The following is a 71,742-nucleotide window of genomic DNA, read 5'->3' as shown; positions in this document are numbered from 1 at the left end:
GGGATAATAATGTCGCTGACAGGAACATGGGGGAGATGAACGTCAGACGCTGCCCAAACATTTCTTAGCACAGCGCCTGGCACCCGTTAGTCTCATCCCATGATAATTCTCATGATTATCTTAGGAAGGCAGGTGCTCAGACTTCAGACTCTGCTCCTAATGCTGCTGTGGGTGGGATTCTTGGCTTCTGTCGGCCTCTTGCCAGTTCATGGAACCTGAGACGTCAACTGCTGAGCGAGGAAATTGACGCTTGCCTCGTGCAACACGCAGCCTCGATTCCAGCTCGTTTGAAATTCGCAGTGGTGAAAAATGGCTTTGCATCCTACTGTGAATTTAAATACTTGCAACCCAGGAATAAACGGATCTCATGGCTCATTTATCTCTCATCCATTAATTAATGGTGGTTAATTGTAGTTATGAGCTATTGAATTCCAGGCTCTTGCACCCATACATTTTCTTTAATGTATGCAGGAAACCGTGGAGGCAGTAGGTGAGGGACTGGAAAAAAGACTGCCCCAGAGGGCAAATGCTCACAACTCCACCCCTGCTCCCTACTCTTTCCGAGGGGGGCCGTTGCTGCACTGACCTCATGGGCTGGCCCAGAACAGGAGACTGGGGTTCTTGGGCCACTCCCTTAAGTGTTTCTTGTCGGTCACATTCCTGGGAGGGACCTGCTAGAAACCCTTTTTATATTTCTTCCACGTGAGAAGTAAATTTGTAAGAAGGAGTAAAGAACTGTCAACAACCTGGCAACTTGAAAAAGAAATGGGTGAGGTCATGCAGAATCAGGTCTTCTGCTAGAATGTAAATTACACTGTTTGAGTATTTCTGTTGTATTGTCTGCTGAGGTGGCTGCTGAGGGTGTGGAGGGGAGCCTGTAATAGACGAATTCTCTCCTGAAGGGTGAAGGTCTCCTGACCACATCTTAGACCCTTACAAGTGAAACTTTGGGCGACATCTCTGGTTTCACAGACTATTAGTGATCACTGAATTTAGAGATGTGATAGGCAGAGCTCTAAGATGGCCCCCAAGATTCCCGCTCCCCCTGTGTGTAAACTCTGTATAATATTCTCCCCACGAATGTGGTGGGCCTGCCCTAATCAAATGATCCCTTTTGAAAAAGAGTCCCGTGAGAATATGCATGGGACTGCATCCTAAGGATGCTGGATCAAGGTGAAGAAAACATTGAGTTGTATACGGGAGATTTTATTGAGATAAAATCTCATGATAAAGAATTTAGCATCTTGCCAAGGATCCCAGTAGAGGGTCCTAACACACTTCTGAGATGGCTCCTAGAGAGTTGGAGAAAAGCACGGCCTATGTGAAGTGAACCAGAAATGCCAGAACCGCCATGGCAGGTACTTGAAGAAAAGATCCAAGGGCTCAGGGAGGAGGGCATTCTAGAGAAAATATACTAAATAAGGCTGGGAAAGTCTACACCAATCATGTTCCGTGAGAGGATTCCCAAGGACACTCAATTTACCAGGGCAATAGGATGTGTGCTGGTGAAGGGAATGCCAATATTGCTGAGAAGCTCAGTGCCGATATCTTCTGCAGGTCAGGGATGATGGGAGGAGAAACTTTTATGGTACAGGAGCCCCCGCTAGTGATGGCTTTGATAAGATTCTAAGTTAACTTAAGCCATACCGAAACGTTTTATACTAAGCAACAAGATTGTCACAATTATCATAATGGGTGGCAAAGCTTGAGTGGAGCCAGAGAAGCCTGGTCTTCAGGGAGTTGTAGGGCACTTAATAGAACACAGTGATCCTGGGGGTAATTGATCTATTGGTGGGTAGTCAACAAGTATAATGTTCGGTCTATACAATCGAAAGATATTAAGAATATACAACAGAGGCGCCTAGGTCAGCTCCCTTTTTTCCAGGTGAGAAGCTCTATCAGGAACAGAGATGGGACTTTGCCTGGCCAGACTCTATGTGCAAGGACTTGCAGACAGGCAGGCAGGAAAGGGCTTCTCCACTATCTCACCCTTTCCCTGGATGGTCACATTGTTTTTCTCTTCTCACACATTTACACAAAGCCCCATATGTACTTTACTTGTCATCAGTCACTCACCCAGTGTTAGGAGATTTTTGTTTGTATGCTAGAATTGTTTTTGGTCTCTCTGAAACAAAAATTTGTTTCTGAGATCTCAGCTTTCTTCCCTGGAACATCCCCCCTAGACCCCATTATTTTGTATCCATTTATAATATAAGGCACATTAAGGACTTTTAATTTAAAGCTTAATATAGTCTTTTAAAAATTAAAGGGGCGCCTGGGTGGCGCAGTCGGTTAAGCGTCCGACTTCAGCCAGGTCACCATCTCGCGGTCCGTGAGTTCGAGCCCCGCGTCAGGCTCTGGGCTGATGGCTTGGAGCCTGGAGCCTGTTTCCGATTCTGTGTCTCCCTCTCTCTCTGCCCCTCCCCCGTTCATGCTCTGTCTCTCTCTGTCCCAAAAATAAATAAAAAACGTTGAAAAAAAAATTAAAAAAAATTGTTTTTAAAGTTTATTTATTTTGAGAGAGGGAGAGAGAGAGTACAAGCAGGAGAGGACCAGAGAGAGAGGGAGGGACAGAGAATCCCAAGCAGGCTCCACACTGCCAGTGTCAATGCAGGGCTCGAACTCACGAACCGTGAGATCATGACGTGAGCAGAAACCAAGAGCCATACGCTCAACTGACTGAACCACCCGGGTGCCCCTAAATTTGTTTGTTTTTATTCTCAAGTTAGCTAACATACAGTGTAGTCTTGGCTTCAGGAGTAGATTCCTGTGACTTATCACTTACGTAAAACACCCAGTGCTCATCCCGACAAGTGCCTTCCTCAAGGCCCATCACCAACTTTCCTGAACCTCTCAGGCCTCCACTCCCATCAACCCTTAGTTTGTTCTCTGTATTTAAGAGTCTCTTATGGTTTGCCACCCTCTCTGTTTGTATATTATTTTTCCTCCCTTCCCCTATGATCATCTGTTAAATTTCTCAAATTCCACATGTGAGTGAAATCATATGATATCTGTCTGTCTCTGAGTGACTTATTTTGCTTAACATAATACCCTCCAGTTCCATTCACATTGTTGCAAATGGCAAGATTTCATTCCTTTTCACCATCAATTAGTATTCCATTGTGTGTGTGTGTGTGTGTGTGTGTGTGTGTGTATATATATATATATATATATATATAAAACACATCTTCTTTATCCATTCATCAGTTGATGGACATCTTTTTCATCACCAATTAGTATTCCATTGTGCATATATATATATATATATATATATATATATATAAAAACACATCTTCCTTATCCATTCATCAGTTGAAGGACATTTGGGCTCTTTCTATAATTTGGCTATTGTTGATAGCACGGCTATTAACATTGGGGTGCATGTGCCCCCTTGAATCAACACTCCTGTATCCTTTGGATAAATACTTAGTAGTGCAATTGCTGGGCCATAGGGTAATTCTATTTTTAATTTTTTGAGGAACCCCCACACTGTTTTTCAGAGTGACTGTACCAGTTTGCATTCCCACCAACAGTGCAAGAGGGTTTCCCTTTCTCCATGTCCTCATCAGCATCTGTTGTTTCCTCAGTTGTTAATTTTAGCCACTCTGACTGGTGTGAGGTGATATCTCAGTGTGATTTTGATTTGTATTTCCATGATGAGGAGTGACATTGAGCATCTTTTCATGTGTCTGTTGGCCATCTGGATGTCTTCGTTGGAAAAATGTCTATTCATGTCTTTTGCCCATTTCTCCACTGGATTATTTGTTTTTCTTGTGTTGAGTTTGGTAAGTTCTTTATCAATTTTTATACTAACCCTTTATCTAATGTCATTTGCAAATATTTTCTCTCAATTCATTGGTTGCCTTTTAGTTTTGTTGATTGTTTCCTTTGCTGTGTAGAAGGCTTTTGATCTTGATGAGGTCCCAATACTTCATTTTTGCTTTTATTTCCCTTGCCTTTGGAGACATGTCAAGTAAGAAACTGCTGTGGCCGAGGTCCCAGATGTCGTTGCCTGTTTTCTCCGGTAGGATTTTGAAGGTTTCCTATCTCACATTTAGATGTTTCATCCATTTTGAATTTATTTCTGTGTATGGTATAAGAAAGTGGTTCAGTTTCACTCTTCTGCATGTTGCTGTCCAGTTCTCCCAGCACCATTTGCTGAAGAGACTGTCTTTATTCCATTGGATATGCTTTCTTGCTTTGTCGAAGATTAGTTGGCCATATATTTGTGGGTCCATTTCTGGGTTCTCTATTCTATTCCATTGGTCTATGTGTCTGTTTTTGTGCCAGTACCATACTGTCTTGATGATTACAGCTTTTTAATACAGCTTCAGAAAGTCCGGGATTGTGATACCTCCAGTTTGGGTTTTCTTTTTCAGCATCACTTTGGCTGTTCGGGATCTTTTCTGGTTCCACACAAATTTTAGGATTGTTTGTTCTAGCTCTGAGAAGAATACTGGTGTTATTTTGATTGGGATTGCATGGAATACGTAGATTGCTTTGGGTAGTATTGACATGTTAACAATATTTGTCCCCTCCCCTAATTTTTTTTTAATTAAAAACAATTTTTAATTGAAGTCGAGTTGACGTTACATATATTAGTTTCAGGGGCACAGCATAGAGCTTTGACAATTCTGTATATTCTTGGCACTGTATTATGTGTTTTACATATTCATTTTCATTTACCTCCCACAGATGCACGAGTCAGGGATTTTGCAGGCAGAGAAACCAATACTCAGAGAAGGTAAGCGGCTTTGCACCGGTCACATGGCTGCTAGTGGCAAGTCCGGAACTCAGACCCATATCTTCTTCCTCAAAGCCTTCATCCATGGCCTGCCATTTGACTGCTTATCCCAACTTCTCTTCTAGACTGAAGAGTCCACGGAGAGAGTTCCCACGTCTCCCTCCACCCCTGCTTTGCTACTAACAGAGAGTCTCATATATGCAAAGGAAGTGTGATGAGCGAAGCCTGCATGAATGAATTATGCTATAAATGCACAGGTGAAGGGACAACGGACTTCAACGGGACTTTATAACTGAAATGGGATACAAGCACAGAAATCAAAGCCTGGCAGAACAAAGCAAATCTGTACAGACCAAAGCACAGGGTCCAGAGGAACCAAAGTGAAAACATCCAGCAGCAGGAGAATGGAGAAGAGAGACAAGCAGACGGGATGTGCAGGGGCAGCTTCTCTGGGGCAGTGGGGGCAGGGGGGGTGACAAGTGTGCAGGAGGGGAGGGCCAGCTGGGCAGAGGCAGGCATAGCTCGAGGCAGAGGTTACTGCCGAAGCCAAGGCCAGGAGAGAGGCCTGCGAGGAGGCACATGGAGAGGTGTGCAGACACCTCAAAGGAGAAAGGATAACCAGGCTCCAGGGTGTGGAAGCTTTGGATTTTATCCCAAGGGCAATGGAGTTGCTACTGCAGGGCTTTAAACATGAAAAGGACCTGAGCAGGGGCACCTGGGTGGCTCAGTTAGTTAAACATCCACTCTGGATTTCAGCTCAGGTCCTGATCCCAGGGTTGTGGGACTGAGCCCTCCATCGGGCTCAGCGCTGAGCATGGAGCCTTCTTGGGGTTCTCAATCTCTCTCTCTCTCTCTTTCAAAATAAATAAATAAACATTAAAAAAAAAAAGGAAACTGTTGTTTTACACTCAGACCCCATTCCACACCTGGGTTTGTGCCTGCAGGAGACGCGTGTGTAGGTTTCACAATTTCCACAGCGACAGCTTTTATGATCACAAGGCCAAACTGGACCCAACCGGAAGGCCCATCCTCAAAGAGTGAACCATGGGTATGGTTGACAGTAGTTGCCCCTCGTCTGTGCTTAGAGTTCCCCGGTTTCCGTTATCTGCGGTCAACCCCAGTCGAAAGCAGGTGGTGCTTCTCCCGATGGAGGGTCAGAAGCCCATTCGTACCCTGATGATGATGCCTAGATCATTCCCTCACTTCACTTCAATATGGCGGCCTCTCACCACCTCGTATATCACAACCTGAGGGGGGGGGGTACAGCACAGTAAGGTGTTTTGAGAGAATAAAAGAGAGAAACCGCATTCACATGTCTATTATTACAATGTATTGTTACGATCATTCTATTTTCCTACTAGTAACTGCCGTTCACCTCTTGCTGTGCCTAATTTATAAATTAAACTTCATCGCCAGTATGCATGTGCAGAAATCAACATGGTGTATATAGAGTTCAGTACTATCCACGATTTCAGGTGTCCGCACCCCTGCAGACGGGTGGGGACAGCGGTGGGCAGTCAATGAAACATCGTCCGGCAACAGGAAACAGAGAGCTTCCCCCCCACCCCCCACCCCCGCCCCGCACAGATGCATGGATGAGTCTCACATACGTAGTGTTGACAACAGAGATCTCACGCAGAAGAGCATGTGACTCCATCACTATGCAGCTCAGAAGGAGCCAAAATGAATCCATAGAGATTAGTGAGAACACCTTTCACCTTCGAGGGGGATATCGGTTGGGGAAGTGCAGGAGGGAGCCTCTGGGGCGCTGGCTACACTCACACCCTGATCTGTGTGGCGGTTACACGGCGTGTGTAAACATTTGTGGCACTCCATCCTGATGTTTGTTACAGGTGTGTGTCCTCCGTTGCCGTCTGCGTGCACCGTTTGTGCTGTGTATATCACACTTCAAAAATACTCACCTCTGTGGAATCTCCTCCGTATTTACTCCCAGGCACGACGGCATCGTAGAAAACAGAGAACTATGCCGGTAACCCAAAACCATATAGAATTTTCCCGGGTTTGTTCTTAATCTATGCGTGGCGATGCTCAATTTGAAAGCAAATTTAGCATTTAGTGTAACTGACTCAGAACGCTCAATGCATCTGCCAGGTTTTGGGGCTTCCTTGGAAGAGCTCACTGCAATCTCCGTGTGTGTGCGCACACGCGTGCGTGCATGTGTGTGCATGGGCATACGCGTGCGCAGGTGGGGTGCACGTGTGTGCCCACTGTAGCCACGTGTTTGCGATATCTCCTTTGAGTTCCTCTCAAAGTTCTAAGAAGGCAGGGCCCTTTTGCAGCTGGGCCACGCCACGGGTAACGGCCTAGTGTCTGAGTTTCTAGGTGCTGTCCCAGCTGAAAATTCATGCCCTGTGTTCCGACCCCACCCTGCCCGGCTCTTCCTACCCAACGCCCGGTGGGTTTCCCTCAGCTCCAACGGAGCGAGCACCTAGCTCCCCAGAGGCAGAGCGGCATCTTGCCGCGACGCGAGTCTAATTGTTTCTAGATTGAGTATTTCTCTGGGACAGCAGTCCCAGCAGCCGGTGTTCCCTGAATTAACATGTTCACTGAAGGATTGAAGACGGTGATTAGGCCCGACAGCATCAGTTTCGGTGGGACAGTCTCAGTGCCACAGAGCTGCACGGGACGGCGAGGAGATTTATTTGCGTGGAATGGAGACATATGGCCAGAATCATCCGCTCCCTTTCCTCTGTAATTAAAACATCTGGGAGCACCAAAGGGCTGGGAAATGAGAAGCGAGCAGTGAACGTCTCATCCTGCCCAACCCTGAATAATTTTGCTTGTGGGGCTGTGACATCAGAGGGTACGGACCACTTGGTCTGGGCTGGCCCGGGAATTGCCAACGGTCCAAAGGCCAGTGAGCTCGTGAACGTGACTTTGGGGTTTGGTCTTTGGTGGTTTGTTTTACTTAACTTTTTTTTCTCAAAGTGCACATCAGGAGTTTCTTTTTGAAGATGGTTTTTAGGGTTTTTTTTTTTTTTAAAGGCTAACTCACAGAGAAAATATAGGGCTCAGTTTGGGGGCTGGTAGAGGCTATGACATATTTTTTTTTTTTTATCATGTGATGAGTTCTACTTGGGGCAGTGGAAATTGTCTTCCCCTGAAATGGAAGGACACCTTGGTTTTTCCCTTGGTTCTTGGTAGGCGGGACATCCTTCATTTAACGTCTACACATCGAATGGATCCCATCAGCCTGGTTTCAGGCCCCTTGGCAATATGTCAAGGTCGGAAGGACGGGTGTCTGAGGATGTCCTCCACTTTACTTAGAAGGGCCTGAGGGGTACCAGTTTACGGCCAGGAACGTTCTTAGGAAGACTGGATGAACCAGAATCGGAGATCAGTTCTTTCTCTGGGGATTCACTAACTCACCACACCTACCATTACTCACTCCATCTAGACGACCATTCAAGCAGGGAGACTGTTGAGCACGGCTGCACATCAGGATCTGGGAAATGGGAGTAAAAGCCCGCAGACAGTGCCCCTGGTGTTGAAGGAGACGTTTCTAGACACGAAACAACTCAACACGGCACTTGAGAAGTAGCCTCGTGAGCACACAGAGGAGACCACCGGCACCTGTGCCCCTCCATCCTTCTCGAATCCAGCGACGCCCGGGACCTGCTCTGTGTCAGATCACACGAGGAGCCCGGTGCTGTCAGCCGGAAAGAAAAGAGGCCTGCATTTATTGAGCGCTTACTGCGTGCCTAACACGTTGCATACTTGATTCGTTAATCTTCAGAGTAACACTTTGGGGGTGGGTATCATTCTGCCCATTGGACAGGCCAGGCAGGCAAGATGCTAAGTTAGAAAGCGGCCAGGTGGGCGTTTGGTCCCTCTGTGCTTAAGTCAAATGCATATGACTTCTTGTTTCTCTGAGCTGCCTGCCTCAAGGCCATCACTCTGGCTGCTGCGAGATCAGCAGCCTTCTGTGAACCCTGGGACAACCGAAGGCCCTCCCAAAGTGCTTCCTGCCCGGGGCCCTGGCCACTAATCTGCCTCACGCGTGGCCTCGGGCCCTTTCTCAGAAGCCCATTTCCTGCACTCCACCTGGCTCTTGCCAGCCTCTCTCCTGCTGGGCAGGATTCTTTCCCCTCCGTCCAGACTCCACTGGATTGAGTGGATCAAAGGCATCTTCTAAATCTCTTACTCTTCCTACTCTGTTTATCACGGCTGAGCACAGGTCCGGGCTGATACACAGACTTACTTCCTGGGGTCGTTGTCAGGATTAGGTGACAAGTACACACGGAATCCCTACAGCAGTGCCTGGCCGGTTGGCAGAATCCGCCGCATGGGCACCCTTATATCACAGGGCATGTGCACGACGGACCTGGGGGGAAGGGAAAGCGAGGCTGTAGATACTCACGGCTTGCCCGAGGGCGCACAGCTGGAAAACACTAGGGCTGAGATCTGAACCTGAACCTACATGCCTGGGTCCAGAGTCTGAGTTCTTAATGGATCCACCGCACGTGGACCTCAGTGAGCGTCTGTCCTAAACGGGTGCATGCATCCAGACTCACGGCGGCTCTGCACAAGTGCGTGAGAGCCACTGCTCTGTGGGCGATCCCCGCCACAGCCTGTCACCACCCGTCTGCTTATTGATCCCACGCACGTTGTGGGGCCATCTTTTTTTTTTTTTTTTTAATTTTTTTTTTGAACGTTTTTTATTTATTTTTGGGACAGAGAGAGACAGAGCATGAACGGGGGAGGGGCAGAGAGAGAGGGAGACACAGAATCGGAAACAGTCTCCAGGCTCCGAGCCATCAGCCCAGAGCCTGACGCGGGGCTCGAACTCACGGACCGCGAGATCATGACCTGGCTGAAGTCGGATGCTTAACCGACTGCGCCACCCAGGCGCCTGTGGGGCCATCTTGTTCCAGGCAGTGGAACAGACAGACAAGGAGAGAACAACGGTGTTTAGGACACAGTTCCCGTCTTTATGGGGATTACAGCCGGGGGCCCGCTTGATTTGTGAAAAACGCCTTTGGGAGGCCAGCCCTGGACTGGCGACATTCCCTTTCTCGGGTCCTACAGAGCCTGTCGGTCTCCTCCGAAGCGATCACTCGCCAACATGGCTAAGTTTCTGACACCCCTTCAGAGAGGACCTACCCGCTCATATGGCAGAGCCTCCTGGGGATAGTCCGAGGGGGCCCTGCTCACAAGTAGCAAAAGGCCACGCGATCAACGCTGAGTCTAAATGTGTCCCCACGATTCAATTAAGACCAATCCAGTTCCTGATGAAGGAATCTGAACATCCATCCAGGCATAAATATTTATGTCTGATAGGCTTTCTCCTCAACAGCCAAACAATGTGCGCTGACAACGTTAGAGATACGGATACGTTCCTGCCGAAGACTCCATTATCAGTACTAATCATAACTTAACAGTTTCAGCAGGTGTCATGATGAGATGGATGCAAAGGGGGGGGGCTCGTCTGTCAGAAGCACTTGGAAGTGGACCGGCTGGTCTGTCACACGCCCGGGGTGCAGCCGGTGAGACCTCATTTCACAGACAAGGGGGCCGCGCGCTCATTTGCCAGTGTGGGGATGCTCCGTGCTCGCGTGCCGCCCATCACTCGCGGATCACAAATCGGCTTGGCAGCCTCTGCCAGTGCCTCCGTGAAGCCAAAACATCTGGAGGAGGGGTGAAAAATCCAGTCTTTCAGCGAGGCAGCCGGCCAGACGTTTGTCGCCGTGTATTTGTTTAGGGCCTACTGTCTTAGAGGGATGTTTCATCTACACGCTGTCAAACATGCAGAAGAAAGACGGATTCCTTCTCATAATTCATCTAGAAACTTGGGTACCGGGGAAAGCACAACGCTTCTCCTGACGTCTGCGACATCTGCTACTTGTCGAAAGGTTTCGGGTTTGCTGCGGGCGCTCTTCCTTGGAACCGGGCTAAGCTTGTGCCAGAAGGCTGGGGATGTCTGGCTTCTGCCCTCGCGTTTAACCTCTGGGATTTCTAAAGGTACGGGTGACCGAGGGTAACGCATCATTTCCCTAAATTACAGTCCCCCAAACTCTAACGAGTGAGTCTAACTTGGGATTTATGGATAAATGACATTGTGAACACGAATAGCTCACCACAGTATCCATAGTCCTAGTATTACCAACGGGACGCAGTGACCCATTGTTTGTCAGCAGTGGAGAAGAGGAAATGGTGCCATTTATATGTCACAGTGATCAGAGTCCCCGCCAGATATAGTTTAGAGGAGAATGGGTTGAGGGATGGACCTTCCCAAGGCATTGCTTCCCACATGCAAAGCACGAGGTTGTCTAAGGAGGACGTGGAAAAGAAATGGGCAGAATGGCATTAGCACTCAACAGGGATGAGTGGAAGGAGAGACCGTGGGTATTTTGGGAGGCACATCTGGGCCCCACAAATTACCCTGGGTGGTCACCGCCGGCATTATGAACTTATTCTTGGCAAGGAGGCTGGACCAAGAACATCGCCACTGCCAGTGTCACACCCAGCTGTGCAACTGTGCCCGTCAAAGAGGGCAGTATTGCGCAATGAACAACCAAAGGCGAGCAACTCTTCAGCCTCATGCTGAAATGATGAAACGTGTCTGACTTGGGCCCCATTTCCGCTTGTCCTGGGCTGCAGGGGTTTTGAGCTGGCAACGTTAAAGAAAAGCAAATCTGAACCGTTCTCTGTTGAACAGAGCGAGATAGGGATCTACGCCATCTGCCAAAATCTGTCTCGGCCCCAAGTTTGCTTCTCAGGATGAGCAAAGAAGGAAAATTCTGTAAGCATACGAGAGGAAAGAACATATCAAAAGAAGGGGACCTCTTTAAAAAACGAGAGCAAACATCGTCACGTTAAGCAGTTGTACGAAAAGTTCAGAGAAGTTAGAATTAGCATCTTCAGCCACATTCAGGAGGATATCACACCCCAAACATGTGAGGAAACAGAAAACAACGTATAGTAAAGGATGGATGCAGGTGAAACGTACGATTGCTGAATTAAAAACTACGACTGATCACTAACAGACTCATTAGCTACTCAGACCATTGTCTGAAAGATATTTCCGCAATGGTGACAATGTTCTCTATCAAGGGGCAGAAAACTTTTTATGTAAAGGACCAGAGAGTATATAGTTCAGTCTTTGAGGGTCACATAGAGTCAGTCCCTTGCCTATTCTTTAGTTTTTGAGAACAAATCTTCACCAAAAAAAATGTCTTGGCTCTTGGGATGCACAAAAGCAATCCGCGGTTACCGCTTCACACCCACGAGGATGACTACAATTAAAAAAAGAACAAAAGGAAAATAACGAGTGTGGGCAGGGAGAGGGAGAAACCGGAACTCTCATACGTTACTGGTGTGGATGTAAAATGGCGTGGCCTCTGAGGAACAAGGTTTGGCCATCTCTCAAGAACTTAGATGTAGAATTGTCACGTGACCCAGCAATTCCACTCCTTGGTATGTTGCTGCCATAACTGGAAACGGGTGTTCCAGAACATCTCATACGTCAGTGTTCCCAGCGGCACTCTGCACACCAGCCGAAAGGTACAAACAACCCAAGTGTCCATCAGCAAATGAATGGATAAACAAAAGGTGATATAGCCAGGTAATGGAATATCTTTCAGCCATAAAAAGGATGCTACAACATGGAAGAAGCCATTACGCTCAGTGAAAGAAGCCAGACGCCATATGACTGGCCACATCGTACAGACAGAAAGCAGACTAGTGGTTTCTAGGGGCTTGGGGGAGTGGGGAATGGAGGGTGACTGTTTAATGGATTTCCTCTGGTTCCCTTTAGTTCTGGTGCCAGATAGTGGTGATAGTTGTACCACACTGAGAATGCGCTAAATGCCCCCTTAGAATGGTGAAAATGGCAAATGTTATGTTACGTGTATTTTGCCACAATGAAACGAAATGATTAAAGAGAAAACCGAGTTTTTACAAAAGCTACGGTCTTGGGGCGCCTGGATGGCTCGGTTGGTTAAGCGTCCGACACTCGATTTCTGCTCAAGTCATGATCTCACGGTTTGTGAGTTCGAGCCCCACATAGGGCTCTGTGCTGACAGTGCAGAGCCTGCTTGGGATTCTCTCTCTGTCCCTCTGTCTCTGCGCCTCCCTTGTTGTCTCTCTCTCGTATGTCTCTTAACAATAAATAAGTAAAAACTTTTAAAAAACTAAGCTGGATGAGACCCATGGGCTGTAGGCTGTTCCCTCTAGTCTCTATGTATACTATTCTCCATTGGTAGCCACTAGCCCCATGTGACGGTTGAGCCCTTGCATAAGAGCAACAAAACTTCTTATTTGATTTCATTTAAGTTTACTTAAGTTTAAATTTCAATAGCCACATGGGGTCAGTGACTACTGGACTGGACAGCATGCCTCCAGAATGCTGAGGACCTGAAAGAGAAGGAAAGCTCGAGACATTCGCCTAGAATTCAGAGGAAAGACAGATTTTTAAAAATAGTGATGAGATCAAAGAGGACAGATCCAGGGGAAATCCTACGAGGATAGAAGGGGAAGAGAGAGGAGAGACAAAACTAAAGAAGAAAAGAACAAACTTTTTAGTCTGAAGAAACGGCTTTGTTAGTTGGATCGACTCACCACACGGATATTATCAAAAAATAATGAAAGACGGCAATGTTGAGACACAGCCCGATGAAGTTATTTTGAATTTGAAGGCGAAAATAAGTTTTGCTAGAAGCATCCATGCCTGAGAATAAATAGATTATTTGGAGAACAAGCACCAGAATGATCTCAGATCTTTTGGAGGACTCTGAATGTTTTAGGCAATGGTTATCATGTTTTGAGGAAGAAAACTCTTTACTTAGTTAAGATGGGTGTGGCTGTTTAAGAGCAAAAGGAAGCCATTTTCAGAAAGACAGACCCGAAGAAAGTCAATACTCTCTTAAAAGGAAAATTCTCATGTGAGTAACCTGGTAGAGAAGAGTCAATACAGCAAAACTAAACCAAACGAAGCACCATGAATGGGAAATCCTGGTGATAAAGAATTGGAAGAGAGCAACGACAACTATTAAACTACAGAGTTTAGTAGAAATAACTCTAGTTACTATGGCTATAATGTAATGTCCGTGCAAAAATAAGGCAATGAATAATGTAAAACTGTTTTGTTAACTTAAAAATCTTAAGATTACATCAATCAGACTTGGAAAGGAGTGAGAAGAAAAGAAAGTAAACTTGTCCAGACTGTCTCAAACGTGTACACGTTTGATGTGGACTTATTTAGGTCACAAGACACCGTTTCTCCAGCGCAATATTTTACGATATGCTCCTGATTGCAGCTTCCTCCACACGCAAGCCTTTTATGCCAATCATCTGGTGGTGTCAGAGGCACCTTTTCAGGAGATAGCAGTACAGGCGGCAGCTTTCTCCTTGAATTCGGGGATTTTTATTCTAGAAGGTCTCTGTCCTTTCATCATATGTTTCTGGTTTCTAGTGACCCTTGCCACACCCTCATAAACTGAAGCATTCTGACTTTATGAGGCCCTTCAGTAGCAATTATATGGCTTTGATCACTTCTTATGCCCAACACTAATTGATCAGTTGAATTCTAAAATTATATATATTTTCATATGTCTTCAGGGGAAAGTTAAAATAGGAAGTGAGTTTCACTTATGAATGGGTGGGCCACTCAATGGATAAAGAAAGCCCACAGGTCATGTAAATAGAGAGGAGACCTCAAACTTTGTCTAACCCAAAGATGGAAGGAAAAGAAATTTTAACCATAGCAGATTTATCATGGTATAAGGTGGGTGTCGGGTACAGCTTTGCAATTTTATTTATCTCATTTTTCAGCTTTTCCAACAGAAACAGAAAGCAAGCATTCAAAGAAAATGCAAGTAGATGTATATCAGTCATTACAATAAATGCAAATGGTTTAAATTCTTTTATTAAAAGATAAATTGAGTTAAAGAATAATCTAACTTTGTGCAGCTTAAAGTTCACTGGCAAACATTAAAAATGAAAGTATTCAAGGGGCACCTGGGTGGCTCCGTCGGTTGAGTGTCTGACTTCAGCTCAGGTCATGATCTCAAGGTTCGTGAGTTCGAGCCCCGCACTGGGCTCTGTGCTGACTGCCTGGAGCCTGGAGCTGCTTCGGATTCTGTGTCTCCCTCTCTCTCTGCCCCTCTCCCACTCATGCTCTATCTCTCTCTCAAAAATAAATACACATTTAAAAAATTAAAAGAAAAAAACCTAAAAGTATTAGAAAAGCTATTCCAGGCATAAGCAAATAAATAGAAAGCAGAGGTGGAGAATTAATATCACCTAAAGTATAATTTAAAGCACAGTAAGGTAAATAGGATAAAGAGTAGTTTACGTTGATAAAATGTATTACCCTAAATGATGATGTAATAGTCTCCATTCATTATGTTTCATATATATTATTATCAAATGATGTGAAGAAAAATGCTGAAAAAGAAATTGGGAAATTCTAAATATAATTACATGGAAGACGAACCAAAACACTTGTATTCTTTCATAGATCATGAAGTCAAAAATCTGTATATGAGATTTTGTATTAAAATTTATTAGGCTGAATATATGAATACTTAACATTAGCTTCCATAGTAAGGAAAAAATTCTTTCCAGTATCCATGGAAATTTACTAATGTCTGCCATATTCTTGGCCATAAAGAAATCCTCAATAAATGCTAATGAGTAGAAATTAAACAGCTCATATTGTCTAACCAGAGTACAATGAATTCTAGAAATTGAAAGCATAGGTTTAAATAAAAACCACTTGGAAATCGTGGGTAAAGAAAAATCTCTCTTGTCAACCATATGAATATTAAAAACTAACATTAACTATTTAGAAAATAATGGACCTAGTGCATATCAAATCTCATGTGATAGGGTCAGAACTATAGCGGGCAACACAGCATTGGTATTCAATAATGAAGAATTAAAGCAAAGTATCCAACTGGAGAAGTTATCTAAAGAGTAGCGAAATCAGCATAAAAATAGCACAAGAAAAGAAATGAAAAAAATTCTGAAAAAGCAAATCCAAGAAACAAAAACTTTTTTAGATGGTATAAGCCTAATTAAGAGGAGTCAAATGCGGGGACACCTGGGTGGCTCAGCTGGTTGAGTGTCCGACTTCAGCTCAGGTCGTGATCTCACGGTTCTTGAGTTCAAGCTCTGCATCAGGCTCTGCGCTGACAGTGGGGAGGCTGCTTGGGATTGTCTCCCTCTCCCTCTCTCTGTGCCCCTCCCCTGCCTGCACTCGCTCTCTCAAAAATAAATAAACATTTACGAAGAGTCCAACACAAACATATGAAAGCATGACTGTTTATAACATAGGGCAGCTACACGTGGATTTTTTTTTTTAATTTTTTTTTAACGTTTATTTATTTTTGAGACAGAGAGAGACAGAGCATGAACAGGGGAGGGGCAGAGAGAGAGGGAGACACAGAATCTGAAACAGGCTCCAGGCTCTGAGCGGTCAGCACAGAGCCCGACGCGGAGCTCGAACTCACGGACCTTGAGATCATGACCTGAGCCGAAGTCGGATGCTTAACCGACCGAGCCACCCAGGTGCCCCCTACATGTGGATTTTTAAAAGAGAATACTCTGTGCAGTTTCTGCATAAATTTTAAAATCTTATTTAAAATAATAAAGGGGGGCGGGGATAGGAAGAGCGATAATGACAGAGGAACGGACACGTATCCAGTAGCAAGATAAAAACTGTTTTCAAAGTGAGGCCCTGGGCCAAGAACGGATCATGGGTGAGGTCTTTCGAGCTCATTGTGGTGTCGCGATTAATCTCTTGAAGTGTGAGTTCTTTTTAGATGTGAAACTTGAGCTAGGCTTGGCAGAAAGTAGCCTCTCGGTAAGTACCCGTTGAATGAATGAACCCATCAGTGGAGACCCACCACGATAAACTTTATTTCAAAAACAGGTGCTGGACAGCTGCTGTCAGTCTTTGTACCCATGGCATTGTGCTTTCTTAGAGGTGCCTCCTTCCTTCGTTCATGCGATTCCTTCTGCCTGTACGGAAGGCAGAGGGTTAAGTTCTGCTTGTCGGGCGTGACTGAGTTCAGGCATCACTTCTTCCAAAAGGGCCTCTCTCCCACCCGCCCCCCCAGGCCCAGCCAGGTGTTCTACATTCTCACAGGGCTCACTGTATTATACAGACACTTTTTGTGCACCTACCTATTTCTCCCACAAGACGGTACATTTCCTGGAACACCGTGACTACGTTCTCTTCATCTCCAAATTCCTGGCATCAAAGATGAAATCGGGAAGTTTGGAAGGATTAAAAAAATGTTGAACTGTACTAACACGATGGGCCCAATTTGTCCCGACAAGCACCCCCGTTCTACTGTGTTTTGTAAAATTCTGTATACAAAGAGAAACTGCATTTATGATGGGACAGTAATCGTGCTCTTCATTTTTATTAACTGTTTCTCTTCCTCTTCCACCCCTCCTCCAGATTCCTCCCTCAGTTCCTATGGAATCTTGCGGCCCCGTCCTTCAGGTTTTCTTTGTTCAACATTCAACCCGGCGATGTTTAGTTAAGTATTCACTATGTCCCATGCGGGATGAAAATACTCATGGTCCTGGCCCCATGGAGCTCATCTTTTCTCTGAAAAGAGACATCACACTCACCTCCCTGGGCTCAATGTTGCTTGGTGTCTTGAAACAGCTGCCAGAGCTGCTGGCTCCAGAAATGGGAAGGGAAACTTCTTTTCTTAGACTTAATAAGATTGGATCACTGCACACCATCTATCAGATCCGCTGCTAGGAAGCAGAAATATGGAAATGAGATGAGGTAGTCAAGTGCCATGGCCTCAGGAGGCTTCCATTCTCCCGGGAGAAACAGACGTGAAATTAGTAAACAGGTTAATAAAGAAGGTAGTTTCCAAACTGTGAAACATACAAAAGGCGGAAAGAGCATAAAAGGGATCCGACTGCAATCTGCTTTTTTTACAATGGCTCACGGCGGCAACAGTTTGCCCGGGGGTAAATACTTACTTTTCAGACCTCCAGACTGGAGAAGAGTTGGCAAGCATGATTGGTGACCTCTAGCATTTTTTAAAAATTTAAAACAAAAAAAAAAAATTTACTTCGGAGTAATTTTAGACATACTGAAAAATAGCAAAGACAAAGGGCAGAGGATTGCCGTCTGCCCGTTGCTCAATTTCCCCTCAGGTTAACATCTCGCATAAACGCGGTTTCTTGTGTCAAGGAAACTAACATTGGTATATTACTAGTAACTAAACTCTCCGCTTCATTTGGATGTCACCCGCTTTTCCACTGTTGTCCATTTTTCCGTTCCAAGATCCAATCAGGGATACCGCATTGCATTTAGTCTGGCTTCTTTTGGATCCTCCGTGGATTTATTTAGCACACATACAGAGCAGGCACAGAGGCAAAGTGCTGCTTGCGTAGGTAGTGTGCATGTGCACAGAAGATCAAAGAAATCCTTAGGAAACTGGGGAGCCATCCCTGCCCCAGTCACTGATGTCAGCCAAACCTTTTGCATTTTTCAACGCATCTCCTGTGGGCATGTGGGACAGATTCTGCATTCCCACAGAAGCCTCTCTCCAAATTAAATACTTTAAACATAACGAGACCTGGGATGCAACATTTCTAAATTACCTATGAGGGCCTGTAAACATCAGATTGCTTTTTTTTATTTTATTTAATTGCCCTTTTAAATTTTTAATTCATAGACAGGGCTGGGGTGGTGGTGGGGAGCGGGGGGGGGGGGGGGGGTCATGCAGGAGGTGTAGAGGCCGACTCCAGAACTGTTTCCTGTCTGTCAAATGGACAGCCCGCCCAGAAAGATTAACCCAGATTCCCCCAAAGAAATCTGTGTCAAATTGATGCTGAGCTGGTCTGGCATCTGAGGAGAATCTTGACATGACAAGATTAACCCTCTCGGTGCCCTGGGGCTCTGGGAGAAAGACTTCCAAAGGTTTACCGGTGCATAGCTCAGTCCAAGGCAAAATAGCACGGAGTTCTCTGCATCGGGCGTGTGGCTCAGGAGGGAGTCGGAATGAACGATGGGGAGGTGTTATTACTCAGGGGGATTTCCCACCTGATTGCGCGGGATTTGTCACTGACATTTTATCACACTGTGTGCTCGCTGTGAGTTTGCCGTGGAGGAAAGCTCCGGCCGCCTGGCTGCTGACGTTGAGGTCCACGGCAGCCGGCTCCGACACCCACCCGCCACCAGAGGAGCCATCCAGTGTCCCGGATCCTCGGCCCTGGAGGAGGCATTTATTGGATGCTAACGAACCTCGTTCCCTCCTGGACTTTCTGAGTCTTGCTTTATGCCCCTGGGAGCGTTTTTCCCTCCAGCGAGTGACCTCCTCTCATTCTTACAGAGCAAGTAAGATCTTCCTCTGGTTCTTAATTGGTAACTGACTCCCTCTTCTCCACGCCGTCTGGGCTGGCTTGCCTTCTTAGGGTTTCTCCAGAAGCAAAATCAATGCTATCAACTGTTTGCTACTAAACAGTTCCTCCGGAAGATGTGAGACAGACAGACACACGGAGAACGTGGCCGAGGGCCCGGGATTCACTAGGTTTTGGCTGCCGAACCAAAGTTCTCACGTGGCCCCCTTTTACGGCAAGGTGGGGGCTGAAAGTCCAGGATGCGGGCCCCAGATCTCGGCCAGGAAAAGCTCTAGGACCGCGTTCTGACGTTGCAGCGACAAATGCAGTCCCGGCTCAGGCCACTCCACTGAGCTTTGTTTGTTTGAGTCAGATTTATGGTTTGTGCGGAGACGGAATGGCCTTCAGCCACATACTCATTTGTCAGTCTACATATGTGATAAAATCTCTCTGCCGGTTCCTGCCAAGCAGAGAGTGGATGGCGAAATCAGTTTTGAGCCGAACATCAGGCTTTAGGAAAAATCTGGCATCTTTAGCCGTCATCGCAATTGTGATTTGCATTTCGGGAATTCACTATTAAGAATATCGTCCATGAAGAGGAGCATATGGGATTGCCCTGCATTCCAAACTGGGCACCCATGGACCATATCTGAGCTCTGTATACATTTACTTTGGCCAGACACGGTGAACATGAATGGCTTTGGATGGGGCACATATTCCCCAGAAGGCCTGTCTCTGCCTCTCTCCGTGGTCTTAATGCCCAGTTGGCTTCATATATCGCCCTCACGTGTAGTGGGTTGAGTAGTGGCTCCCCAAAAGATATGTGGAGGTCTTACCTCCTGGAACTTGTATAGGAAACCTTATTGGGAAAGTGGGCTTTTGCAGAGGTCATTGAGTTCAGGATCTGAGATGAGGCCATCTAGATTCAGTGTAGGCCCCAAATCTGATGGCAGGTGTCTTCAGAGAAAGGCCGAGGGGATTGGAGACACAGACCCTCAGAGAAGAAGTCCTTGTAAAGATGGAGACAGCGGCTGGAGGGACACGGCCACCCCAAGCCAAGGAAGGCCTGGGGCCAGCGGAAGCTGGACGAGGCAAGGAAGGATGGTCCCCTGGAGACTTTGGAGGGGATTTTAGATTCCTGCCCTCCAGAACCGTGAGAGAATAAATTGCTGGTGTTTCAAGTCACGAAGTTTGTGCTAATTTATGATGGCGGCCGTAGGAGAGTAATACATCCCTCTTGTCATAACACATCCTGTGCTTTTGTTTGTTTTTAGTGTCTGTGTGTTTGTATACGTGTCTGTGTGTCTCTGAATGTTTGTATACGTGTGTGTGTGCGTGTGTGTGTATGTGTGTGTGTGCAGGATCCGTGTACGTGTTTAAGGGCCTTTGAAACTCACTCAACTGCAGGGCATTATCCTCCTGTTTTCTCACCTCCTCTGCCTGTCTCGCTGTGGCCTTTCCTAAATCCTCGTGGCGTCTATAGTTTTTGTCCATCTGGCACCCTTCTCCCTTCTTCTGGTGACAGCAGCCACCACTCGGACACAGGGGGACACGGGATCGCGGCCGCGTCCATCACAGTCCTTGACACGCCCACAACCCTAGTGATCCTTTCAAAGCCAAAAGGTGGTTCGTCGTCTCAGTCATCCCCTGGACGTTTCCAACCAGATGGGAGGGACCCTCTCCTCTCCAGCCACGGAGCTGTTGGTTTGCGAACGCAGAGATGCTCACTGACATATGAAGGAGTCTGTCGGGCGGGGGGAGAAAAGCAAGTGGCAGATAGGCGGAGAGACACGGAAATGAGTGATAGGGAGAGGCAGCTTTTTGTTGTCGTTGCTACGTTATTTCACACTGGGTTTCGCTGGTCCCTTGCAACTGAAAATCCCCTAATTACTATATCCTCTTTTCCATCCCCATTCCAAATATCTGGGTGCACCAGTTTTCCTTCTTTGGCCCCCTTTTTGCCTCAACCAGAGAAATTGAAGGAATATCTCTCCCTGGGTGACTTTTTTTAATGTTAATTTATTTTTGAGATAGAGAAAGAGAGAAAGGTCACGAGCAGGGGAGGGGCAGAGGCAGAGGGAGACACAGAATCCGAAGCAGGCTCCAGGCTCTGAGCCATCAGCACAGAGCCCGACGCGGGGCTCAGACCCACCAATGGTGAGATCATGACCCGAGCCGAAGTCCGACACTTAACCGACTGAGCCCCCAGGCGCCCTTCCCGGATGATTTTGTTCTGGATCTCACCTCTGAGCTTCACATCCACATGCATCAGCCTACCGCCTGCCCCCTTCTAACTAAACATGAGCAAAACTGAATGTGTCCTGTCTTCCTCCCCATTGTGCATATTGCCTCTCTTGGCAAATGGTGCCATCAGCTACAATTTCAATTTTTTTCTTCACTACCGCTTTGCCCACATCCACTTTTGCCCTATACATTTCAAATTGTCTTTCAAGCCTCAACTCAAAACTCCTCTGCTCCAAGAGCTTCCGCTTACCACACTCTCCCATTCTGGTACAAGTGCTACTCCGCAACGTTTGCACAGAATGTGTGTATTTCTGTCTTAAATTCACGTAACTGGTTTTCTAGGTGCGGGGGAGTGTTTCCCTGCTGGAAAAGACTAGCGAAAGTCTCTATTTCTGAGAATTCATGGGCGTATTATGTTGTCGTGCCCACCTCTTGCCTCGAGTAATGAATTCATTCAACCACAAAGGCTTTTTGAGTATGACTACACAGCCCATGCTCTGCTAGCGATTGTGGGTGCAGTGGTGAGCAAAACCAGACACGATTTTTATCCTCTTGCGGTTTATCTTCTATAGTAGGGGTGGCAGGCCATCCAGAGATACACCGTCCAGATTCTTCCAAGGAAGGAGAGGAGTGTAGTCAGCAGAGAACCTCGGGCTGAGGGTGTGCCTCAGCCTCAGAGAGCTGCCTCGTCCAAGGTCATGCCCTTCCCAGGAAGCCTGCCCCCAGACCCAACACTCTTTGTTCCGGAGCTCCCTGCAGGATGGGCAGAGGTTTTATGGGGCCTGCATCACAATTTGACTTCTTGCTCTGACCAGACTTGCCTCCTCCCCCTCCCTCCTACTGGTGCTGGTCTTGACTCCATAATAAACATCTGGTACTCCAAACCCATCTTAGCATCTGTGTTCGGAGCATCCAGCCTGAGCAATGGGTGAGAGAGTGGTCAAAACAATGGATTATATAAAGACATGTGAAATTGTTATGGTTGCTCCCAAGGAAAGTTCACTGGAGTCTTGCTCCCAGATCTGTCCTTGACAATCATGCTTGTATCTCCCACCTGGATGGTTGTCTAAATGTGGGACTTAACGCCTTCCTTTTGTCTGCACACTTCTTTGAAAAGTTTGCCCACGATTTCTTCCGCCTGGGGCTCAGCCTCCACCTCTGTCCCGGGTGCTCTTTGATTCTGTGGCGTTGACCCTGTGCATTATTACGCAGGGCAGAATCACTTTTCCCACCTCCAGTTTCCTTCTTCAGCCCTTTATGACCTCGTCTCCTCTCGCGGTTCCACAGCTGTGCCCCTTTGAAGAAAATGCATCGAACATTTGCTGCATGTAAATTCTAATGCCTCCATGACAAAGGCGCTGTCCCTGCAGGCCCATAGAGATAAGAGGTAACAGTCCCGTCTACTCTTAACCACATTACTCTTAACCACATCACCCTTTGCTCTACATGGGTCCAGCAAGACTTTCGAGGTGATGCTTTGAGGTGGGTTGGTTCCTTTAGTAATATCCATTTCCTACAGGGCATCTTTTGCTAGCCTGGGGTGAGTTCCCTGAAGGTAGGAGCGGTGCTCAGTCGCCTCTGTAACACCTACACGTGGCACGAAGCCTGAAGCAGAGAAGGGGCTCCATGGATGCTGATGATAAGCAGATGAGGGAATAAATGGATGAAGAACTGTGTGAGTCCCAGGACCACCAATGGAGACACAGCCGGGGATCCTTATAGCCATGGCCTGGGTCCCGGTCCAGATGGCAGGGGTCAGGGCACGAGACACTCAGAGAAAGTCTCAGAGTCTGACCCTTATCGCCTAGTCTTCTGATGGTGCCCTTTGGTGCCATTCACGGCCGACAGCCCAGAGTCACCCTCTTCCTCAGGGATCTTTTTTGCCCACCTCATCATCTCCGTGCAGACTAACGTTCCAAAAACATTCAGCCACTCATTCGCTCATCGGTTCCTTAACAAACGCTTATGAAGCTTAAACATCGCTAAGAAGTTCAGGGATGTTGTGCCTTTGTTTACGTTTTGTCCTTTACGCAAAATACCCTCACCCTGAATACTGCCTACAGATAGTCATTTCCAAGGACATGGGTGTTGACATTTGGTAGATCCAGGTTAAACCTCTGAGTCTACCACTTACGAGCTGGGTGACCTTGAGCAAATCACTTAACCTATCTGAACCGCAAACTTCTCATCTGTAAAGGGTGGTGCCATGAATGACAACTATTTCACCAGGGGATTAAATCTGGCCATGGGTTTAAACACATATCAGGTGCCTGGTAGCAAGTGTGTGTGGGGGGGTCAGGTTTCTGGGCCCACAGAGTGAGCACCTCCTTCAATTTTGCATCCTAGACACCTCTCTTGCTTCACCCTGGACCAGACCCTGCCTGGCACGTAATAGTTGCCCGTAAGTATCAATTTTCTTCCTTTGTTCATTAAGGACCACTGGGTTCCTCTCTGTTCTGTTTCCTCCAGCAAGAATAATTATTACAACTTCTATTATTATGAGTCTAGACCAAGGATCGACAAACTGGGCCACGGGGCCAAGTCCAGCCCACCGCCCGGCTGTGTAAGGGAGTTTTGATTGGAACACAGCTATGTCCACTCACCTACGTGTTTTCTGTGACTGCTTTTGTGTGACAACAGCGTTGAGTAGTTGCAACAGAGACAATAAGGCTCCCAAAGCCTAAAACATTGACTCTCTAGCTCGTTACAGAAAAAATAATTGCCAACCCAGATCTACAGTAACCCCTTCAAAAGCAAGAACCCCCCTTCTCCCTTTATCCTGTTTCCTTCCTTTACTTAACACCTCAACTCACTGAACAGACACCCTGTCAGTGTTTGTTGAGTCATGAAGTTTGCTGCTTTGTGCTGTGTACCATTATGGTCCCCAGGTTTCTGGGCCTAGCCCTGACCACAGACGCTTCTTTCATTCTGTTCAAGCACCTGTAAAATTGCTTAAATTGAACCTCCTTTGGGATACATTTATCCTCCTTTGCTCCTCTGCCTTTTCTATTTTAAAGGTCGGCATGGGCTTCCAGTCTATCAAGCACCCAGGTCGAGTCACGGGCCTTGTTTTTGAGACGCTGCCTACGGACTTTGCTTGAGTCAGTACTTTTAAGCCACGATTAGGATGCAACAAAGCCCCCTTTGCTCCCCTAATGCAGGAGGTGATGCGGTGAGATCAACAGGAGAGCAGAAATAAGAGAGGCGTTCTCATTGTGGTCACTGATGCACACCTTTCGTGCTTCCTTCGCAGGAATCGCTCCAGTGCTTCCTATTTCTTTTTTTTTTTTTAACATTTATTCATTTTTGAAAGGCAGAGAGAGACAGAGCATGAATGGGGGAGGGGCAGAGAGAGAGGGAGACACAGAATCCGAAGCAGGCTCCACGCTCTGAGCTGTCAGCACAGAGGCCGACGCGGGGCTCGAACTCACGAACTGCGAGATCATGACCTGAGCCGAAGTCGGCCACTTAACCGACGGAGCCACCCAGGCTCCCCTTGCGCTTCCTATCGCAAGGTGTGATACAAATCTCACTGACTCTCTAAAGCCTTGTGCTGTGGCTTATATTGTAAGGCAGAATTTGTCTACACTGAGCTTTGTATAACCTGCAGGGTTGAGCTTGGCTCTAGGTTGACTGTGGTCATCACAGGGTTTCATCAGTCCTGTTTGGAGAATCCGCGAAGTCACGGGCCACGGAGCTGGGCGCTTTTGGATTACTTCTTGCATGATATTGACTTGCCGCACTTTGCTGGGAATTCACAAAAATGTCACAAAACCGAATCGGTCTAAGTAGGCATCCCCTTATGAGGGCGAGGGAAAATCTAAACATTTCCTTCCTTTCCTGGTCTTCCTTAGGTCTTTTACAATTCTGTTTGTGTTTGCTAAGTATTAAGTGATTTGATAAAACCGAGAAGAGCGGGATTCATACGACAGGGTCCGAGAGCCTCTTTCCTTGTGTCTGGGACTGCTGGTAGACATTCACTTCTTCGGTTGGAGACAGGAACAGCAATTTGTCACTCGACCATGTTTCAGGAAGCCTGTGACCCAACAAACAAGATGAACTAAACCTGGGTCCGGGGGATTAAAGCGATTGGAAGTAACCTGTAAGTCACCTGCCATTACTCTCGTAACTCAACTCATATTCATTCAATTTGTCACCGAATCTCGTCGAGAACCTCAGATTCTCTAGCCACGTGTTTTTCAGTGTGGTCTGTGAATGGCATCATCTGGAGAACGTGTTGAACAAGCAGATTCCAGGGACCCGCTCCTCGCGAATCAGAATCCTGAGGTGGAGGGAGGGGAAAGATGCTGGAGGAGCAGTAGAATTCTGCAGGTTAAACAAGATGTGCAGGTGATCCTTCTACTCCTGTTTGAGACCCAGAGATGAGGGAGACACACTCTCTTTGATCGGTCACAGTACAATATCTAAAGACGACATGCGTAGAATGCGATAGTCCGAGACCCTGCGAGATGGTGGGAAAGGACAGAAGCCGGACTACGGGGACAGTTCATTGCTTGTCTTACAACGGTCGGCTGAATGGGCCGAAGGTCCATGTAGACAAGACCGTGTAGACAAGGTCCGTGGGATGTTGAGAGCGCTTGAAGTGGCATGAGTTCCGTGGCCCCTCACTGAAGAGACTGGATCACGCTTCACAAGAGACCTTCGAGAGTTTACGCAAGAAGGAAAACTGAGCCCCTGGACACCTCTCTCTTACACTGAAGACAGTAACTTACGCCAGCCTTCGCCAGACTTTCGTTTTACCTTAAATGGGCCCAGTGACTCTCTGGAAGCTGCAAACGGGTGCTTACGTGCATGAGACAATGTTTTGCCCCTCAGGAGCTTTCATTTTGGCTGCATAAAGAAACTAATTGCAACTTAGAGACTTAAAAAAAAATTTTTTTAATGTTTATTTATTTTTGAGAGAGAGAGACAGAGCACAAGTCGGGGAGGGGCAGAGAGAGAGGGAGACACAGAGTCCGCAGCCGGTTCCAGGCTCTGAGCTGTCAGCCCAGAGCCCGACGTGGGGCTCAAACCCACGAACCGTGAGATCATGACCTGAGCCGAAGTGAGATGATGCCCAACCGATTGTGCCACCCAGGTGCCCCTCAACTTACAAGACATTTTATATGTCAGTCAATGCAAAATGCCAGATGAGTAGGCTAGACCATGAATTTAGAGTCCCAGGACCAGTGATGTTCTTTTCTTCCCAGAGGATGAGAGATTGTAGAAAAAAAGGACACAGGGGTAAGTGGATTTAGAGATGCTTTTTGTTAGTTCAGGTTCTCCGGAGAAACAGAATAGCACAGGGAGAGATATTTATTTTCAGGGATCAGCTCACTTAATTTTGGAAGGCTGGCATCCCAAATCTGCAGGGTAGACTGGCAGGCTGGAGATCCAGGGAAGAGCGGTGATTTTAGTCCAAAGCCAGTCTGTGGGCAGAATTCCTCTTCTTTCCAGATTTTTCTTTTCTTAAGGCCTTCCCCTGATTAGATGAGGCCCACCCACACCGTGGAGGGTAAGCTGTTTTACTCAAAGTCTACTGATGTAAATATTGATCCTATCAAAAATGCTTGCACAAAAACCCTACACTAGATTTTGACTAAATATCTGGGAACCAAGGCCAGTCAACTGACACATTTAATGAACTGAGGCTCCTCAGACCACAATTTGAATAGCAAGCCTCTCTGTGCTACTTTCCGTTTACTTTACATCCCCTGGCATCTGACAACTTCATCTAGAAGGATGATAAGAGAGAATGAAATTGGTGCGTCTCTAGTGTCTTCTTTAGACACCCCCTCTCCAGAAGTTTCTAGAGGAATGTATTCCCTGCTCTGGAGATCTGACTATCTCCCTAAAGCATGTGGCTCTAATCAAAGAACAATTGGCTGAAGCTCTTAGGATCCTAATTGTTACTTCTAGGAAAATTGTTCCGTGCTTAAGGTCTACAGTGAAATGTGAGATGTTAAGCTTTTACCTTGTTAGATGGTAAGTTTTTACGTCTACCTCTGTACCTTGTACAGATTTCATAGTACATGTCTAGTATGCTTCATGGTTGATGGTTTGAGGTTATAGCTGTTTTCTTGCTTCAGTGAAAATGGCACTTGTTTTTAAAAAAAATGAGTCATCACAGATGGCAAATCTATCTCTATCCCTTGAAGCTTTCTTCCCCCCGAGACTGACCGCGGTACAGGACTGGAAAAGGTCTCCCCTGGTCATCCGTTCTGCTGTTTACTCAATGTCACATGTCCACTATTCATTTTACAAACATCACTGTGCGCCTTCTGTACACCAAAAACTATTTAGATGCTGGGGATCCAGTGGTGAAAAAGGCCAGTGAGGTCTCTGCCCTCACGGAGCCATATAGGAGAACTTGCTGAAGCCAATCTTTTAGAAGTCTGTTGGCACTGAGGGCTCACTGAGGAGCCTAATGGAGGAAATTCAAGGTCAAGGAAGAGAGAGTCAAGAATAGCAAGCATGACTCCAACCCCAAATCTAGTCACCAAAAGGGAAGGGGGTATTCCGAATAGAGCTCAGTGTTGATCCTATTTACCTCTTCAGTTGGCCTCTTGTGGGGAGGAGTCTCTGCTTCAATAAAACTCTAAAGAACTGGTTCCAGATACTTATTATGTTAGGGGATGATTAACATTACTCTGAGGCCCATTCATTAATGAGTAATTACACACAGAGGAAGGACGGAGGCATGGTCTGTTCACATTCCTAAAAACTCTTCTTGACTTCTGTGTGTTGAGAATGTGGAGTCATTTTGAGATTTGGGGTCTACAGGGTTTCATCAGTGGCAGGGTTGGTGATTGGTAGGAAATGCAGGTATCCCAGGACATGGCAGAAGTGTCCAGGAGAATGCCTGGCAGTAGGCAGTGGTATCTGATGGGTGCCATCTTGGTTCAGCCAGCCACAGCTGTTATAACTGATGAACCACCAAATCCTGGTGATTTACAGCAATAGAAGTTCATCTCCCACCTAAGGAAATGGGTATTCCTGACCTGAGGGAGGCCTTGCACGCCGGCCAGATGTTGAGACCTAGGCTTCTTCCATCTTGGGTCTCAGACTCATCTGCATTCGGCCAGTGCAAGAGGAGAGCTCTCGGAGAATCATGTGTGTGGGGTGTCCAGGACTCAAACAGGCACACATCACCTGTGTCGCTTTCTGTTGTCTGGACCTCATTCACATGGCCACCCTGGCTGGGGAGTCCGGTCTAGTTCTTTGCCCAAGGAAGAGGCAGATGCAGTGGTCAACGGGCAATTTCTGCCACAGGAGGAAATGTTGCCATAAGTAGGTAACGTAGCTTTGGGCAGAGGCAAAAACAATAGAGTAGGAAAGGTCAAAAAGAGCTGAAACCCTGCCATGGCCATGGGGACTGCCCGGGAAACACCATGTGGTGACTCCCAGAGATAGTTGTGGGCAGTTTGAAAGAACCAAGTGGTTCAACACTTAGGTCAGGAGCCATAACCGCGCTTACGATGGACACAAACATGGTCATTTTCCCATACGTGTTGCAAATTAGGTTCTGCAGAAGCAGAAGGTGGGACTTAGTATGTGGAATATTGATAAGGACAAAGGGGAAGTGTCACTGTAATACGTTCACAAAGGCTTGGCCAGCCCCGCCGGGACTTTCCTAGCATATAGGGCCTCTCAGGGTTGTTACAGTCGGCTGACCCAGAACATCCTGCGATCGTTCAGTGGCTGGACGCCGCCCCAGGAAGAGCGTGCCTTGCTGAGGACACCTTTCTACAGCTGTGGCAAAGCCCGAAGGAGTGGGTGGGTAATTTACTGGCTGTGCTTCCAGTGTTTGGGGTAGCAAGCCCTTCCCCGCAGGGGCCTCTGGGGAGCTCAGCTTCTGTCTCCTCCTTGTAATTTTAGTCCACTGCTCTACTGTCTCGAGTCACCCAAAACATATCTCCTCCGTGTTCCCGAGGACGGGCCCCCAGGTATTTCATTTATAACTGCTCCTGAGGACCATGTACACACCTTCTGCCTAGTTTGAATGTATCCCACCTGTTCCTCGCGGAGAGACTTTCTGGCCCCCTCCTGTGTTGTTTGTATGGGCCTTTGATGGTGACGGTGTGGAAAGGTCTGACTGGGCCTCTCCCTCTAAACCTGAAGACAGCGCCCCTTGGATGGGACGAAGGCCTCATGGGGACCTTTGCCTTTTACAGCAGGCGGACGCAGAGCTTAGAAAGGACAAGTCCTCCCTTCTCCTGCTTCTGTTTATCATTAATAAGTTGAACTTCTCAGCTGGCAAAGAATGAAATAGTTGATAGCAAATGAATTAGATATCAATTAATTTCTAAAGCAAATCTAATGGGCATTTAAGAAGAGAATTTAATGTCTCATTTACTCTCTATAGCTATCTTGTTAAATGCCAATTAAGTATCTAAATATTTCCTACAAGCTTAATGAATTATAATAAGTAATAAGTGATTACCACTTTTTCCTAAGATCTCGGCACTCTCGACTTCTCGTGCAGCGATCCGAGATTTTTTTTCTCGTCCTGTTCGTGGAATGGATAAGATAGACTCAAACCTTCTTAATGAGTGCTGGTTACCTTATTTAGCAATAGAGAATTAGATTTATAGGCAATGAGAACGTGTGAGTAATAAGGATTTTTCCTTGAAAATAAAGTGAGCACTATTACAAGGTTACTTATAATAAATGCCTAATGTTTTGTCTTCGCAGTACCTCATGGCATCCCAGCTCCCTCCTTGCAAACCATTTCTAAATACCAAGGCACGATGCGTATTAACAGACTCAGAACATGGGCTGATGGGGCATGTGGTTGCGACTGATGAGATACACAAAAACCCCAAAGCCAGGCTGGGCAGGACCCTGGGCCCCAACAGATATAAAGAAGATGGAAGAGGCTGGGGCTGGGGTCTAGCCCCTCAGGTTTGTCTGCTACTCTGGGAGAATAAGGACCACCCCCAGTTTTGCTGGGCCAGGCCTTAATATCTGACAGTGCCCTTGGGGCTGGTCCAGGTGGCCAGGCGAAAGGATTGCGATTCCACGCAAGCAGGGCTCTGGTCGGTCGTGGGGGTACAGAGAGCAGAGGTGCAGCCCCTGGGAGTGAGACTTGGGCGTGATGGCAGGAAGAGGCGGGGAGCCCTGATCTGAGTAGCACAGAACTCCTGGGCAGTTGCCTCTGACAGGTCATAAATTATGAATATACGTCATTGGATCGGGCCCTGATGCGAGCAGCCCTGGACCCAAGGTGAAGGGGATGGAATTTGGAATCAAATAGACCTGAGCTTGAGGTCCGACTTGCCATATACTTGTTATCGGAGCCTAGGCAAGTGACAGTCTCCAAATCTGTTTCCTTCTTTATAATACAGGGATGGTCTCTCCCTCATGAGTTTCTTTAAAAAAAAAAAGATGAAACAAGAGAATTTATTTAAAGGGGCCCCTGGGTGGCTCAGTCAGTTAAGCATCTGACTTCAGCTCACGTCATGATCTCACTGCTTGTGAATTCGAGCCCCGCGTCAGGCTCTGTGCTGACAGCTCGGAGCCTGGAGCCTGCCTCCGATTCTGTGTCTCCATCTCTCTCTGCCCCTCCCCCCCTCACGCTCTGTCTTTCTCTCTCTCTCTCTCAAAAATAAATAAACATTAAAAAAAATTAAAGCATGCAATAAATATGGTGCTTGCCAAATGGTACATATTCAGTGAGTGCCATTATTATCAGGGTAAATAATAATGACAATTTTGTTTTTGAGAATGTGTCTGGTTTGGGATGATCTGTCTGGAAACTTTTCCTTCCTTTTTTTTATTTAAAAAAACATACTTAATTTTTAATTTGTATTTTTTAGAGGCGGGGGAGGGGCGAAGGGAGAGCGAAAGAGAGAATCTCTCCTTTGGGGCTCGGGGCTCTGTCCCACGACCCTGGGATCATGACCTGAGCGAAACAGAGTGAGACGCTCACCCGACGGGGCCACCCGGGGGACCCCACAACTTTTGCTTCCTAATGGAAGGTAGTTCGGTCAGAATCGTACTAGTCCCACGCAAAGGGCCCGTGTGCCTTTTCTGACCCCCCCCCCACCCCCCACCCACGGACACAATGTACAATTGCACGTTGTGACCCTGAGAGAGAAAAAGTCCATTTTGTTCTCCTGGAGAATGCAGGGAGCAGCCAGAAATCGGTGCATGGCAATTGCTACTTCTCCATCAACCGCCTGTTCAGGAAATACCTTGGTCCAAATGCACACCGCAAGGCCGGAGAGGACTCTCCCAGGTGGGCACAGGGTGCGAGGACCCCCTCGGCTCTCAAGGACAGCCCTGCTCGTCCACGTGGCCGTTCATCCTGGCCCGACACATTTACCGTCACTTACACCAACAGTTACGAGGCATTAGGACGGAAAATGGCAGGTGCTCATTCAAGCCGTGGTTTTGGAAAATCTTTCGATTGCAGGAAGACGCTCATGTTGTAGCATGAAAACAGGTTAAAAACAAACAAAAAACAACAACCAGGAAGGAGCTCAAAAGCAGCAGAGACAGTAACTAGCGTAGATCCCTGAGCGAGACGAAGGCTCCTTCCCTCACCGGAGAAGCAAGAGATCCAGGAGAACAAAGAGGTGGGGATCCAGCTAACCCCGAAGCATTGACAGGCGGCGTGGGCCTTCTGGTGGCTTCTCTGGGATACCAGGGAAGTGTTCCACGGCTCGTCATACAGGAGACATTCTGACAGCCCTTCTTATAACCGCTTCATCCCAGAGCCCAGTAACCTCCAGCAGCTGGCTACTGTATTCCTCCCGCTCGGCTCTCTCTTTGCCTCTAAAAATTCCAGTTGACATTTATGCTGTGGCTCACGTCCTCCGTTCCTTCTCGTCTCCATCTCCTCTGCCCTCCTTTTAAATCTCCTTTTAAATATACATCCCATTGGCTCTGTTTCTCCGACTTGCCCCGTGTGTAAAAAAACGAACACCCGAGCCCCAGAGCCAGAGTTTGGGTCCCGCCTTTGAAATGGCCTACCTGTGTGATCTTGGGTGAGTTTCCGAATCTCTCCGGGCCTCTGTTCCACACCCGTGAGATGGAAATGATAACAGGGACAGCCTCGTCAGGTTCGTCTTCGTCTGTTTGGGCTGCTCTAATAAAATGCTACAAACTGGGTGGCTTCATAAACAAAAGAAATTTATTGCCTGCCCTTCTGGAGACTGGGAAGTCCAAGATCAAGGTGCTGGCAGATTCGAGGTCTGGTGAGGACCCACTTCCTGGTTCACAGAACCTCCGTCTGTGTCCTCGCATGGTGGAAGGGGCTACAGGCAATGTGGGGCTTCTTCTAGAAGATCACTAATCCCATTCATGAGGGCTCTACCTTCGTGACCGAAGCACTTCCCAAAGCATCATAGCATTATCTTGGGGGTTAGGATTTCGACATATGGATTTTGGGGGAAACACAAACATTCTGGTTGTGGCAGGGTTATTAAATAAGTGAGTAAGGGGGCGCCTGGGTGGCTCAGTCAGTTAAGCATCCAACGCTTGATTTCAGCTCAGGTCGGGATCTCATGGTTCGTGGGATCAAGCCTTGTGTCAGGCCCTGTGTTGTCAGCCTTGAGCCTGCTGGGGATTCTCTCTCTTCTTCTCTCTCTGCCCCTCCCCTGCTCATGCACACGCACTCTTTCTCCCCCTCTCTCTCAAAATAAATAAACTCGAAGAAACTAAAACGAATGGGTACATACGAGTTGCATAGAACACTGGTTTAATAACTGAATAAATGTGAACTGTTATTCTCATTATTGCTTTCAGGACTGGTAGGTGTTATTATCATGACATGTATCTTTTCTCCTTACATGGAAGAGGGGGGAGGATTTGCAAATCATTCTGACTTATGATGTATTTAAATACTGTGATACGGGGCGCCTGGGTGGCTCAGTCGGTTAAGCATCCGACTTCAGCTCAGGTAACCATCTCGCAGTCTGTGAGTTCGAGCCCCGCGTTGGGCTCTGTGCTGACCGCTCAGAGCCTGGAGCCTGTTTCCGATTCTGTGTCTCCCTCTCTCTCTGGCCCTCCCCCATTCATGCTGTCTCTGTATCAAAAATAAATAGACGTTAAAAAAAATAAAATAAATAAATAAATAAATAAATAAATAAATAAATAAATACTGTGATACTAGATAGAGAAAAAGATGCCTGGAAAGAGGTGCGTGTATGGTAGGTAGAATAATGGTCCCCAGAAATGTCCACGTTGTAATTCCTGGAATCTGTGAATAGATGAGTTCACGGGGAAAAAGGAACTTTGCAGATGTGATTAAGTTAAGGATCTCGAGATGGGGAGATTGTCCTGGATTATCCGGAAGGGTCCAATGTAACCACAGGAGACTCTAGAAGTGAGGGAAAAAAGAGACAATAGTCAGCATCCAAGAAGGAGGGGTTCAGAGGAGAAAGTAAAAGTTGGCATACCGTCGTTGCCGGAAGGAGACCACCTGCCCAGGAATAGGGAGCCTCTTGAGGCTAAAAAAAGGCAAAATTCTTCCCAGAAGGAGCTCAGCTCTGTCAACACCTTGATTTTAGCCCCACGCGTCTCATTTTCAGACTTCTGACCTCCAGCCTGTAAGATAAGAAATCAGTATGCTACGATAATTTGTTCGAGCGGCAATAAAAAAGCAATAAAGCACCACAGCTTTAGCTTAAAAAGATGCTCAGTACATCATGGGTCTGTGGGAGTTTCCAGTTTCTTTTTTAAAGTGTGTCTGGTCTCCAAAATCAGAAGAAAAGTATGTGTTTTGGGAAGAAATAATCAATTACAGACACCTACCCCATGTCAGTTCAGTTCTTACGCTGCTGGTGAAAGTACCCACTCATGGGGATCGGAGTTACCTCGAATGGGCGGTCATCACCCATCACTGAGCTTACTGTGGTTCCTGCCTCTTATCATCGCTTCCGCCAACCCTCACGCTGGACGTTCTCTGTCTGCTCGAAGGCTCTCCCACACGGCTGTGTGTATATACTGTGTGTGCAAAGCACAGGGGGGCTCTTGTCAAAATGCAGATTCTCTTAACATCCACTATTGATCAGGAAAATGCAAATTAGACCCCCAAAGCGATAGCACCACACATCACCGGAATAACTAAAATTAAAGAGGCTAGTAAGACCAAAGTGTTGTTGAGGGTATGGGGCAACCTGAATTCACATGTCCTGCCGGTGGGAATGTGGGATGGTGAAGTCCCTTGGGAAAACTGGCATGGTCTTAAAAAGTTAAACACACACAGCCTATGACCCAGCCGTTCCACGCCCAAAGAGATACCCTCACAGAGACTTCCATGGGGATGCTCACGGCAGGTTCATCCATGGTAGTCAGAGGCAGTAGGTACCCATCATGGAATGCACAGAAAAGAGTGAGCTACTGATCTACTCCATAGCATGAGTGAGTCTCCAAAGCATTTTTCAGAGTGCAAGAGGCCAGACTCAAAAGAAGAGCCTCCTAGGGGGTTCCGTGGCTATAAAACGTGAACCAATCTACGGTAACCGAAAACAGAGCAGTAGCTACCTGTGCCTGGGCAGGGGGACGAAAAGACTGCAAAGGGGTGCGATCTTTTGGGGTGATGGAACATCTCGTGTTTGGGTTGTCATGATGGTTTCCTACGTGTAGACAACCGTCAAAATTCACTTAAAAGGCTCATTCTTTACATGGACGTGGCTTTGGGGCGCCTGGGTGGCTCAGTCGGTGGAGCGTCTGACTTCAGCTCAGGTCATGATCTCGCGGTCTGTGAGTTCGAGCCGCACGTCAGGCTCTGTGCGGACAGCTCGGAGCCTGGAGCCTGTTTGGGATTCTGTGTCTCCCTCTCTCTCTGCCCCTCCCCTGTTCATGCTCTGTCTCTATTGTTCTCAAAAACAAATAAAAAACATAAAAAAAATTTTTAAATGGATGTGGCTTATCATGTAAAAATTACCCTTCAATTAGTTGACAGGGCAATAAAAGGCAGATTCCGATTCTGAAGTCTGGACTGGGCGAGCAAGCCTCCGTGTCTGGCAAGCTCCCAGATTCTGCAGAGCTGGTCCCGGGACCGCAATTTCAGGAGGAGGGCTTCTAGAATACCTCTCTTCACCTCTGTCACTCGCAGGAAACAAACCGGCTTTTGTTTATGCTAAGAAAGATGTTCCTCAAGAAACTCGCCTTCATTGCCTGTCTCCTATCACCCGTATACTCTTGACTGTGCGTGACACTTGAACTCGCGGAGGGTAAAATGCCCCAAGAGGCGTTTCTGCCACCGTAACAGCATGTTCGCGGGTCACCCCCTCCCCTTCCCTTTCCAGCCCTGGCTTGAGCTTTAAATGGAAGCACACACGATGAGCAACAAAACATGCATTGGGATTATTGCACTAGCACTCTAAATATTTGACGAGATTTCTAACCTTCACCGAGAACATCCATTTTTCAGGTGTTCCAGATCAGAAGAACGAACAAGCAGGTAGAAGGCGTGGAAACGGTATCGTTAATACTCTTTGACCCACGAGGGATTAGAAATCATTCCAGACCAAACGGAAAGGCCGTTGGCCATGTTGGGCTTTTACTCAGCATTGGACATCTGCCCACTGGTCAGGCTTTGGGTTTCTCTCTAGGTCCCAAGGAATCCGCATGTAACACAGTCCCTTGATGTGGACACAAAACCTTCACCCATCTCCGGTAGCTAACACCGTGAAAAATAAAGCTTTGTGGAGAAGCAGGTCCTGGGTAGTCATCAAGACTCTCTCTCTGGTGACAGAACCTGCTTCTTCCTCTGGGACCAGCCACTCCATGTGCAAACCTCTATCTCCACAAAGTAATAGAATAAAATAGTTTAGGGAGCTCAGAATAATGGTATGTAGTTGAAACGGATGCTGTATGGATACAGCAAGCAAATGCCTTGCGTACCAAACAAACCAAAAAACTAGAGAGAGCATTGGGTAGAGCTGTCCTATTTGTAGATTTTCTGAGTTTCATCCCCTTTATACCAATGTCTCTTCAAGACGTTGGTACAGCATTTTCTATCTGCATTTACTCAAAACTTACACCACACACACACACACACACACATTCCGCTCAAGTATTCAGATTGCTTCAAATTGTGTATCCGTCCCTCTGGCTGTTTTTTCTCTGTGGGGTTGTAATTTCATAAAGTCATGGCTATGGAGAACACAGGAGTTATGGTCCTTCTCCAGCACAATTGAGTCCTAGATAGGTATTACTGAGTGCTTAGCCCGTGGTCGCTACTCAATACGTGTTTTGTTTTGTTTTGTTTTTAATAAAATAATAGTTTGGCTCTCAAAGGTTTTAAAAACAGCCTTTTAAAGCGGGTACAAGGTTGAACAGGAAAGATTGCTAAGGCTTAGCTGGTTCAGAAGTGAATGACTAAAACAACCTTTCTCTGTATGTCAGACACAATTTTGTCTTCCTGCCTGAAAAAAAAGGTAAAAAGCAGAGTCACCTGGCTAAATGGTTTCCTAAGTGTCCCCCTCTCCCCAGGTCCCCCTGACTTTATGAAACAAGCAACAACAAACTCCGCTAAAGCTAAACCAACGTGAAATAACCCAGGGCTTGAACTTGTCGCATGACGTTGCTTTAAATTTTAATGCGAACTTGGGAATAGATTTGCGAACAGCAAGGTAAAGCAGAGGCCATGAAATATTGATTCTGTACATTTTCTTATGCATTTTTATTCTCCAATTTAGTAAATTTTTCATCTTGCCTGCACTTAGAGTTTCCCTATGAAGTCGTTACTACCAATCGTATTAGCTGTTGTAAATAAATAATCGTCGCTTGAGCTGTTTGCCTGACAGGAGGTGGACAGGACCCCACCTCCGACTACTGACTTTCCACAGCCCAGCGCACGAAGGAGGAAAAGGGACACTCACAATTCTCCACACGGCAGAGTCACGGCCACTTGCTCCAGGAAAGAGAGCTTTAAACAAGGAAGAACTGACATGTTTCCCCTAAAATTATACCACCATCTGACAAATCACCCGCTTTGGTCTAAGAGATGGCGGAATTGATTTTGTTTGCTTGTCTGTCTTTAAAACCAAAACATCAGGAAAGACCGTCAGAACATGCTTCTTGGATATACCCTAACGTAAGAGAAAATACAAGTGCAAGACTTCTGCCCCAGTCCTAATCCTTGTATATGCATAAAAAGTTATATTTTATCAATCACAAGAGGCAAATCTGTTAGACATTTCTCACTGTCTTCATTCCCCAGTGTACTTCTCTTTCTTAGACTACGCACCTGCCCCTCTATTTTCACTATCTTACAGGAGGTGGGTGAGACCCAAAAGAAAGATGGAAAGCAATTCTGACCGCAAACAGAATGTCCCTTGGTCCCTTGGTAATTAACACATGGGAGGGGCCAGTATGGCTCCCTCACTTGTGGAAATCACTGCAGTTCTTTGTACAATTTTATACATTGATCGGTTGCTTCTCTGTAATTAGGTGAGATTGGCCATTTATTCAGGTTCCTGGTCACGCTGACCAAAGATTCGTAGTGGGCTATTCCAACTGAGTCCCAAATTTCTCATTCTCTGTTCCCAGAACACAACCAGAAGAGGGTGGGATAACATCAGGCTGGGAATTTAGCCTTGAAATAGATGAAAATATGTCTCCTTTTTATTTGTTCAGCAACATGGTAATCCTGTTAGGGGAGCAATAGGGTCCTTTATTCTAATTCCTACCCTTCCCCCCCCCCCCACCCCGGTTTTATGGTTATTAAAGTTATATATGCTTGCTTACTGGAGAAAGAGCTTCAATTTCCAAAACAATGAAGATCAGTTTAACTAACGCTCCACCTCTGACATTCTTTATCCATCCCTAAAAAAACACACAAACAAAAGACCACACACACACACAAAACAAACAAAAACAAACAAGCAAACAACAACCATAAAGGACACATCCAGCTCAGCAGGAGAACAAAGATCTCCAATAATGGATACCTTAGTTTTTACTCTGGTGTCCATTCTAACGCTTTTTATGTAGTCTTTTAATAGCCTTTAACCCTTTTCAAGGCATCCTTGCTTTCCCTGTTTGCTTCAAAACCCTCAAATACTTGATTCATATGCCATCTCAACTTCAGGAAAAGAAGGAAATTTGATTATGGCAATAGGGTCCAAGTGGGATTTTTTTTCCCTCCCAAGTGTGGTGACTCTTGTATTGGGTCAATGGATCTGCATTTTGGGGAATAATCTTAAATATGTTCATCTGAATAGCATTGACTGCGATGCAAATACTGTTACCTTAAGACAAATACGGTGCAGGCACAGGGCGGCAAGATGCAGTCAGGAAATCCAAGTGCCAGGTGTTTGGGTCAGATATCACAGGCACCTCTCTCCTCTTAGACTTTTAAAAAACTTCTCCATGACACCCTTAGCTGCATCCCCATTGGAGAGATGGCAAAGAGGAAGAATGGACAGGGCAGAACTAAAACCTGGGCAAGGAGCTAATAATATGATGGCGACAGAAGGTTTTGGTAGACATAAGGGAGGCACCAAGGCTACAACTTACCAGCTCTTTCCTAAGCACGAGCACTAGCATCAGGACTAATGCGTGGAACCTCACGCACTTCTCTGGGTTGGCGGGGTGGGGGGGAGGGAAGACCCAAGTGTGTGGCTAGGCCACGTGGCAGATGGCGATGTCACAATCTGAGCTTCCAAGGATCAGCATCCTTTGTGACAGCGGCACCCTGGGAGTCCGGGATTGGCGTGGTGGCTGCGCGGGGAAGAAAGGGGTGAAAACAGTGAGGATATGTACATTAGGGAGAGAATGTGGACGATACCCTGGGGCGGGGGGGGGGGGTCGTTAAGTTTTCCTAATTAGGTGGAGGACGTGTTGAAGGTGAGGGAGGCTCCCACGGTTGACGCGTGGGCTCTGTGGCCCCCGTGACAAAGACAGGGAGCTTCTGAAAGCAGGGCCCCGAGAAGACCTTAGGATTCATGTAGCTGCCACATCAAAGCAAAGCCGATCGGGGTTATAGAGGCACTTCCTCCAAGTGCCTCTATAGGCAACAGCAACAGGCAACAGCAGCAGGAAGGAGCCCGGGCATAGCCAAAGTTTATACTGGAGTAGAGGCTGTGCCAAATTAAAAGCGAACACGACCCCCTGCGCCGGGAACAACAGCTTCACCATGCATGGAAAGAATTGCCGCGGAGATAAATATTCCTGTGAACACTACTCATAGCTCAGGCTTCCTCTCAACTCCCCTCCGGCTGCCCGATAACAATGAGTGTTATAAATTTACACCGAAGAAGCCCTCCAGTTGGAGATCTGAGAAGCCAAGAACAACCAAAGGGACCCAGAAGGGGAAGCGAAGACAATTTACTCAAAATGTTTATGGAAAAACACCAGCCCCGCTTACACATCACATCACTTAAAGACGAATCACCGCAGCAGCAGCAGCAACATCGGCTCTAGGACAGATTTCAGCTTATGAAACGTGGAGGAAATGCGTGCAATGGGCAAAGGATGTAAGAAACAAAGACGTTGTCAAGAACGTCTTCTTGTGCCTTCGATTCGGTGAGAGAAATCAGGGGCTCTGTGAAACCAGAGATGAGAAGGGGGATCATCAGATTTAAATGAAAAGCGGGGTAGACAACGATCAGGCAATTTTAAAGCAGGAAACGGAGGTGTGTGAGAGAGTGGGGTGTGAGGACAGAATTCAGCTCTAAGATCAAGAGGCATGGCTGCAGGGGTCAACTGAGAACAAATCGTCCAGAGTGCCTGGGGCAGAGAAGGAAGGGTCAGATCCAAGGTTCTGATGGGAAATAGGAGACAGCAGTGGAGACAGAGCAGATCCAGGTCGTTTCTGAGAAAGATCCCAGGGACAAAGAAGGACGAGTGATCAGAGATATAATGGAAGACACATTCTGGAACCGAAACATCGTTTGGTTCCTTGGGAGGGCTGCAGTGTGTTATAGAGCTTGACCTGCAGTAGGGCTTCATGACACTGTTTGAATCTTAAGGCAACAGAAAGAAAGCATGTGGCAAACATCGAAAGGGGAAGGGGTTGCTAAACAGAAGGAAAGGAAGGCATCTAGCTCCAGAAATGTTCACAAAGACACGGAGCCATATTTGACGGCTTTGACGGCTAAAATCTGTGATGGAAGCATTCAAAACGCAGTCCAGATTCTGTTTATATATGAAAACAAGAAAAGAAAAAAAAAGAGGGGGGCAGGAAGGGAGAGGGAAGGGGAGAAGGAGATTCCCATCCATAACCTGGTACCATTTCTGTGTATCGTCAACCCAGTCTTCTCAAAGCGGCCAGACTGATGTTAAAATGTCTATCAGGTTCTGTCGCTTCTCTTCTCCGCGCCCCTCAATGCTAAGAAATAACAACAGAACCCCCCAAAAGCATCAGAAGGCCTATAAAGACCTGCCACTGACTACCTATCCAGGCTCACCCCAAGCCACAGTCCCCCTCGCCCTCTGGCCGCCCCGCCTCCCTCCTCATTCCCACGTGTGCCACCCCCCAAAGGAAATATTTCATGTAAGAGGGATCGTATAATGCGTGGCCTTCTGTGACTGGCTTCTTTCACTTGGCGTGACCTTTCCTGGTTCATTCACGTTGTAGCAGGTACCAGGGCTTAATTCGTTTTTAAGGCCCAATAATATTTCACTGTGTATGTATGCCATAATTTGTCATTCACCCATTGATGGACATCTGGGTCATTTCCCACCTTTTGGCTCCGATACCTAGTGGTACTATGAACATTCCCGTATGGGTACCCTTCTGAGTCTGTTAGTGCGAAGATGTTGGTGTCCCATCCAAAATTCATATGTTGAAGCCCTACTCCCCAGTGTGATGATATTAGGAGATGGGGCCTTTGGGAGGGCATTAGGTTTAGACAAGTTCATGAGGGTGGGTGGGGTTCCCGTGATGGGATTAGTGCCCTTAGAAAGAAGGAAGAGAGAGCAGGACTTTTTCTCTCTGCTGGGGGAGGACAGAGAGAGAAGGCATCCATCCGGAGGCCAGGAGGAGAGACCTCACCTGGACCACACGGGCATTGCGATCTCAGAATTCCAGCTTCCAGAACCGTGAGGAATACATGTCTGTCGGTGACGCCGCCCCGTCGACGGGATTTTGTTACGGTAGCCACAGCAGCTGAGACAGATCTGCTTTCAACTCTTTGGGGGGCTCCGTGCTTTTCCAGTTTGTTGCACACAGCCCTGTTTCTAGTCTGACGCTTGCTTGGAGGGTTTCTTGCTTAGTGCTTGCCTGTCCATACTATGCCCGGAGCTCGCTAGATGCAAGGGACATTTGTTTTATTCACTGCTATACCCTCCGGCATGACGCTCAACCATAACAGGTACTCGGTAAATGAATGAATGAGCGTGTGAATGAATGAATGAGTGAATGAGGAAGCAGATGGCCCAGAATGGTGCCCAAGTCCCCAGAACTCGAGAGTAAACTTTGGAGGCCTCTGGAAGGAGACAAGGCAAGATTTTTTTTTTTTCCTCCCTGTGGCTCAAAAACAGCGTCTCACTATCATTAAAAAGCCAGCACTCTTCATTGACCAGGCATAATTATATCTGGCACATTCCAAGCTCTGAAAAGCCCAGATGTCCCAAGTTTAGGGAAAGAAAGTTTTGGAGACACTTTGCAGATTCCTCAACTGGGTGCTTCCCCGGGGCAAAGACACACAGTCTCGCTGAGATTTCTGGATGGGGGACTCTAAGGGAGCCTCAACTGGGTAGAGCAGAGCAATTCTCCACTTCCCAACTTTTCCCTCTGGCTCTTTGTCCAGAGGCAGGACCAGATAAATGCAAATGACATTCAGGGTCGAAGATGTTGTTAAGATTCTGGTGGCCGAAGTTGAGTGTGGTCTCCATTTGTTCTTTTGATGGCTTTCCCAAGCTCCCGTGAGCCCACACTCTCGATTCGTCATGCCTGTCCTGTTTGTAGAGTCCCCGAGAGCCAGTGGGCTGTGCGGGGCCAGGGGATGCAGCACTTGAACCCTTCTTCCCTTTCCTCCTCGTCTCTGATGCCGTGCTGCTCTGTCCGCTCGGTCCGTCTCCCTCCATCTATGAGTGTGCGTCTCTCACTGAGAGCTTCCCCCTCTCAACCCTGACCTTGCTCTACCTCTGTGCTCTCTTCCTACTTTGCTCTGCTCTGTGTCTCTGCCCCTCGTCCTGTTCTCTCTCTCTGCCTCTCCCTGTCCTTCCGTGTCTCTCCCGGGGCAGGGAGCGGTGCGCTCCCATGTATGGATATTGCCCTGCCTCCTCGGGGGCCGCTGTTTTCCCTTTCAATAAACTCCTTCCTGTCTCCAAGTGGCTGGTCCTATCTCCTCCACAATCAGGGGAGACCGGAACTGGCTGCGATGAATGCGAGGAAGTCTTTATAATGAACAGGATCTTGCTGCTGTTTACACAAACACTTTCAACGACACGGGGAGCCAACAGACCATTCCGCACGTCTGATGAGTATGTAATTAAACGTGGGGGCGTGAGTAGAGAAGAGGGGGCAGAAGGGGGCGAGCGATAGGGCACAGTGGTGTTGGAAGGCTCCAGATTCACATGGTGGTGGGGTGGGGTGGGGGGGGAGACTTTGTGCTTCCCCAGGCTCCGTAATCACGCACTGACCATTTCTGGGTGCTGGACCCTGAGCGAGGCCCTGTGACACGGGCCCCTGCCCCGAGAGAAATGAGTCTCACGACCTTGCGCCCGAGTGCAGTAGAAGGGCAGGCGGTGGGTGGTGGGCGATGCAAGCCGGAGACCCAAGGAGAAGGAGATGTTAAAGGGGAAGCGCTGTGGGAGAGGAGCCGGGAAGGAAGAAACCCGTTCGGTAGGAAGAAAAGATGCAGAAACAGTAATGGACTGAGCCAAAGCTGAGTCAGGAAAGTCACAGATGCTCAAAGCAGGCTGAGGGATTGCCCTGATTGTAACCTATCTGGGCAGGCGTTTGGGGGGTGGGGGTCCTGGGTGTCCCACAGAGCGTTTGGCTCTCAGTCCCTGGGGGACAGGAGATGCTGTGAGTCTCTGTGACAGCACTGGCAGACCCCTCCGTGACGGCAGGGCTGTATGTGACACGGCGGCCGTGTGTGGATCTCAGGCAACGGGGCTCTTGAAATGTGGCCAATGTGACGCAGGAGCTGGGCTTCTCTTTTGTTTTGAATTTGAATTCATTTAGCGTCTACCTTTAAAAGGTGCTTATGGCCAGTGGCCACTGGAGCAGCACAGCTGAGAAGTCACGGCCACCATCTCTTGTGAGATGCCAGGACCAGGTTTTTGGAGGACGAGTCTGGCAACAGTGCGATAAGGCAACTAATTGGAAGGCGGGCTGCTCTGGGATGAAAAAGGAGGGCCCGGATGTGACAGTGTAGGGGGCAGCGGGGGTGGGGAGTGGGGACACTCCACAGGAGTCAGCACCTTGGGGGGTTGGGAGAATGGCGCACTGAGGGGCCGGCCTGGGCCTGGGGACCTGGGAGGTCAGGGCACTGTAGCCGGAGACAGAGGTAAGTTGCAGCCTGTCCCCATGCCTGGGGGTAACCACATCAGCCCGGGGGTCTCGGTGGGGCTGTGACAGCGAGACAGGGAAGATCTCTGATGGCAACTTGGCTGTGAGTCTAGGAGTATCTGAATCTGGCCTGTGACAAGCCGCTCCCTCCCTTCGGGTCTCTCAGAAGGGACTCCCTGCAGAGGAAGTGGAGGAAGCGAAAGGAAAAGTTGCCTGAGACGTCTTCACTCTCAAAGGTGCTGCGGGGCCTCCCCTGCTCTGTTTCCTTAAGGCACATTTTATCCCGTGTTGCACCGGACTCCATTTAAAGCAAAGAAAATTTAATCAACTCCGAACAGGTTTTTGTTTGTTTTGTTCTGCGGAACTTGACGGAACGTGATGCTGAGATAGTTAAAAACATTTTTTTAATGTTTATTTATTTTTGAGACAGAGACGGAGCGTGAGCAGGGGAGGGGCAGAGAGAGAGGGAGACACAGAACCGGAAGCAGGTTCCAGGCTCCGAGCTGTCCGCACAGAGCCCGATGCGGGGTCCGAACCCACGAACTGTGAGATCATGACCTGAGCCGAAGTCGGACGCTTAACCGACAGAGACACTCAGGCGTCCCATAATCCTAAGATATTTATGAAGAGAAACAAAGGGCCAGAGCTAGCAAGGTTACTCATGAAGAAGAAGGAGAGAAGTCTTGCAATTTATTTTAAAGACGTGGTAATGGGAGTAGTGTAAATGTGCTGCAGAGACAGACAAGGGCATCCAAGGAACAGCATAGAAAGGGCTGGAAGAGGCCCTGAAACACACAGAGACACTAGTAAGAGACAGTGGTGGTGAGGAGGAGTGTTTTATTCCATGTCAGTGTTGTGGGGGGAATGGCTACCTTTATGGGGAAAAAAAGAGAATATTTCACCCCTAGTTTAGACTATATACAAACATCACATCTGAAAGGAGTAAATACCAAAATAATAGAACTTTTCAAAGTTCTATTCTTCTATTGATCTCGGGGTAGAGAAATTGTTGTTTTTAAAAACAGTGCACAAAGGACGCAGAAGAGAGAGAATAGACTGATACGTCTGACTACATGAAATAAAGTCTTTCTTATGACAACAGACATTTGTATAAATAACTGACAAAAGGTTACTATCTGGAATAGATGACACACTCCTATAAATCAATAATATAGAGACAAATCGTCTGCTGGAAAAAAGAAACGGACAAAGGACGCAAACAGAGGAAGCACAGAATATGAAAATCAAACAGCCAATACTTATATGAAAAAAGTGCTCAACCACATTAACAAGTCACAGATACGCAAGTTAAAATGGGGCACCTTTTGGGGCACCTGGGTGGCTCAGTGAGTTAAGCGTCGGACTTCGGCTCAGGTCATGATCTCATGGTTTGGGGGTTCGAACCCTGTGTCGGGCTCTGTGCTGACAGCTCGGAGCCTGAAGCCTGCTTCGGATTCTGTGTCTCCTCTCTCTCCTCCTCCCCCATTGGTGCTCTGTCTCTCTGTCTCTCAAAAATAAACGTTAAAAATTTTTTTTTAATGGGGCACCTCCCTCCCCCCCCGCCCCCCCACCCACGATATGATGCCTGTTTTTGCTGAATACGTGGAGAAAGACACTCTCGCATGCTGCCAGAGTGAATGTACATGGTGGGACTCATTTGGAGACCAATTTAGCAATCACAAATAAAATTGAGGATGTGCACACATCATGACCTAGCACTTCGATTGCTAGGTATTTACCCTCAATAATCTTCCGTGCACGCGAACCAACGCTCCTCGATGGGCTGCTTGTGAATAAGGGAAATGCATACAGCAGTGGTAACAATGACACATATCGATGGTGTCCTATCAATACATCCATACAGATCAATACCTCAATGACAACAGTAGGGGATGGATAAATAAACTGTAATCAGAGAAGAGAAGTTACCCATCCAGATACAGGTCACCGTGTGGGCAGCATCTGTTAAAAGAGATGGGGTCCCCGTCTAATAAAGGCGTTTGCACACGTTTGTGGTTCTTCCTTTCCTTCTTGCTTCCGTGTTCACCTGCCTTGTCGGTGCAACACTGCTAAGAATTTTCTAGTGGCAAATGAAGCCTTGAGAAGGGACGTTTCCCCCCATCGAGTCTGTTCACAAATGGGCCATAAATTCCACGTGACGGCTCCAAAATACGAGTCCAAAAAGAGTGGAAACATTGGCAGCCCCGTTGAGGAGTGTAGCTCTTTCTGAGAAGACAACTTCATCTGGACAGATCTGCGTTGGTGTGTCCGTTAACAACACGGTGTCCTCGATTTACAGAGTTCTCCAGGATTTCCCAAGGCTTGGAGAGATGTTTGCGCACACTGGCTTCCCAAGATAAATCCCAAGGCACGTAGCCAGAGCCTGGCATCGAATTGAAAGACAGTACAAAGGGAGCAAATTAAAACCTTGCCAACGGGATCTAAGAGAACCAGACATTTCAAATGGAATCGATACAATATAAACTCCACGAGGGCAGAGACTTTCTGCCTGTTTTGTTCACTGCTGAATCCCCAAACCCAGCTCCTGGCGCGCAGGACGTGATTAGTAAACATTTGTGGCATGAATGCGCGGAATTCAATTTATCCAGTACTCGTTGAACTGCTATCCTGTGCTGAGCTGGGAGCTGGATTTACAAAGTTGCTCCCGGCCTGGTGGAGGAAAAAACTTCAATAGTAGATCATCGTGATGGCATGCGTTAAGGGCTATAACCAAAATGTGTAAACTTGCCGAGGGAAAAGTGACCAGGGCATAATTAGTTGTGCTGGCAGAGGAAGGAGTGGCCGCAGAAAGGTAGTGACATAAGGGCTTTGAGGGGTAAGTAAGAGTCCTGCAAACGGGAGAGAGGATGGAGGGTATTTGGAAGGTGGGAGGAGGGGGGGGTCACTGGAAAATGGGGGAGGTGTGAAGCTGAGTGGTGGGTTTAGGTGCCATCTTGTGGAGTCAAAGAAGCAGCTGTCAAAACAGGGGCAGAGCCGACTCTGTCCTCCAACCACACGCAAAGCCACCGATTAAAAAAAAAAAAAGAGCATCTACTAAGTTCCAGGCTCCACGTTTAGTGCTAGATTTATAAAAGCAAGCGACATAGATGTGCTCTTGGCTCCTAGATTCATCCGCAGTGCAATGACGCCAAGGGGTTCTCTTGCCCGTCTTTGCATTTGCAAGGCCCGCGACACACTCGGGCACAGAGCCTCTCGGCGTCTGTCGGATGAACAAATGGAAGGACGGTTCAAAGAAGTTTGCTAAATCAAGAGGATAAATAAGACTAAAGGGGAGGCTCGGGTTATACCTTCATGCAGAGCAAAGAAGGCGTGAAAGGGAGCTGGGTCCCCTACAAGGCTGCGGTCAAGGTGTCGGCCGGGGCAGGGGTCTCCTCTGAGAGTCGCCTGGGGAAAGATCTCTTGATGTAGCTGTTGGCAGAGTTCGGTTTCTTGCTGGTTGCTGGCCAGAGGCTGCCTTCGCTTTCTTGTCATGTGGCTGGTGTCCATAAGCTCTACCAAGTTCGGTTAATAGCTCTCCTTCCTTGGGGTCTATTCAGGAGTTAATGCTGCCCTACAACTCGTCACATGGGCATGCTTCAGATACACGAAGCCAATACTTCCAGTGACAAAATGAAATACAAGTATAATAACAAAACCATATACATAAAAAGAAGGGAGAGGGAGACGGAACATAAGTAAAAGAAAGTCACCTGAACTGGGTTTCCAGGGGCGGGGGGAAGCCAGTCTTTGAGCAAGTTGAGAGGAGAGGTCAGAGTTCTGAGCCAGAGCTATGGGTTTGGTTGTGGGATCCTACTCTGAACACAACTTAATTGTATTTGGGTTGTCATCTGAACTCGTCAGAGGCTTTTAAGGACTGGTAGCATCTAAGCTTCTGGAAAAATCAGTGTTTTCCTGAAGTTGACACGTACTTGTTAGAGACACGGTCTCACCTTGCCTCCCCCAGTGGCTGTGACTGGAAGGGCACGTGGCTTTGTGGGGGAAGGGGCTTAGGAGGCAGCCAGACCCACAGAGCCCCAAAGAGGACCAGCTGCTGCCCAAACAACATCTCTGTCCACTCTGAGTGTTCCCCAAGTGCAGACAGCGGCAGACAGGGCCCACCGACTGCTTATACCGCTCATGTGCTCCCAACGACCTTGGGAGCAGATCTTCACGGGAGGGGCAACGTCAACGCTTGGGTGGAAGAAGCCGATTGAAATCAATGAGAATTGATTCGGAGTGCGGGGGCCACTGTGTTAAAATCTCCTACCTCTTGATAGAGCTTCATGAATATTAACCAGCTGAAGATCAATACGGAGCTGATTTTGAGACGCAAACCTGACTTGTTCATGTGTAGATTAAAGGAACAGAATGACGATGTTTCCTTCCGCACTGCTCTCCGCCCCCGCCCCCCAGTGCTGAGTGCACCTAAAATCCCCAAACTCAAAGTGCAGACTGCAAGGTGCAGGTCTCATCGGAGATGTTCACACACAAGTTTGTTGGACAGCTTTCCTCCCTGGGCTTTGATGTGAGGATGTTCTGTGTCTGAGACATGTATGCCAAGGTAGGCGTGTATTTACGTGCATGTATTGGTTTCTTGATTCATAAGTCTTGTTTCAATGTCTTCCCCACCACTTTTCTGGATCTTCTTCATTGCTTATGGTGACTGTCGCCATGGCGTCACGATTTCTCCTCGCGTTCAGTTCATCCTGCAGAACACGGCCAAAGCGATTTATCGAAGTCTGCTTCGAACAAGTCTCTCCGCGGTCTAAAATCTGGTGCATCTTCCCTACCGCCTCCTAACTCCTTAGTAGAATGTTCAAGGCATGTCACGGCTTAGCCCACGTCCCCTACAAATGCCAGACATCTCAGCTGAGCCCCGAAAGGCGGGGATGAGCCAGTTGTGAGGAAACATGGAGGAAGAACATTCTGGTAAATCTAAAGGCCCCGAGGAGCAAAAGATCACAATGTGTTCAAAGAGCAGAAAGAAAGCCAGTGTGTGTGGGTAGGGGTGAGGGGCAGGGAACAGTCAACCAGTTATGAATCACACTTCCTTATTTGGGTCTGACCTGAACATTCATGCAGGAGACATTAGGAAGGAAGATTGCAGGCATTCCGTGGGGTGTATTACTCAGTGCGGTAATTGAGATGTATGCATATCTACACAGCAGGACCAGATATTTGTATGGCCCAGCTATGCTCCCCCAGGACGGAGGCGACTTGGGCAGAAGCAAGGCGCCCACCCCAGCTCACTGCAAGCGGAAGCAAGATTTCTGAGAGCCACTTTCTACCCCAGCACAGAACCTCAGGCTTCTTTCTCAAAGCTGCTGTGGGACGTGGATGAGGACCCACCGACTTCTGCTGGCCCATCTGGGCCCCAGTGCTCGCCGGGACGGGAGCTCCTCCCCTGCACTGAGGAAACACCTTCTCTGGTGCCTTTGAGTGAGGTCAACCTCTTCTCGGAACACCACTTATCGGGAATCTGTCCTGCCCTGAGCACAGGCTGGGTCACGTTCACTTAGCTGCCTTCCATTACCGACTGACCCTTTATCTTCCCCTGAGATTTATTAGGACTTCAGAGACAGACTGGTGACCTGGGCCCTGACACTTTAGGACACGCCCAGCCCATCTATGCCACTTCGAGTTCTCTCCCCTCTGCTGTCTCTCTGGGTTCGCTCAAGCCGCGGATGATGCAGGAATACGTGCTATTATCCCCCTTTTGCAGATGTTGAAACTGAGGCCTAGACGCAGTCAGTGGTGTCCCCAGCCTCACTGTGAGGGGCAGAGGGAGCCGGTGAGCTGGATTTCTCTGCCAAATTAACCCGCCTGTTTCCTTTCTTCATGTCTGCTCTAGGGTCTCAAAGAGACCCTTAGAGAAGGCGTCACCCAGGGTCCCTCATACTTCTCTTTCTCTTTCTCCCTCCCCTTGCTCCTCAGAATTTTCTGTCTGTCTATCTGTCTATCTGTCTATTGATCTACCTACCTGCCCATCTGAGTCCAAGCCAGTCACAGGCCAACTTATCAAAGTCTCACCCACCCTTTGGGGACATGCGTGAGATACGTAGTTGTCTTTTTTTTTTTTTTAATTTTTTTTTTAACGTTTATTTAATTTTGAGACAGGGAGAGACAGCATGAACGGGGGAGGGTCAGAGAGAGAGGGAGACACAGAATCTGAAACAGGCTCCAGGCTCTGAGCTGTCAGCACAGAGCCCGACGCGGGCTCAGAGACCGCGAGATGATGACCTGAGCCGAAGTCGGACGCTTAACCGACTGAGCCACCCAGGCGCCCCCGTAGTCGTCTTTTAAACTGAATCACAGAGGTAATTCATTTTCAGCTTCAAAGTGTTCAACCGATACGAGGCAGAAGTCACTATCTGTCTTCTCCACTAGTAGGCTCCCTTCTCTCCCCAGACGTGACGGGCTCACCAATGTTCATGCACCCGTGTACAGAAAAGAATGTGTAAATGTGCGCTCTCGTTAGACGAGCCATTGTGCCTATGGCTCTGCTCTTCTGTTTGCTTAACAGTCTAGGGTCACAGAGTAGAATAGCACCAGCTTGTGAGGGCCAACTGTGTGCTCACTTCCCCACATTCAGAAGCATTGTGCTGGCAGCTCGAAATAGGTCAGAGTGGGAGCATACTTTTATTATATTTGTCTCGATTGTTGCAACATTTTTAGCATCACGGACGAATACGCTCATTTAGCCATTCCACGAATGGACACCCCTTCGTTGGGTGTGCACGTGATATCCATGTTTTCACTGGCACATGGAACGCTTCACTGAACCTCATGGAGTCTTGTTTTTAAATGTTTATTTATTTTGAGAAAGAGAGAGGAGGCGGCAGAGAGAGAGGGAGAGAGAAGAGAGAATCCCAAGCGGGCTCCGTGCTATGCGCGCAGAGCCCGATGGGGGACTTGATCCCACGAACTGTGAGATTGTGACCTGAACCCAAATCAAGAGTCGGATGCTTAAACGACTGAGCCCCCCGGGGGGTCCCTGGAGTCTTTTCATTTCGGGACACATCTGTGAATATTTTTCTCAGAGAGTTACTTAGCCGTAGTACTCTGGGGTTGAAGCAAGGCAAATACGGGTTTTATCTGACAATGGACAAGGCTAAATTGTCCTTCAAGGTAATCACAAATTTACACACTCAATAGTATGTGTGAGAACCGCTGTGATGCCTTTGTGAGGCTATCATTCTTTTTAACGACGGTACATGGCCGATCGTCAAATTGGCAACTTCCCCAGGCGGCTAAAAGGAAAACTGCTCTTGTGCTGAAGTATTATTATTAATAAACATGTAATGGTAATAGTAATGGCGACGGTGATAACGATAAAATGGTTTCAAACGTAGTCACGGCTAATCACGCTTCCGTGTACGGCTGCCAGCTGTCAACAAAATGGTATTTCCAGTTTACGCCTTCTTATTGCAAGGGATGTGGTTCCTAAAAGTCATTGAAAGAATTAATTGAGGGTTAGGGCTTGATCCGGTGCCCTGGCTGATCAAAAGTATTCTCTTACCAATTCTAATTTTTGGATCAAAAAAAAAAAATGTTATCTATAACTTTTTGTACAGGACGTTTAATTTAATCACGGTGACCTAAAATCATAGTCTTTCCCTGTAATGGTTTTAAAGTACCATTTCCAGCCACTCAAGATGAAGTGCTCAGGAATAATTCAGGTGCCTCATCTAATGCCCTCACTTACAGACCTCCGGTAGAAAATGGGGATTCTGCAGTTTGTTTTTACTGGTTGTATTGATCTGATCTGCAGAATTTCTTTCCTCTACAGCTAAATCAGTAAATCCCACACTTAGCTGGCATTTTGCTCTGGTACTTTTAAGAAGAGTTGAATTTGGAGTCATGAAACGATATATTGTCACTGTTACTGATCCTGGCACATTGCTATTAAGGGGAGTCTATAAAATTCTTGCCTGTGAATGGAAAATCACTATTGCCAAACATCAGGGATGAGATAATCCTTCTGAAAATAAGATATACCTCCTTATGTTCTGTTGTACATCTCTTTAGTAGCCTTCGGTGTGAGCTCTGTTATAGGAGGCACGTTTGGATTTTTCAAAGTTTAAGGAGCACAGGATCTTTCTTCAGAGATCAACCTTATGCTGTCCTCTTCCTTTCCGGAGTCAAGAGTTACTAATATAAAATGAGCTTTAAAAAAATTGTTTTTATGTTTATTTATTCTTGAGATAGAGAGAGAGAGGGAGATACAGAATCTGAAGCAGGCCCCGGGCTTTGAAGCTGTCAGCACAGAGCCCAACGTGGGGCTCAAACCCACAAACTTGCAAGATCATGACCCGAGCTGAAGTTGGACACTTGGGTGCCCCTGAAAAACTTTTTTTTTTAAAAAAAAAAAGTTTATGTATTTATTTGGAGAGAGAGAGAGAGCGCGCGAGAGAGAGCACGTGAGCCAGGTAGAGGCAGAGAGAGAGAAAGGGAGAGAGAATCCCCAACAGGCCCTGGACTGTCAGCACAGAGCTGATGGGAAGCTGGAACTCATAAACCATGAGATCATGACCTGAGCTGAAACCAAGAGTCAGATGCTTAACCAACTGAGCCCCCCAGGCGCCCCTAAAATGCGCTTTCTATCACCCAAACCGAACTTTCCTGAGCTTGGTGCTAGGTGCTTTCTAGTTATCATCTGGATTAATCTCTCCCCCTTCCTTGCAGAGTGGATACTATTATTACTCCCAATTTATAGATGATGAAATGAGTTTAGCAGATTAATAGTCACACAGCTGGTAAATGACAGCTCTCAGAGTCAAACCCAGGGCTCTTTACATAAAGACCCAGCCCCTTCCAAGTTTAGTTTTCCTTTGCGCTCTGACTGGTAGACAGATTCTTTGAAGGGCAGCCCTTGAATGACCAAGAGTGAAAGCCGGAGGTGAGGGAGAGTGGGGCAGGAAGAACTCAGGCCCTGGGATGGCTTCTTCCTGGATATTTTAGGTAAGAAAGAGACCCTGCAAGGTGGGTAACTCCTCACCCCGTCTGAGACTGAGAGAGTAACTAGCTCCCTGATCATTTTTGCTTTTTCACCTTATGTAGGCAAAAAGAAATGTTAAAAAAGGAAAACGGAAAAAAAAATGAGAGAAGACACATACACACACGCATCCCTCATAAGCATTAAAAAATAGAATCTCAGGCAACAAAGAAAATGCTTGATTCCACAGGCGTTCCTGCCTAAAAGGGGTCTTGTTAAGTTAGAGCTTGTGTAAAACAAAGGGCTGGGCTTTCCTGGATCTGATGTTTATCTCCAGCCAGCGATACCATTCAAACTAATCAAAGTTTTACTGGGTTCAGAAATGCCAAACCAGCACATTTTGTATTCCTAGTCCCCAAAACCACTGTCTGTAAGTGAAAAACATCTGCATCTGAAACAAGACAATTAACAAGGAGACAGGCGCAATGCTAATGCTGCGGGTCTATTTTTGGGCACGAGCTAACTGAGGAGCTTCTAGAAGCAGGGAAGGGGAGCCTGCCTTACTCTTTTCTTTCTTCTTCTTTTTTTTAATTTATTTACATTTTGTAAGCCGTGGTAATATATGTGTATGTGTGTGTGTGTATATATACGTGCGTGTGTGTGTGTGTGTGTGTGTATATATATATATAACATAAAAAGATATATTTTAATATATATAATAAAATATATATTTTTTAAATATGATATAAATATATACGTATATAACACACATATATATCATATATGCATGTATAGAATATATATATCATATATATGATACATGATCATATGATATATGATATGATATGATAACATAAAATTTACCATTTTAACTACTTTTTCACATCTAAAGTTCAGTGTCATTAAGTCCGCTCATACCGTTGGGTAATCGTCACCACCAGCCATCTTTCAAACTTCATTTTCTCTCCTGAAGCTCCGGGCCCATCGAGACCCCATTCCTCTCGTCCCAGTACCACTGGCACCCACCATTTTCCTTTCTCTATGAATTTGACTGCGTTAGGTACCTCACAGACGCAAAATCATACAGTGTCTGTCCTTCCGTGAACTGTTTATTTCACTTAGGATGAGGTCTCGCAGGTGCATGCTGCAGCCTGTCGGGATTTCCATCCTTTCTAGGGCTGACTAATATTCCGTTATAGGGATAGGCCACATTGTTTATCCGATCATCTGCCCGTGGAACTAGGGTCGCTTCCCCCTTTTGCTTATTGTGAATAAGGCTACCGTGTGCCATGGGGGTGTCAGTATCCACTCGAGCCTCTGTGTTCGATTTCCTGTGTGTGTGTGCCCGGAAGTGGAGTTGCTGGACATGGTCTTTCTATGTTTCGTGTTTTTGAGAAGCTCCCCTGTTTGGTGAGCGTCCCTGCCTTAACCTTTCTTGAGCCCCTCCTCTGAGGAGCTCAGACCTCCGGGGTGGGAATACCGCTGGTGTTGCTGGGACAGCACTGCCACGGGGCCACTCTGAGGGGTCTGCTAGGGGAAGGTGCTCAGTGGGTCCACCATCATCCACCTCGAGGAAGAGATTCCTCCAAGGAATGAACGTGGCTGTCCCTTGGGGTCAGAGAGCGAATGGCAATTGAAATCACAGAGAGGGGGCATTTCTGGAAGCCTCTAGATGCTAATGCCAAGGATGTTAAATAGGTTGGAAAAAAAAAACTGCGGCTGAGACGAAAGTGATTGCGTTCAACTCAGAGTGAGAGGGTGCTTTTCTTTAGGAGACTCAAGGATGCTGATTTGGACCATGTAATTCACTCTGGTCTCCTGGGCGTAGCTTGGATGGGTGGAGGTAACTTTTTATCCTTCCGCAGGTCACATGGGAGTAAAGGGGGGCCACGTGGCTGGGAAAGGGCAGAGCCCAAGAAGAGGCCAATTGATTAGGATCTCAGGAGAGGACGCAGGACAGGGTCAAGGGCAGCCAAGGTACGTTTGTTTGGTTGACGACAACTAGCATCCCCTTGGGGTTTTTGGTGTTCCACGCCGTGTCATCTGCTCGCTGTCACTACAAACCTTCGGCCAATATCTGCCACCCCAAAGAGTGACATTTTCGTAACACCGTCTGGTGAAGGAAGGAAGGGGTGAGTGACACAGGTGGGGTTCCCCTAGGAGGATCCGCTGAGACAAGAACTTCAGTGGAGTCGTTTATCTGGGAGTGGAGAGGTGAGATCAGAGAGGGCAGGGAGACGATTCAGGATGAGTCGGTGAACAGGTTAGCTCTGCGCACAATCCCATCGGAGCCTGGGGGACACTAGAGAACAAGACTCAGACCCATCCCTCTGGCAAGGAACTGAGGTCCAGAATGATTGGAAGTTTGGTTCTCTTTGCTTTTCAGAAGGAGGCCAAATACTGATGCTCCGCTGGGTAAGTTGGAGACACTTCGTGAGCAGTTAGAAAGGGTAAATGTTGCTGGAAAGGAAGGGTGAGGAAAACCAATGGTGGAGTTTTCCCAAAGACCCACCTGGCAACCCTGGGGCTGGGCTTTCCTGCTTGGCTGCCTGAGCTTCCAACCAGAGGACAGATGGGCAGGAGTGGGACAGAGGAACATGACAGTAAGAGTTTAATTCAACTCTTCTCCCCAAGAAGTATTTCCTACAGGATAGGATACATGCTATTGGCCTTTTTAAAGACTTCTCTTTATCAAGTTACTATCTGATTCATTATTCAGTGTACCTTTCTGTCGGTTACGGAAACGACGTCATAATAATGATTTTAAACACCTTCAAACAAATCATAGATAACTCATCTTCTCTCTCCATCCCAAATAACCATTTAGTTTCTGTGCACTCCTTCCAGCCCTATGCCTGTGGATAAATTTTGCACAATAATAATTATGGCCTGAATAGAGTTTTGTATGGCAGTCTCATCAATTATATTTTATCGTTTATATTTCATTTTAATTTTCTTCCCAGTCTGCATAAATAGCATTTTTAATAGAAAGAAAGTATTCCATTAAATGAGTGCACAATAAAATATTCAATTAGTTGCCCATTCCTAAACATGGAGGACTGTCCCAGGTTGGGTTCCGAGGGACACGGGCTCTGAGAAGGGAATTAGCAGACAAAAGCTTGATTGCTGAGAGTTCTTCAGGGACAATACCTGTGGAAAGCAGGGATAGAAAGGGAGTCGGGCAGAGGGAGGAGTTGAGCTGTCATACATTTGCAGTGAACGTCTCAGCTGGCCCCAGGAAGAGCTGTGAGGCTGGGGTAGTCTTACAGAATTGTCTCAAGGTGGGGCATAAAGACAGGGCATTTTTAAAAATGTTTATTTATTTTTGAGAGAGAGAGAGAGACATAGCATGAGAGAAGAGAGGGGCAGAGAGAGAGGGAGACACAGAATCCAAAGCAGGTTCTAGTATCTAAATTAGAAAAACCGGAAAACACCCTTGAGCTAGATCTGTGATGTCCTAACCAGATGGCTCTTCGAGGACCTGGGCATCTTTGGACATAGTGCATTTTCCACTCTCCTTTCTGGAGAATCTGGGACCCAATTGTGAGTTGGAGCTTACGAGTTCCCAGCCCTGAAATCACACAGAGGTTTGCCTGGAAAACATTTTCTGGCACTCACCAAGTTTGTCAGCTCTCTTTTGCTTTCGTAATTTCCAGAATGGTGACACTAACTCCGTCAGAAATGTAATGGGAAGAAAAGTTGCATTATGTGCATGAAGCGTTTTGAATATTACAACAGTTTTCTCCAAACTTGCATTGGATCGTGGTTACAAAATACAGATTCTCGGGGTTATTCTCTAGACATTGCAACTGACCAAGCCTGAGGATCCTGTATTATGAACCAGTACACCGTCTATTTTTCATTCCTAGGAAAATATGAGGACAATTGCTTTAGAATATAAAACTTGTGTATGAATCCAGAATGCTTTGTTATCATTTTGCTATCATTTCTTAGATGGAAAGCAATTTGCGTCCTGTCTCCTTTGCTTTTTTCCAAACTTCACCCCTTCCTCAATTCCCACTCTGGTTTCAGTACATGCTTTTATCTTGTCACTTAGAACTCTCATAGAAATAATTCTGATCCGAATTACAAATGTATTTGCGTCTGAGCTTCCACATTTCTGGGACATCCTGCTGGGCAATGACTGAGACCCAAAATGTGGAAGTCACTGTGTTAGGCATTCTCTAACATATTCTATCATCGAATTCTTAAAGCAACCCCTAAGGTTGGTTTGGTCATTCCCATTCTTTCAATAGCAGGGAATAGAATGTTCTGTCGGTTGAATGAAGTACCCAAAGCCTTGATGAGCTCTTGCTCACTCCAAGGTGTTAAATTTGGCATTGGCAGTAAGCTCTTCGAAGTCGTATCCAAGTATCCAAATCAGATATGTGTTCACATAGGTATTCGTAACTGAAGACCTTTTCAGTTGTGAGTTACAGAAAACCCAATCCAAACTGGCTTAAGCAAAAAGGGAATTTGTTGGCTCATATAACCGAAAACTCCATGAGTAATCAGCCTTCAGGTGTGGCTCAATACAGGGGGTCGAATGATGTCATCAAGATATTTTTTTCCCTCTCAACTTGAATGAATGTGTTTTCTGTTTTCTTTCCGTTCCCAAGTGGACTCTGCTCCGCAGCTCCTTCCAGCTTTACCTCCAATGGAAAGGTGTCCTAGGTGGTCATTGCCATGTAGTCTGGAGAGTCAGGGGTCAGATAGACTTGGGACACGTGCCCATCCTTCGCTACAACCTGGAAAGAAGAGACGTTGGGTTACATACTCCACCCCCTTCCTTTCTCAAATTTTGAATACTGAGGACGGGGAGGGGTGGGGGCGGGTCTCTTTAGTAGAATTAGAACCATTACCGAAATAGTGGAGACTCGACGCTGGGGAGCCAATTGGTAAATATCTGTTGCTACCCTGCCAACTGCTTCCTTATTCTTCTTTAGTATCGAATCTTGGGGCGCCTGGGTGGCTCAGTCGGTTAAGCGTCCGACTTTGGCTCAGGTCACGATCTCACGGTCCGTGAGTTCGAGCCCCGCGTCGGGCTCTGGGCTGATGGCTCAGAGCCTGGAGCCTGCTTCCGATTCCGTGTCTCCCTCTCTCTCTGCCCCTCCCTCGTTCATGCTGTGTCTCTCTCTGTCTCAAAAATAAATAAACGTTAAAAAAAAATTAGTATCGAATCTTGTTGAATATCCACACACAGCCTGCTAGAGAATTTGGGAACTGTTCCAAATGCTTCCGACACTAACTCAGTTAATTCTCTCAATAACTCTAGAAGGTAGGGGATCTTCTGTTCTTCACTTTACAGATACGGAAGCTGAGTGGTAGGGAGCGTAAGGGACCCATTGGAGCCTGTGCTAAAGGTGGGATCGGAACCTGGGCAGACTGGATCCTGAATCCATTCTCTTTCCCGTCATGCTCTGGCCACTCAAAGTTGTGCCTCCTCAGGCGCCATGCCAATAGCATGCCACCACCTTCCCCCGACCCTCTGGACTAACCCCGGCTCGTCTCCAGCCTCAGGCCTCCTCCTCCGTTGCACTGTATCTAACCACACATCTTCCCAAGGACCATCCAAATGTTCTCATGTCCACACTGCACTTGTAGACACCAGCCTGGCTTTGTTGTGGACACTTGGGAGCAGGGGTGGGGACTACAGTGGTCAGGAACACACACCCGATTCCTTCTCACACACAGAACACCTGGGTGTATAAACGAGCGATTCTGAGAAGAATTCACACGCCTTTCCACGTCCCCTGGGAAGGAAAGCATCAAATGAATAAAACACACACGGCTTGTGAACTTCGAGTGTCGTCCCCTCAGTGTTCTTCGTATACCTTAAGGTGAGCTGGCTGAGGGACCCAGAGGCAGTCTTTATTCCGGATAGCTTGTGTATCCTGGTTCTCGGCCTCAAAGTTCTGGCTTGGACCATCTTGTGACCTCACGGGCTGTGTGGAATTGAAAGATGATGGTTTCCCCAAGTGGTCCCCCACACCTACCAGGGCCTTTCAAAGGTACATAGCTTTGGTCTTCCCCTCAGGGGTCCCACTGCAGTTATGAGAGTGAGAATATGTACAGGATGTCATAAGGGTCAGGCTACCCGGCAGCAATGACACTTCTCTCTGGTGCTGGTTCTGGAAACAGGGCCATCCCACACATCACTCTGGGAAGACCCGGACCAGGGATCGGGAGGTCAGCATCACAGCTCTGTGACGACCGTGTCCCTGGGTGGTCTTTTGAAACGTCTCTTGTCTTGTCTACACCTCCGACTTCTCCTTTGTGGAGTGAAGGGGTTGAAATAGACAAAGGTGGAGGGATATTATCCACTGTGCCACGACTGGAGAACAAAGAGACACTGGAGAGCATTTCCAAGGTTCTTAGAGAAGTCAGATTCCGATCAGGGAGTAGAACGTCGCTATGCAATGATGCTGGGCGTGTGCACGGAAAGAGCCAACTCTAGGAGCCGAGGGTTCAGAATGGACTCGGTGTCCATGTCTTAGGACTGATGAGGGAGGAGACTGGTCATGGCATTGACGTGGGGCCGGAAACGATGTGCATCTTCATGGGGCTGGATCCCAGGGTTAATTCTACCAAGTCCGGCCCGTGGCCTCTTCCTCCATGAAGCAGGGACCGCCTGCAGCACAGCTTTGCCACAGGCAGTTGGTCTAAATGCAGAGAAGGGAGATTCTTCTCTGTGTTAGAAAGACAGCGAACTCTCAGATGTGGCAAATGTTAGGCACACTTGCTGCTCTCATCCTACTCCCTGTGTCTGTGGAAACATCACTAATCAATTACTGCCTCTTTCCCCACACTAGCTGCTGGCTTGCCCCATCTACGGTCCCCCTTAGAATGCATCCTTCGTATCCTACTCTGGTAGGTGATGTGATTTGAGGCTTGATTCTCAGACTGAGTGTGAAGCCACATGAGCTGCGGACAGAGGCAGACATAAAAGTTTAGGCACATGCTTACTAAAGAGTTTGGTAGTAGCACCTGCTGAAGGCTGTTGCTTCGGGTCAGGCCGTGAACACTGGGAGCTCATCAGACATGGCCGGGGGGTCCCCCCTTGGATCTGTCTGGGCTTAGTATAAATGGACTACCGCATGTCTCCTAGGGTGTCTGGGGTATCATTTCAGCTTCTTGGCTTTCATTCAGATTGGATCTTAGGTATAGACAGGATCTTGTCTACCCATCCCTGTTCATCATCCAAGTCTCGCTATAATCCGCCAGTGTATGAAGAATTAATAGGTAATGAGCTGGCCCTGTTTCCAGCCCCTCTTCAGCCATGTTTTAGTAATGGGGGTTCCCAGGGAGAGGATCACAAGTGAGTGGGCTCACGTCCACAATCACCTTCACATTCATATTTAATCAGATGCTAAGAGGTCCTTGGGCAGGATCTCAGAGTTGCCAGGGGAAATCTACAAGAAACCATGGGGTCTTGACTCTTAAAGGGACAGTCTTATTGTCAGAAATACAGTAAGAACAGTAAGTGCAAGAAAAGAGGACAGAGCAAAGGATACAGTTACCTGGTGTCTTAGTAGACATCGTGCCTACGTGGAAAACAACATTGATTTCAGACTCCGCTGTGAACTTCATCCTTTCACGTGTGTTTGAAATAACATGGAAAGTGTGAGCCTCAACAGAGAAGCCTGTGTTGTCGCTGTGGCTGCACCTTATTAAGGGTAGGCTATTAATTATTGTTGAAGAGACAGGGTGGTGCAGTGGGAAGAGGTTTGGAGTCTCGCATAACCCTGGGAGTCAATTCCATCACTATAATACATATGAATTCAAGGACATTGACTCACCTCTCCTATGACTCGGGTTTTTTTCCCCTATAGACATTGGAACAAATTGCATTGTTTGAACTGTTCAAATAACATTTCTCTAGCAAAATGAAGGAACCAGAGACCATCATATTGGAAGAGAAATGTAGGAGATGGTGTGCTTTGCTAACAGGAGCTAAGAAAGGACAATTAAGGCCTATCCTGAAAACAGCTAAAAGGTCTGAAACTGGGACTCGGTGTTACCAAGGTACTTATAGCTAGGTTGTTTCTACCACAGGACAACTGACTCTTGGTTGTCTACCCAAGGGGAGGTCGAGCAGCATAAAGAGAATGGTCTCGCACTTACTGTTGCCCTAGGGTTTGCTTCATAGATGCACACGTGTGCTGGTCAACCTTTGCCAACCCTGTTTTCCAATAACGATAATATTTTTGTGTCATTGACTTCAAACTGCTCCTAGGAAGGCCAGGACCACTGCTGGATGAGAAATCTTACACTTTATAGCCCAAATTAAATCATTTTAAAGGGCCGTTGAATGGACCAAATGGGCAGACGTGGGATTCTAAGCCTAGACGTCGCGCACCCCAGGAGCTGGGACATTGCTCAGAGATGTTCACACATAAGGGGCTCAGGGGCAGGAAGCTAGTCACTCTTTCCATATGAGTTCTTCTTCCTCCCTTTGGTGGCCTGAGAGCCAGGTGGCCCATCTGTGTTCCTTTTCTCTGCAGCTTGGCTCCTAGAAAGCTTAGGGTAAAATCATGCCCGGCTCTCTTGCTTTACTCAGCCTTACCTTTTTAGAAGTAATTTTCCCTTCACTGTTATTTATTTTTACCTCCCAAGCTAATGGTTCAGGTTTATTGGAGTCATGATTTTACTTTAAGCTGCCGCTCATTCATTCATTCATTGATTCATTCGCCCATTCATTCACCGGCTGTGGTGAAAAACAAAGACTGTGGAGTCTGGGGTGGGTGGGTTCGGATACCCCACGCTGCCATATTGCAATTGTGAGAGTTTGAGAAAAATTACTCAATATCTCTGTCTTCATCTTTGAACTGGGGAAATAATAGAAGCGAACATTGAGTCATTGTGAGGGTTCAGTAGCCTGCCTACCACGGAGCCCGGCACGGGGCAGACCCTCTAGTCATTTTACTTCTTATCCACTTACGTGTTGGGATGCTGTGAAGGAGACAAGCACAGGCAGACACTTACAACATGACAACTTACAATTACAGCCCTTGCTGGCCTCCCTGACTGAGTTCAGGGCTGAGATTAACTTTATGCCCTGGGCTTTTACGCTCTGTATTTCCAACCCTGAAAAATATCTCAGTCCATAGAGATCCATCCGTAAACACTGGGAACTCCCAGGTTATCTGTCCTTAGTTCCATAGAACAGCAACACAGACCAGCAAATTCCAGAGGGTGTCCCCACCCAGGGAAGTCTCACTCATTCTCCCTCGTGAGCCACGATTGGCCTTGTATTGCCAGTTCTGCCATTCTCTTTCTTTAAAAAATGTTTGTTATTTATTTTGAGAGAGAGAGAGAGAGAGAGAGAGAGAGGCAGAGAGAGCGTGTGCACGAGAGGATCCCAAGCAGGCTCCTTGCTGTCAGAGCAGAGCCTGACGCAGGGCTCAGTCTTACGAACTTGAGCTCAAGACCTGAGCCAAAATCAAGAGTCAGATGCCTAACTGCTTAACCGACTGAGCCACCCGGGGAACCCCAGCCAATTCAGCTTTTTTCTACATCTCCAGCACTTCAGTCTTGAGGGTGATTCTTGTGAGACCAGCAATGAATGTGGCTTAAATGGAAAATGTTGTTTCCACGAAGATGATATTAACACAGGTCTAGGAAGACAGCTGCTGCCAACCTGCTGGGGAAGCCAGAGCCACATACAGAGCCTGATTGGTTGGCCACCCCACAATCTCAGGGCCACGAGGCACTTATGAGTCATCGGGTCCAACCCACACATGATGTCTGGGTCCCTCTGTACTGTGGCCATTCATCCTCGGCTCCAATGGCTTCAAGGGAAGGAGTCTGTCATGAGTCATAATTCCTGATGTGGCTTCTTCCATCTCTGGACAAATCCATGCCTCACTATTTTTTGTTTGTTTCCTGGCGTTGGCCCCAAATTTGTTTTTTTCAGAATGTCCTCTCACTGATGCTAATTCAGATCCGTGTGACCCCAGGGCACAAATAAAATCTCTCTTCCCCATGATAGCTTTACAGATTCCAAGAGGACAGCTGTGGCTCCAAGGAGACTTCTCTACTTGCTGGCTACACATCCAGTTCCTCCAAGTATTTCTCAGGTGACCTGACTACCTGACCCTTGTCACTGGAATCTCCCATCCCAGCTCCACCTTGGACTAGCTGGGTGACTTTAGGCGAGCCACTTACCCTCTCCCGAACCTCGCTTCCCTCGTGCGTAAAATGGGTAATGCATATTTATATATTTATTTAAAAATAAATATTTATTTAAAAATAAATTTAAAAAAATATATGGCTTGGACAGATGTGAAATTTAAATAAGGTAAATTAGAAGGCACTTGACACAGTGTCGGGCATGTAGCAGGCACTTAATAAATATTCGTGATCATTGCTGTTGTCATCTTTGAGCGTGGCCTCCTCGAGGTGCTCTGACTAACCCAGAGACGATCAAAACTTACCAGGGCCTGGGAACTCCTGAAACATCTAGGTGCTGCCTTCCCTTCCTCCCTCACTTCTGGCTGGTTCTTGCCTTCATTGGCCGTGCCCCATCCGCGCTGGCCTCCTTGTCTTTGGATATGCTAAGGTCTCTCCTGTCTTGGGGCCTTTGATCCAGCTGTCCTCCTGTCCTGCTCCCCCCGCAGGCCTACACTTTTTATCATTGCTTTTCCCAACTTGCTTTCCAAACATGACTTCCCCAAAGAGGTTTTCTTTGACCACCTGTGAATACAAGTTCCCCCAATATATTCTTCACGCTGCAGCCTATCTTTGTTGCTTATAACATTCACCAAAAACATGCAGTTGTATATTTATCTAGGTATTTATCTTGTTTACTTTTCTTCACTGCTAGAGTGTCAGCAGCATGCATACAAGGGAAGAGTCTGTTTATTTAAAACACTTTTTTCTCAACATGTTATCACAGAAAATTTAAACGTATAAAAAGTGAAAGAGTTGTAGAAAGAACCTCCATGTACATATCCTTTAGATCATACAAGCAGTATTTTGCTACGTATTTATCCATCTACCCACTTTCTATCCCTCCCTCCTCCCCTCTCTCCCTCCCCTCATCCCTCTTATCTCTTGATGTATTTCAAACTGAGCTGAAGACATCAGTACACTTCACCCCTCAGCATGTCAATGTACATGTTATTATGAACAAGAGTTCAATATTCATTCGCGATTCTTTTTTTTTTTTTTTTTAATTTATTTACTTTGAGAGAGAGAAGCACGAGTGGGGAAGGGGCAGAGAGAGAGAGAGAGAGCAGGAGAGAGAGAATCCCAAGCAGGCTCCGCACTGTCAATGCAGAGCCCGATGTGGGGCTCGAACTCATGAACCATGAGATCACGACTTGAGCCAAGATCAAGAGTTGGACCCTTAACTGACTGAGCCACCCAGGCACCCTGCCCTTGAGGTAAGATGCTTATATAGCAAAATGTACAAGTATGAGTGTATGATTTGGTGGGTTTGGCAAAGGCACACACCTGTCTAATCAAAACCCCACCAAGACTCAAAACATTAATGTCACTCCAAAAATGTCCTTATGCCCCTTCTCAGTTAAACCCCAATTCCGTTCACCCTTGAGACAACTACTGTTCTGACCCTTCTCAACAGTGCTCAGTTTTTCTTTTCCTACAGTTTCATGACTGGAATCATAGAACACGTAAGACTTCCTTCACTCAACATAATCATTTTGAGATTCTTCCAAATTGTGACATATGTTAATAGCTCATTCTTTGTATTGCTGAGTAGTATTCCCCTGTATGGTTATACCACAGTCTGAGTGTTCTTCTGTGGATGGATGCCTGGACTATTTTCTATCTGGGGTCATTATTAACGAAGCAGTCATGAACATTCTATTACATTCATGTATCTTGTTCTTTGGTTATTATGATTAAGAGGCCATGAGTATTCTATTACATTTTATTATATCCATTTATCTTAGGTAAATACCTAGGGGTGAATTTTCTGGGCCATAGACTAAGTATAAGTTTAGTTTTATAGAACATGATTGGACTTTTTCCCAGAGGAGCCGTAGGAAGAATCTGTTTTGTTTACCAATATCGGCCAGCTAGCAAGTGAGTTTGGCACAAAGTAAGTGCCTAATAAATATCTGTTAAGTTAATGAATAGAGAAGATAAATATAAGTACAGTGAATCTTCTAATCCTATCTTACTATTTGCCAGTGAAGTGTGGCCCTCCTTGAATCAGTTAAGTTCCCTGAGCTTGAATTTCATTTTATAGCTAATGTGAAATAATCCAAGGTGCCTTAAGACAGTTACAGAAAGGAGCAGAGCTACAAGGCCAACTGTATGGTGGGGATCGTCTGAGGCGAGTGACGCCTTTCATTTGTTATGACCGTGCCCTTCCTCCTATCCCTCCCTTCACCTCCCCCCTACACATAGGGCAGAGGCATTGGCCTGCAGAAGTCAGGGAATGTGCCAAGGCTTAGGCACGGAGGGGTGAGGGAAAGCAAAAGAAAAAGAAGCGCCTGGATCAACCATTTGTCCCTTTCCAGGGCGGATTAGTATTTCCTTCTAAAGTTGGCATTTATATACTTGACTTCTACTTTTCCTCCCCTTCAGATTTAATGTCTAGGTTTGTCTGATTTTTAAACTGGGTTATTTGAATGTCAAACTTTCGATAACACTTTAATAGAGGTGTCCATTAACCCGTGCTAAATTAGAGCCCAGCGTCTCTGGAAATACATGTGACATCCACATGAATACCAAATGCCTTCATTAGGCGCGGCGCTTACGCGATGAATACCAAATGCAGAGCCCAACTCAGGGGCACGGACTTCGCTCCCCGGAGTTGCCAACACATCTTTGTGTTTCCCTGGAGGTACCGGTCAGCCCCGTTCGCTGTTTGTTTCCAGGTGATAAGACGTGGCAGCGGTGGCTTGGGTGGAAATAAATAAACGGCATCCCAATCCCCAAATTCAGAGATGGAGAAGCAAGGAGGCTGGGCAGATCCACTCAGGAGCCGGTAAGAGGGCGCCCGCTTAGTATGCAAGACGAATTCCAAACACTTCATAAAAGGCGATAACTTTCTTTGACCAATGAATATATTATTTATAAGTGATTCCAATGCCTTCTTCTCTCCTTCCTTCACCATCAGTCCCCCTGCCCCCCATCTTCACAGCACGCTGTAGCACGTGTTCAAAGATGAAGCCCCTCGCGATAAATAATTTATAAAGCAATTTACAAGTACATTATTTTTAGCAATAAGATAAGACCTGGAAGAAAGTGTTTTACTGATACGCACACACACACACGCGCACGCACGCACACACACACACACCATGGTTTCTAAGTAGCAAGATATCAGAACACCAGAAAGTGGGGGGAAGGGGTGGGCACGAAGGTGGCCCACGGAGCCGAGTCCTTATCCATGAGCCATGTGAAGAGTAGGAAGCACATTTGCGTAATCAGCAGGAGAAAACCCACGGAAAAGAATCTCTCCTCTTAATTCTTGGTACACGATTGCCAAGGTCTTTCACCTGGTGTGGCTCTAAATGAAGACATCTGTCCTAGAATGTGTAACTTGTCTGGAACACGCCCACTGATCCGGGCACCGTGTGGAGAGTTCTCCGTGAATTATCTCGTGTTTTTCTCCATCATATCTGGGAGCTGTGTGTTCTCATTTCCCCCGTGTATGAGTGTGAGAACCGAAGTGTCTCCTGGGCTTCAACATTTCTTCCATCTTGGAGCCCCCAGTCCAGTTACAGCCACTCATTCCAAGGTTCATTCCGTCACTAATCTCCAACAGGGGTTTGTTAAGCTCCTATTCTGCGTCCGGTTTTGTGCCGGGGGCCGGGAGGCAGAGCTCGATGGCACATCCATAGCAGGGCTGTCTAACTGAACTAGGATACAAGCCACACAGATAATGTCCCATTTTCTAGCAGTCAGTTATAAAGAAGTAAAGAAAAAGGAGACATTAATTTTAATGATATATCTTATTTAAGCCAATATATTCTTTTTTTAAATGTTTATCGAGAGAGAGCGAGCGAGCATGAGTGGAGTAGGGGCAGAGAAAGGGAGACAGAAAATCCCATGTGGGTTCCGTGCTGGCAGCACAGAGCCCGACTCGGGGCTCGAACTCACGAACTGTGAGATCATGACCTGAGTTGAAACCAAGAGTCGGACGCTTAGCCGACTGAACCACCCAGGCACCCCTGAAGCCAATATATTCTGAATAGTCTCATTTTTAACACGTAGTCAGTGTAAATATTATTTGATGCGATATTCTAAATTATTTTTGGTTGTTTTTTTTTTGCACTGTCTTCTAAACCCGGTGTGTGTTCTACACGTTTGACCCATCTCCATTAGGATTAGCCACATTTCCAAGGCTTAGTAGCTGCATGTGTCTTGTGGCTATTAAGTTGGATGGGGTAGGGTCTAGAGAAAAACATAGGAGGCTGACACACAGGATGAAAATATCACTTTAGTGCAATCTTTGCTCTCACATCAGCACAGGGTGGGTCAAGAGGCAGTAACTCAAAGGCCAGGAAAGAGGAATTCAGCTGGGAGGGCATCAGGTTGGAAGGCAGGTACCAATGGGCTCGGTGCCCCCTAACTTCGGTTATTCTACACACCCCACCACTTGCTTATCTGATTTCTCGTCCTGTTTGTACGTGTCCTGCTGTCTCTTTTTTACAGTTTTCTTCACATTGAGTTGCTTTTTAAACTTAGACAAATCCGGCCAACCATGGAACTTTTGGATGCTACCATTAATGGAAAAGCAGGACTGATTGTTATAAGTAAATTAGCCATAAAGTAAATAGAAAGCAAACAGAACAAAGTTATTGGGTTCCAGCTGGATATTCTTGCTGGTGTAAAGCTTTGGGGGTCTGCTTTATGTTTGTTTAAAAAAGGAGGGGAGCGCCTGGCTGGCTCAGTAGAAAGAGCATGCAACTCCTGATCTCGGGAGCGTGAGTTCAAGCCCCGCACTGGGCATAGAGGTGACATACATACATATGGATGTACGTACGTACATCAATGAAGGGGGCGTAAGGAGAGGGAAGTTCTGCTTTAGTGCAGGATGGAGTATGAGACATTGTATTTATGGTCCCACTAAAACAAATGAAAAACCAACAAAATGCATGCAGTAATGGTTTTCAGGATCTGGACAAGAGGCCACAAAGGAGGATGATCCCTGAGAGGTGGTTAAAAAAAAAAAAAATGGAGGTGAGCCCTGACATTGTCCCGCTTCCTGTCCGGGGAATAATCTGCCCTACGGTGAGTGCTGCTCTCATCCCACCCAACCAATCTTAAAAACTGACCCCAAAGGACCCAACTGGTTCCAAGTAATTTAACCTCATTTGAGAACAAAGCTGAAAACAATACTTCCAGGAACATAAAAACCACCAGGCTGCGGTGCAGGGTGGAAAAGCCCAGGTGGAGCCTGGCAGCTGGGGAGACGGAGGTGAGAGTCAAGGGGAGGAGGGCAGCTGGAATCCCCAGGACAGACGCCTGGAGAGGGGAGAGCTGCACGCAGGGCGGACCCCAGGTCTCTGCAGAGAGCCCCCCCAGCCCCCCTCAAGCATTCAGCTGAGGAGTGACCTGGTGCATTCGTGAGACAAAGGGGTTAAAGAGTGCCCTCTGCTCACACAGGCTGGGAACAGTGCCTACTACCACTAGCCAGCCTGGAAAAGCTCATGACTCATGGAACATGGGGTAAAGTCCACGAGCGTTCTACCTCAGTAGTAGGGAATAATGAGTCCTACGCTGATTTTTATTTTTTATTTTTTTTAATGTTTTTGTGTATCTTTGGGAGAGACAGAGCACGAGCAGGGGAGGGGCAGAGAGAGAGAGAGGGAGACACAGAATCTGAAGCAGGCTCCAACTGTGAGATCATGAGCCGAGCCGAAGTCAGTCACTTAACCAACTGAGCCGCCCGGGTGCCTCACTACTTTTTAAAAAAGTATTTATTTTTGAGAGAGAGACCGTATGCACATGAGGGGGGAGGCAGAAAGGGACAGAGAGAATCCCTAGCAGGCCCCTCGCTGTCAGCGCAGAGCTGGATGTGGGGCTCAGTCCCACAAATGGTGAGATCATGACCTGAGCCGAAATCAAGAGTTGGATGCTGAACAGACTAAGCCACCCAGGCTCCCCGATGAGCCCTACTTTAAAGTGGGTACCTTTCTGATCCCACTTACACATATTAGAAGCAATATCCTAGAGCCTGTTTTCCAGGCTCTGTTTTCCAGGCTTCTTTAAACTGTTTCCCAAAGAACAGCCTCCAGAAACAAGCTAAAGGTATTTTGAGGAATATAAAAAACTCCTCCTCCCAAGAAGGGAAAATTGACAATGTCTTGCATACAGAGATCACCAAGTAGCAAATTATGATCCACGGTGAGAAGTCGATTGAAACCGAAAACCGACGCAGATGTTAAAACGAGTAAGAACATTTAAAAAGTTATGATAACCGTATGCCAAGTTTACCTCGATAAATCATGTTTTAAATTTTTTTAATGTTTTTATTTTTTATTTTTGACAGAGAGAGAGAGAGAGAGAGAGAGAGAATGAGCGGGGGAGGGGCAGAAAGAGAGGGAGACACAGAATCCGAAGCAGGCTCCAGGCTGAGAGCACAGAGCCCATCACGGGGCTCGAGCTCATGAACCTCGAGATCATGACCTGAGCTGAAGTCAGACGCTCCACCGACTGAGCCACCCAGATGCCCCTGATATCATTTTTTTTTTTTTTTTTTAAAGGAGGAGCTCCGTGTTCAAAAACGTTCGTCTAGTACTAAACGGTCTTGTCAGTATCAGGGGAGGAAGAGAAAAGGACTTGGAAAGGGAGTGACTTTCTATGGGAGGCGTGGCTACCAGAAGAGGCGTCCCTGAGCCACAGGCATTCGCGTTCTTCTCCCAGGCCCGCCTTGGGAATATCCTACACTCTGGAAAACTCTCAGCCAGACTGTGCTCAGCAGCAGAGGCCAGAACCGCGGGGGCGCCTTCGGCCACTGCAGGGAGGTCATGGCGCTGGAATGTTCAGTGCAAGGGAGAGACCGGGGGGGGGGGGGGGGGGGGGGGGGGGGGGGGGGGGGGGGTGAGGCTCCTGCTGGAACCGGGGGCCGGCGGGAGACTTTTAACGACTCTGGCATGACTCAGGTCAGCACGCTGGCTCGGCTACTGGCCTACGTTCAAAGCCTGTTGTCCTGTAGGAGCTTTTGGAACTGGGACAAGCTGAACCCTCTCTCCGAAAGTCCTCTCCCTCACTGACAACCCGAGAAAGAATAGCAACGGCGCAGAGGGACGACCCGAGAGACGGCGCTGGAGAATGTAAGTGGCTCAGGGCTCTCTCTCCATTTCCTCGCGGCACTCCACACCATCCGCAATGACTGCCGTCAGCTGGAGTTGGATGTTGCCGAAATGCCACACCCCTTAGCTCCCCAGCCCCGAAAGCGAAAGCGGGGATCTTGTCGTTTCTGTGCCGGTTGCATCCCCAGCGCGTGGTGTGCCCAGCACCGCACAAGGAGTCGGCGCTCGGAAAAGACGTTTGGAGCCAAAGGGCAGCCCCCGGGAGCAAAACGCTGCATCTAGAACCCCGTCGACGATCGGCATTTTTTTTTTTTTTTTTTAAGTGTTTATGTAGGTTCTTAGGACAAGGCCATGGCATCAGAGGTTTTGATTTGACTGTTCCACCAAGATCTTGCCAACTTGTCGGCTGATAACGGAGGCAAAGTGGGACCAGCACCGAGGTCCCCCTAAGTTCATCACTTCAAGCAAGGTCAAGCAAACTTTTTCTGCCTTGAGCCAGGTGGAGTCATAGCAGATTTAAGGAAAGAAGCAAGTAAATCAAATGTTCCATCTGATCTGCCTGGATGAACCACACAGTCCTGGCCCCAGGAGCTGCCCCCCTGGAAGGGTCCAATAGACCATGGCACAGAAGAGATCGTTAATAATAAATTACAAACGTGGTGGGGCAACCACAGGGAGACCCTCTATCCCTTCCCCAGGCCCCTCACGTTCACTCCCTGGCCTGCTGTACCCCATGGGCTTAATAGGCATCAAAGCGAAACAAATCCAATAAAACGTTTCCCTGAGCTAGGAGTGAGTGCAGTAATTCATTCTCATTCATTCTCCCTCTCCCTCAATTCTTCCTGCCAAACGGCTGATCATAGCTGACGGAAGAACAAAGGAAGAGGCATTTCAAGGAAGCCTCCTTTGCTCTCTCGCAAGAAGCAAGACCCCGCCCTAAAGCTTACCAAGGCGTCATGACGCATGCCGTTTGGATAATGGGGCCACGTGTGTCCTCCCAGTGGCAGACACCGATGGGACACCTTGTTGCTACCTTTGTGTTGCCCTGTGGTGGCTGTGAAAATGCAGGTTTTTTTAGATTCCTGCTGCAGGGGACGTAACTGACAGTGGATCCCCAGCTGCGGTCCTTCTGGGTCCGCACAGCACAGACACCTGGGCCGTCCTTCCCCCGGGATGCCCACGACTGAGTACAAGTTTGGGGCACAAAGGCAGGTCCATTCCTTTCATCGATGACATTTGTTTCTTTGCTCTTTTTTTTATTTTTAGCTTTATTGAGGTATAACTGACACATCAAATTATAACATATTGAGAGTGTACGTTGTGATGATGTGACCTATGTCTATGTTGTGAACGGATTCCCGCCCGCGAGTTAATGATGCATCCATCACCTTGCAAATTTACCCCCTCCCTTTTATTTTTTTCTTTATTTAAAAAAAAATTTCTTTTGGGGCGTCTGGGTGGCGCAGTCGGTTAAGCGTCCGACTTCAGCCAGGTCACGATCTCGCGGTCTGTGAGTTCGAGCCCCGCGTCAGGCTCTGGGCTGATGGCTCGGAGCCTGGAGTCTGTTTCCGATTCTGTGTCTCCCTCTCTCTGCCCTCCCCCGTTCATGCTCTGTCTCTCTCTGTCCCAAAAATAAATAAAAAATGTTGGAAAAAAAAAAAATTAAAAAAAAAAAAATAAATAAAAATTTCTTTTAACGTTTATTCATTTTTGAGAGACAGAGAGAGACAGAGCATGAGTGGGGAAGGGGCAGAGAAAGGGAGACACAGGATCCGAAGCCGGCTCCAGGTTCCCAGCTGTCAGCACAGAGCCCGACACGGGGCTT

At 47.1% G+C, this 71,742-nt stretch overlaps 3 long non-coding RNA genes across 4 annotated transcripts; 1 reads left to right on the top strand and 2 right to left on the bottom strand.

Moving 5' to 3' along the window:
• Positions 1-16,646: 16,646 nt before the first annotated feature.
• Positions 16,647-17,466, bottom strand: LOC122214912. Its single transcript, XR_006200151.1, has 3 exons — positions 17,351-17,466; positions 16,895-16,961; positions 16,647-16,729 (listed from the first exon to the last, which is right to left on the bottom strand). It is a non-coding gene; the product is annotated as an uncharacterized LOC122214912 (long non-coding RNA).
• A 15,965-nt stretch (positions 17,467-33,431) lies between these two features.
• LOC122214911 lies at positions 33,432-38,886 on the bottom strand. 2 transcript variants are annotated; one of them, XR_006200149.1, is made up of 3 exons: positions 38,801-38,886; positions 33,730-33,877; positions 33,432-33,650 (listed from the first exon to the last, which is right to left on the bottom strand). It is a non-coding gene; the product is annotated as an uncharacterized LOC122214911 (long non-coding RNA). The 2 variants fall into 2 exon arrangements; XR_006200150.1 differs by lacking the exon at positions 38,801-38,886 and adding an exon at positions 34,183-34,271.
• A 207-nt stretch (positions 38,887-39,093) lies between these two features.
• LOC122215541 lies at positions 39,094-43,543 on the top strand. The gene is made up of 3 exons (XR_006200433.1): positions 39,094-40,778; positions 42,589-42,712; positions 43,435-43,543. It is a non-coding gene; the product is annotated as an uncharacterized LOC122215541 (long non-coding RNA).
• The last annotated feature ends 28,199 nt before the right edge of the window (positions 43,544-71,742 follow it).

Source organism: Panthera leo, chromosome A3 (assembly GCF_018350215.1).
Source record: "Panthera leo isolate Ple1 chromosome A3, P.leo_Ple1_pat1.1, whole genome shotgun sequence".
NCBI lineage: Eukaryota > Metazoa > Chordata > Mammalia > Carnivora > Felidae > Panthera > Panthera leo.
The sequence above is the reverse complement of the archived record's forward strand: the minus strand, read 5'-3'. Positions and strand labels throughout refer to the sequence as shown.